Genomic DNA, 58,786 nt, shown 5'->3' with positions numbered 1-58,786 from the left:
TTAGCTATTTTGCTTTATATTTGCTTTATAATAATGTAAAAGTGAATAAATATAAAAGTGTGCCCCCTTCCCCCCCCCCCCCCCTTTGGCACCTTCCTACGCTCGTGGACTAGTATGTTTTTCGTCTACATCGGCGAGTCTATTATTTGTTGTGAAATATACAAGAAAACAAAAGTAGCGTAATTTTACGGAAATTGCTAATTTAGGGGTTTTCTCAATGTGTGGATGTTTCAATAACGTATAACATTTGTTATATAATAATATGGAATGGCTGAGTGGGCGATCACGTGACGCAACGTCACGATATAGGTCGGCGAACTTAGAATTCTGCTGTCCGGAGTTTGCCGAAGCTTAGTTGAATGTGGGTGCTGTCGAGTTTCTTTCTGTAGTGCATGGACGTCGATCGGTGGGGGAAAGTGCGGGGGGGGGGGGGGGGGGGGGACGCGTCCCCCTCACTTTTAACGCCGGGGGACAATCTATATAAATGTCTCCCCCCCCCCTTTTTCATTTAGCAAGAGCAAGAGCAACAACAACAGCACCAACAACAACAACAACAGCAACAACAAAAAGAAGGGGAAAAAAGCGACACACGACATACTGTTTTGGTCGGTTTTAAAACATAGACAACTATTTTGTTAAACTGTCAGACATCAACGTTTTGATTTGCAATTTTGATTTGTTTTCTTGAATGAAAAGTTTAACCACTAATGTGTAGCTTTGTGATTTTCATTCACTTTCCTTTATCACACACACACACACACACACACACACACGTGCCCCCCCCCCCCCCCTTCCCCACTTTTAAAGCCGGATTGACGCCCATGCTGTAGTGTGTGTATTAGTGAATAATATCTGATTTTTTTTTAAATCAAGGAACTCGAAAATGGTCGATGTAAATGTATTTGACGTCAAACATAGGATTGTTGTGGTATTAGAGCGGAAATCTTTGACTACTTTTTGGTGGTTGGCGATTGCCAAAAAATTACATAGCTTGGTATCTGACTGTAATGAGAGCGTATTTATGTCCAATTGTCCGTCTAAAGTCCGAACCAAAATGTTAACAACTACAATAAACTGCTCTCCTACCTTTATTTTTCGTTAGATTTTACCCACATTTTGTCCAGACAGAAATCTTGAAAAAAATAAAACATTACAATGACACAGATTCCACATATTACATGATAACTATGTCACCTACATCGACTTCGCTGAGATCGCATAGAGCAAAAAGCATGAAATTTTGTGCCAGCTACCATTTTTACTTTTTATGGAATACTCTCTAAGAGGGGTCAAAGGATATGACTTACTTAATCTAACAACGTCATAACATGTTACGATATAAAAGCAAACGTGGTGACATCATATTAATTTTTTTAAATTTGTTTCATTTAAAAATACCACTAGAGAACAATGATTTTATATTAATTATGTCACATACTTTGGAAGCTTTCACCCCTCTTGAAGAGTATTCCAAAAAAAATTGCAAAATGGCAGACGGCTGAAAACTACATTTATTTTGGCCTATGCGATCTCAGCGAAGTCGATACTGGTGACATCGTTACAGTCTCATATGTGGAATCTGTGTCACTGTAATGGTTTTTTCACAACTTACGTCTGGACAAAATTTGGGGGAAAATGTAATTGTAATTAAAGGTAGGAGAGTAATTTATTGTTGTTGTTAACAATTTGGTTCGGACTTCAGCTCTCTTACAGTCAGAGTACTCGAGCTACTTATTATCTTGAGTGTTCGACGTTATTATCTCCAGCATTTCACTTATTATCTCCAGCGTTCGACTTATTATCTTGAGCTCTAGACTTCTGCATCTCCTAAATATACCACCATAGTATATTTACGACACACTTATTTTACTATTTTAAAGATCTAGAACACTTTCCTGCATTCCACTTAGTCCGAATCAGGTGGGGGGTTTTCGGTTATCACTTTATTGTATGTACAAATATAGCCTAAAAGTAAATATCAGTTTGTGTATAAAAACACTAATACATAGGGCTACATATCATCATCATATGTCCAAAAACGACGAAAGCGGAAATAGACACTAATCTGACCCGCTGTTCGGACCATACTGAATACGGACGGACTTACACAAATATAATATATCATCTCGGTATGTATTATGACGCGATATGTATTTTGACGCGCTATCTTTAAATAGCAACTATGCGTCATCAAAGAAAAGCTATGACGTCATATGCAGAAATGTTTGTTGACGGAAGTATTTTCTAATGATAAGTGTAATGCAATGTTTTCATTTTGCCAGTGTGCGGTAAGTAAATAAAAATGCCATGTAATTAAAAGTATATACTATTTTCCGTAAGGCACTTTTTTAACATACAAAAACATCCCTCTCTATCTCCAAATGTCCTCAATGAATTTTACTCACCTGCTACACGAAACATTGTCGTCTGCTACAGGTGATGCGCCAGTTCCGGATCACTTCAAACAAAATTGTGAATTCTGTCAACATGCGCGCGTATGACTTTAAAAGAAATTATTGGTTATAAAGATAATCAACCATATAAATAAACAGTGATATAAAATGTAAATTTAGGTAAACATTTGGCACCAAAAAAAGTGTTGTTCGACCTGGCGTACTTGCGCCAGTTGCGGATCACTTTGTCCAGTTCCGGATCACTTTCGAAAAATAGAGGCTTACGCCTTCAAAAACACTATTTCCAACATGTTAGCACTTTCAGCACGTTCGTGGATCCTGCCGGACATATTTTATGATCATTTGCAACTCCATAGGGTTCCCATCCTCCTGATTACGCCCCTAATTAGCAATTTCTAAAATCGATTGAAAATCAACGATGGCATCCCATGACGTCAGATACATGGGGCGTGTGTCAAAAGTAAAGGTGCGCGATCCTTATTATTTTCGTTGTGTACTTTCAACAAGTTGAATTATATTTGATTTCTGGCATTCTAGTATATAATAATAATAATTAATATTATTATTACTAATAATAAATAATTGTTTTCAATTATTATCTTATATATCAATAATAATGATAATGATAATAATAATAATAATAATAATAATAATAATAATAATAATAATAATAATAATAATAATAATAATTATTATTATTATTATTATTATTATTAATATTATATTGATGATTTTTAAAAGTCACATTTTCTTTGTGAAAGGAACAAAGGCTTGAAAATAGAATGAAATGACATAGCAAAATATCAACTTTGGGACTGTTTAGTATTTATCATAATACAGGGGCGGATTATGCTACATTTTATTTATATTAGCCATATTTGTGAATGACTGCGTACGAATGGCTAATTAGATGTAGGCTTACAAATGTAACGTGAGAGACAAGTGGACAAACACTTAAAATCGTAGTTTCAGTTTATAAAATACGTGTCTTTACATTATATACATATTGTCATTACCTGTAGAAAACAAAAATAATACAAGAAAAATAGGTGGAACTACAACGATTAATATAATATTTTGTAGAGGATGACTGGCCATGGGACGAACAGTCTAGGGCTACTATGACATGGGACCCGAGACATACAGAGTCGAATTATTATGAACTAGTTGTTAAAATGACGAATCAAGAGAGGTTTAAGAAGAAAATAATAATTATTATCATCATCATCATCATCATCATCATCATCATTATTGTTATAAAGGAAGGGGGGAAAAGTGGGAGAAAACAATTCCACCGTGTTCAACGTTTTTGAGTCTTGAGATAAACCCTGCGTTCATCGCCCCATCTATCGGCAGTTACAACGTAAATACTTCCGTTTTGTGAGTGATCCGCAACTGGCGTATCAAGTGTGTCCCCTTTGAGGAGTTACAGTAAGTCGTTTGCAGCATCACTCATAAAACTAGTCATGCACAATCTATATATGTTTCCCCTACTCGTACTATAAAATTTCAAAGGATATAAAAAGAAAAACATCAAAAACTTCATCTCTCTTTTTAAACGTCTTCTTTTTTTCATGTCGTCTGTTCGTGTAAAGTTTTAATAGTGGTTATGTATCGCCGTCTAAAATAAAACCAAGACTATATACTGTTACAGTTATTTTACGTACAATTTCAAGAAACATGTATTATTTGTTTGTTAGAATATTTGTTTAATGAAATTTACATAGAAATGACTACAAATTGAATATACCGACAGACTGATCGGTAGCCCGAGTACTCTGATTGTAAGAGAGCTAGACGGACATTTGGACATCAATCATTTTCGAGTTAAGTGATACAAAAAAATCCACATATTAATCACTAATACACATACTACAGAAAGAAACCCGACAGCACCCACATTCAGCTACGCTTCGTGACACTCCGTCGCAACAATTACAAAGCTCGGCGATCTATTTCGAGACTGGGCGATTCCGCCTTGTGCAGCAGTTACAGGGGTCGTCTCATAAGAGGAGGCAGTACGTAGCACATACTTTTGCCGTATCCTGTCGATAACACCCCAAATGTATCCTTCAAATTCAAAATGGAATCAATAATGTGTAATTGTTTTGGTTTAATGACGTAATGAAATCCAAATTCATCCAAAACGGCATTAGCCAACTCTTCCATGTTGTAACTTCGCTTGATATGAGACGGCCCCTGTAACTGCTGCACAAGGCGGAATCGCCCAGTGCGCGATCACGTGGTCTACGTCTCGAAATAGATCGCCGAGCTTTGCAATTGTTACGACGGAGTGTCACGAAGCGTAGCTCAATGTGGGTGCTGTCGGGTTTCTTTCTGTAGGAAGTGTATTAGTGATTAATATGTGGATTTTTTTGTATCACTTAACTCGAAAATGATTGGTGTAAAGGTATTTGGCGTCAAACATAGGATTGTTGTGGTATTAGACCGGGACTCGTTGCCTACCGTTTGGTAGTCAGGAATTGCCAAAAAAAGACATAGGTTGGTCTCTGACTGTAATGAGAGCGTGTTTATGTCCAAATGTCCGTCTAGCTCTCTTACAGTCAGAGTACTCGGGCTAACTGATCGGTAACTACAGGTGATCCGGAAGTGATCCGGAACTGGCGCATCACCTGTACTATTTAAATAAACACAAGGCAATTAGATCACCTCTACGCCAATCTATTTGTATTGAGAAAAAATTAAATTTCCCTGAGCAGGGAGTGGTTCCGGTCACTGAAAACTGTCCCCTCTGCACACACGCCTGGTTAATATGTGGGCCTACGCCCTCAATCTAGTCGCTCTGTTAGTCGGAACAAATCGCACAATGGCTGCAAACTGAGGACAGTCACTGTCATAGTGTATTTGAAAGTGGTGTTCCAATGATCGATTATAATTTTTAAAAATTTATCGCTTTGGTTCTATCGATGTGCTATTTCTCGACCCAGTCAGTGCACCAGGACCGGTACATCAAAGGCCGTGGTATGTGCTATCCAGTCTATGGGATGGTGCATATAAAAGATTCCTTGCTACTAATCGAAAAGAGTAGCCCGTGAAGTGGCGACAGAGGGTTTCCTCTCTCAATATCTGTGTGGTCCTTAACCATGTCCGACGCCATATAACCGTAAATAAAATGTGTTGAGTGCGTCGTTAAATAAAAACATTTCCTTCCTTCCCTCTATCGATGTAAGAGGCGGGACGTACCCCAGCGTTAAAGTACTCGCCCATTAGGCTATTTATTATTCTAGCTGGTATATCAAATGTCGTGGTATGTGCTATCCTGTCTGTGGGATGGTGCATATAAATGTTATCTTGCTACTAACGGAAAAACGTAGCGGGTTTCCTCTATAAGACTATATATCTGAATTACTTAATATTTGTTATTCAACAGCCGTTGATTAATAGATCAATATGCTCTAGTGGTTTCGTTAAATAAAACAAACCTTACTATCGATGTGAGGGGCGGGGGGGGGGGGGGCATAGCTCACTGGCAGAACTGATGCACGCTCGGTCTAGAATGCAGCCCGTTAATGTACTATCCTGTCTGTGGGATGGTGCATATTAATGAATTATATCTTGTTGCTAAATGAGAAATGTAGCGGATTTCCTCTATAAGACGACCGGCCTCGGTGGCGTCGTGGCAGGCCATCGGTCTACAGGCTGGTAGGTACTGGGTTCGGATCCCAGTCGAGGCATGGGATTTTTAATCGAGATACTGACTCCAAACCCTGAGTGAGTGCTCCGCAAGGCTCAATGGGTAGGTGTAAACCACTTGCACCGACCAGTGATCCATAACTGGTTCAACAAAGGCCATGGTTTGTGCTATCCTGCCTGTGGGAAGCGCAAATAAAAGATCCCTTGCTGCCTGTCATAAAAAGAGTAGCCTATGTGGCGACAGCGGGTTTCCTCTAAAAACAGTGTCAGAATGACCATATGTTTGACGTCCAATAGCCGATGATAAGATAAAAAATCAATGTGCTCTAGTGGCGTCGTTAAATAAAACAAACTTTTCCTCTATAAGACGGGGCGGGAGGTGGCCAAGTTCAAGTTCTTTATTTGCTTTGAGTTTTACAACTCATCAGCTGAGTGGTAAAGCGTTCGCTTGATGCACGGTCGGTCAGGGATCGATCCCCGTCGGTGGGCCCATTACGTCTATTTCTCGCTCCAGCCAGTGCACCACGACAGGTATATTAAATGCTGTTGTATGTGTTATCCTGTCTGTGGGATGGCGCATATAAAAGATCCCTTGCTGCTAATCAAAAAAAAAGAGTAGCCCGTGAAGCGGCGACAGCGGGTTTCCTCTCTCAGTATATGTGTGGTTCTTAACCATAAGTCCGACGCCATATAACCGTAAATAAAATGTGTTGAGTGCGTCATTAAATAAAACATTTCCGTCCTTTCGTCCTCTATAAGACTATGTCTGAATTACAATTTACACGTTTGACATCCAATAGCTGATGATTATTAAATTAATGCTATCTGGTGGTGTCGTTAAAACAATAATAAATTAACTATCAATGTGATGACCGATACATGTACACACCTTGTTTAGAGTGTCAACTTCAGTTTCCATGTTCTACAAGCGAATACCTTCAGTAAAAGTCTGGGTAACACCTCCATGTGACGAAACCTACGTTTTCTCTTCAGGGGCCCATTTTGGGTTGATCGTCAAAAGGCTAAAAACCATACTGAAGTGTCATGCAGGCGTAGGAAGGGGGCACACTTTTATATTTACACACTTTTACACTATTTCTATTATAAAGCAAAATATCTGAAAGGGGGGGGGGGGCAGTGATAAGTCATCATTAGACACTCGTAGATTTATTCATTTTGATTTATATTGGAGTCTAATGCAATAACTCATTATTAGACACCAAAGATTATTTTGATTTGTATCTTACCAACAACGTTTAGCATTATTCTTTAGGCTACCACGAACCTGGATTCGGTGTAAACCCCCCCCCCCCCCCCATAAAAAAACAACAAAAAAAAACAAACAAAAAAAACAAACAAACCAACAACAAAACAAACAACAAAAACAACAACAAAAAACCCCAAACAAACCACCAAACAAAACAAAAAAAACACAAAAAACCCCACAATGACCATATCTCACTTAATGTTGCCCACAATTCACTTTCGATTTGAAACTAGCTCCAAGTCTGATAGCTTCTCAGTCGTCCAGTGGAGCCAGTTGTAGTCCAAACTAGATAAATTAGCCAAACTAGTGTGGCTCCATGGCAGCGGGTTCAGGTCAATTGTAGGGTATGTGTTGTTTAGGTCAAATGTAGGGTATGTGTTGTTTAGGTCAATTGTAGAGTATTATTTAGGCCAATTGTAGGGTATGTTGTTTAGGTCAATTGTAGGGTATGTGTTGTTTAGATCAATTGTAGGGTATGTCTTATTTAGGTAAATTGTTGGGTATGCGTCATTTAGGGCAATTGTAGACTATGTGTTGTTTAGGGCAATTGTAGACTATGTGTTGTTTAGATCAATTGTAGGGTATGTGTTGTTTAGGGCAATTGTAGACTATGTGTTCTTTAGGTCAATTGTAGGCAGGGTTTCTGCCAGAGGGTAAAAAGGTTTTTTGGCAGATTTAAAAAAAAAAAGTTTTAACCGTTTGACAAAATTATTACTCTTATCATTAATGTATGATTTTCTTAATCCGAACCCTTAACTTAACCTTAACCAATTTTCTATCTGGGGGAGGCCTCCCTTGACTGGTTGCATTCAATTCCAAAGTGCCATACCCAATTATTTCTTTCTGGCAGAAACACTGGTAGGGTATGTGTTGTAAAGGTCAATTGTAAAGTGTGTTGTAACAGTCAGTTGTAGAGTATGTGTTGCTTAGGTCAATTGTAGACTGTGTTGTTTAGGCTGTAGGGTATGTGTTGTTTTAGGTCAATTGTAGGGTACGTGTTGTTTAGGTCAATTGTAGGGTACGAGTTGTTTTTGTCAATTGTATGGTATGTGTTGTTTAGGTCAATTGTAGGGTATGTGTTGTTTAGGTCAATTGTAGGGTATGTGTTGTTTAGGTCAATTGTAGGGTACGTGTTGTTTAGGTCAATTGTAGGGTACGAGTTGTTTTTGTCAATTGTATGGTATGTGTTGTTTAGGTCAATTGTAGGGTATGTGTTGTTTAGGTCAATTGTAGGGTATGTCTTTAGGTCAATTGTAGGGTATGTGTTGTTTCGATAAATTTTAGGGTATGTGTTGTTTAGGTCAATTGTAGGGTGTGTGTTGTTTAGGTCAATTGTAGGGTATGTGTTGTTTAGGTCAATTGTAGGTTATAAAGCCACCAACATGCAAAGGATCGCAATTAAAACAATTTTTAATAGAAACTTAATCTGTTTTGTTGATTTAAAATAAGTTAAATCACAAATGATAAATAATTTATTTGTTTATATTCAGTATTGTCTGATTAAATAATGGTAATACATATATTCATTACCAAATTAATCTAGTAAGATAAAAAAAAAATGTGATGCACTTCACTTTTATTATAGCAGAACACCAGACATATATATTTTTAAATGAAATAAATTATTGTATCAACCTAGTCATGATTGAACATGTAGCATCATTGTACAGCAATGATTCGAGGCTCCCCAACCTTGACAGTGTCTGCTTGATCTGGGGATAATAAATAATAAAAAAACAACAACCCCAAAACCCAATTGTAGGTTATGTATTGTTTAGGTCAACTGTAGGGTATGGGTTGTTTAGGTCAATTTTAGAGTGCTCTCGTGGTGAATTTTAAAAACTTGATGTTCTAAAATGCAATTTTCTTCCTTCTACGGCATGTAGTCCAGTGGTAAAGCGCTCGCCTGAAGCACGGTCGGTTTGGGATCGATCCCCATCGGTGGGGCCCATTGGGTTATTTATCGTTCCAGCCAGTGCACCACGACTGGTATATCAAAGACCGTGGTATGTGCTATCCTGTCTGTGGGATGGTGCATATAAAAGATCCCTTGCTGCTAATCGCAAAGAGTTTCTTCTCTCGGTTTCTGTGTGATCCGTAACCATATGTCTGACGCCATATACCCACAAATAAAATGTGTTGAGTGCTTTGTTAAATAAAAGTTAAAACATTTCCTTTCATTTCCTTTTCTACAAGAAAATTAATAATTATAACAAATTAAAGTATTTTTAAAGACACCACTAGAGCACATTTTAGTTTCAATTAAACATTTGATTTGAATAATAGTTCCCACTGAACTAATACTTTTTTTTAGTTTTAATAGACTGGTTGCCCCCAAATTTCCGTTTCGGTTTGGGTGTTTTTACCAGCTTCCGGTCGATATTCCATGAAGAAATTTCATCCGGGTGCAGATTTTTTGTTTTGTTTTGATACTACTGGAGCACATTAATTAATCATCAGCTATTGGATGTCAAACAATCAGCTGAATTGATCCACCGAGGTGATTCGATCCTGCGACACAAGCGAGCAGTCAACCGACTAACTAAATCCCACCCCCTGGGAGCGGTATTAAACGGACTGAAATTTCAGCTTCGTCTTATTTCAGCCAGATTGTTCTAAGATACACTATCATGTTTTTATTTATCATAGAACTGCCACCCTTGCTGCCTTCCGTAACCATGTCTGACGCCATATAACCGTAAATTAAATGTGTTGAGTGCGTCGTTAAATAAAACATTTCTTTCTTTCCTTGCTGCCTATGCATCTTGAAATCATTGTTGATGATTAAATGTCCGATACACGTTATGTATACTTGACAAGGTGTAATATATGTTATGTATACTTGACATGCTGTAATATATGTTATCTATACTTGACAAGGTGTAATATATGTTATGTATACTTGACAATATATTAAGGTGTAATATATGCTATGTATACTTGACAAGGTGCAATATATACTCTTCAAAAAAAGAAACGCAATAGGGTACAAATGGGTTATAACTCCGATTTTATGTTTCCTACCGGTTCATGCTTTGTGAATATAAGGTCATTGCATGTCCCAAACACATTCCCACGGTTACATTCGATAAAACGCAGCTACTGTAAAATAAAGTTTCAAAATGTGAATATTCGCAAAAACGCAGCCACGTGCAAACCATGTCACCACTGCACGTGCATTGTCTGCACGTGCAACATGAACACCGACAGTATAAAAGTACAGGGTGTTCGCTTGCCTGGCCTCTGTATCTGGCCGACAGTTGACAATCCAGGACATGCCACGTCTCAGTGAACCGCAGAGAAACAATGCCATCGGCCGACTAGACGCAGGCGAATCCAGAACGGCCGTTGCCAGGGCATTCCATGTGTCCCCAAGCACCATCTCCAGACTGTGGGACCGTTACCAGCAACATGGATCAACACGTGACCTCCCTAGATCCGGTCGACCACGGGTCACTACCCCCCGGCAGGACCGCTACATCCGGGTACGCCACCTTCGGGAACGATTGACTACTGCCACCTCCACAGCCGCAGCAATACCAGGTTTGCGCAGGATATCCGACCAGACCGTACGGAACCGCCTACGTGAGGTAGGAATTCGTGCCAGACGTCCAGTTCGAGGTGTCATCTTAACACCACAACACCGTCGACTCCGACTGCAGTGGTGCCAGATTCATCGACAATGGCCTCAACTGCGATGGAGACAGGTGTGGTTCAGTGACGAGTCCCGATTTCTGCTCCGACGTCATGATGGAAGATGTCGCGTGTATAGGTGTCGTGGTGAACGTTATGCGGCAAACTGCGTGCAGGAAGTGGACAGATTCGGCGGGGGTAGTGTCATGGTGTGGGCAGCCATCTCACACACTGGCAGAACTGACCTGGTCCACGTGCAGGGCAACCTGAATGCACAGGGCTACATTGACCAGATCCTCCGGCCACACATCGTTCCAGTTATGGCCAACGCCAACGCAGTGTTCCAACATGACCGACCGACGCCTCCGACAGCGACAACCACAGCCCCAGACCCTGCCCGAGCTGGCAGCAGCCTTGCAGGCCGAGTGGGCCACCATCCCCCGGGACGTCATCCGTACTCTGGTTGCTTCAATGGGCAGGCGGTGCCAGGCAGTTGTCAACACACGCGGAGGCCACACCCGGTATTGACTCCAGATGACCTTGACCTTGGTGGTGTGTCCTATCACTTACTCACAATGGAGTAGAGTGAATTGTGAACAATCCTGCAACATTTGGTAATTATCAGACTCACCATTCAATAATTAAATCAATTCTCCAAATGTTACGACAATGTGGTTTTGCGTTTCTTCTTTTGAAGAGTATATATAGGATAATAAACAAGTTTTCAGTTATTATCAAATTTAAGTCCCGAGTGAAATAATTTTCAGTTGTCACGAGCTTTATTGACCGGCCTCGTGGCGTCATGGTTAGGCCATCGGTCTACAGGCTGGTAGGTACTGGGTTCGAATCCCAGTCGAGGTATGGGATTTTTAATCCAGATACAGACTCCAAACCCTGAGCGAGTGCTCCGCAAGGCTCAATGGGTAGGTGTAAACCACTTGCACCAACCAGTGATCCATAACTGGTTCAACAAAGGCCATGGTTTGTGCTATCCTGCCTGTGGGAAGCACAAATAAAAGATCCCTTGCTGCCTGTCGTAAACGAGTAGCCTATGTGGTGACAATGGGTTTCCTAAAAAAACAGTGTCAGAATGACCATGTTTGACATCCAATAGCCAATAAGATAAAAAATCAATGTGCCCTAATGGCGTCGTTAAATAAAACAAACTTTCTTTTCACGAGGGACATAAATTTGATAATAACTGGTACCGAGTTTGTTATTTTATTTATTACCTGAGCTACATGTATGTACATGTGTGTATTCTGTAAAAACCTTCATTTTCGACACACATGCACATACATGTATAGAAACGATATAAACCACTTAACGCACTGTTCTGAGTATTGTTATAACTTTATTATTTAATTACATTTATAGATAATTTTCAAAAATAAAAGTTGTCTTTATTCTGGTACAAAATCTTTATTGAATTGCATTAAAGTGACATTTTGTTATAAATTTAACACCAAAAACAGACAGCTGTAAACACAAACTCTTTAAACTACATGATGTCATTGTGTGTGTTTGCCAAATCATGATGTCATATTTAGTTCCGACAAGGTCATTGGTTTGTAAGCGTCAAATCATCCAATGGTATTGTTCGTTAGACCAATGCATGATAATTTCTCAGTTAGAAATTATGGTTTTTATTTTCCCCTTTATGAGTGCCTGTTGGGGTAATAAAATTATGTTACTTGAAAGAGCTAGATGTGTACTAAGTACTTTATATGACAATAATTTTGTTACATTACACAACAAAATGCTTAAAATATAATGTATGAGGTTTGTAACAATGGAAACTAGTACATTGTAAATGTTTAATATTCTGATCAGGTATGGAGTCAACACACACAAAAAACAATATGCAAATATCTGTATAACTCATATACAGTGAAACCCCTCAAAACCAGACAGCCATGGGACCAAGGAAAACGTCTGGTTTTGAGAGGTATCCGGTTTACAGAGGTTTCAGTATTGAGGTAAAGTGTTTGTTGGTTGGTGTTCTCTACTGATATAGTAAAATATAGGAAGTAATAAAACTGAAACACAAAAAAACAGGTACATTTTCAAACTTTCGAATTATTTCAAGTTTATCATCAAGTAATAATTCAACATGGTGGCGTTTTGCTGGACATTCTGACATGACCAAAGTAAATACTAAAATAAAACACTGTTGACAAATTTTCCACCAAAGCAAGCCAAACAATTTTACTCTTCGTTACTCTTTATTTTGCTAAATAAAATTTGGAAAAAAAAAGAAGAGAAAAAAAAGGTTTCAAGCAATTGGAAAAATGAATTAAATTCCTAGTTGCTTTGCCGTTCATTGCGGTAATCGTGAGACGTACATGTAGGCTATGAAAAGGAGCTCAATCAAATTCTAAGTTAATCTAACTTCGTAACAATCGAGCTCAGAATAAAGGGAGTACATGCGTTTCCTCCAGTTATTTAAACATCAAAGCTGTTAATTAATCCCTTAATTGGTATTTGTCAACTGCACAACAGTGACACTGGAGCATGCACACATGTAATTAGCTCTGCTTATGCAATCATGTTATCGGCTGAATGAGTATTCAAAGTATAAGTAATGCAGTAATGATTGACGTTAATTGGTGTGACTGTCTGGTTTTCTGAGGTAGAATTTGTATTAAAGAAACACAATGGGACCGGATAATTTTGTCCGGTGCAGTTTAGAGGGGTTACTGGTTTAGAGGGGTATATTTTAGTGTTAGAAGATACACAAATCACGGGACCATGTAAAACATCCGGTTTTGAGGGAATTCCGGTTTACCGAGGGTCCGGTTTTGAGGAGTTTCACTGTATATGTACATGTATACATGTATGTATATATATATATATATATGTGGGTATATGTTAAAGTTATAAAACTACCAATTGATTAAAGTATTGATGTTGAAAAGCTATATTGTAAGAACTACAAGGATACATGTAGGTAGGTACAAATATACACTATCATTCTATGAAGCCCTGGTCACACTAGCTGTCAAGGATCATCTGGCCGGATCCACAACAGATGAAAACGTGACCCCGGATAGTGGATTCACCACGGTTTAACAATGGTTTTCGATGGATAAACCAAGGATTATTAAGGATAGGGGTTATATATAGTTGACAACGGGGAGTGCTATGGGTCGCTAAGAATCAGTACAGTTTAGTACAGACCACAATGGATTGTCATGAATGATGCCCGATCGTATCTGTGGCTAACTCGGCGTCCCGATCCTTGACAGTGTGACTGTAGCTTAATGTTGCAGCTTATCACACTTTACATGAACAAATTTCAAAGAATATAATACACATGTAAATGGAAACTAATGGGTATTAATATTATAGCCGATATATATCTTGTCTACATTACAATGCGCAATATGTACAATTATATGCCTCTAAGTATTGTAATACATGCTTGTGGCTACTATCCTGATCAACATTGAGTAGTCATGTTAATAACTAAATAAACGTACAACTATGTATATATTTATATGTGCAGTCACTGTACACATTGTGCACAACTATTTGTATGTTTAAATATTATTTGTTACAATCTGTGACTCAAACATGTATAGTGGTATATACAAACATATTGCAAAATGTACAATGGGCAATGGCCACCTGAGGTAAGGAATAAATATCTGATCTTAAACAAAGTGTCTGATAAAACATTGCACTCGGTTACCCAGTCCGATTAAAGGCATATTGTCACAGACCACTGACCTATTTAATGGTCTAACAATGTATTACCTGAACAAAAATAATTTGATTTGTCCCTAAATGTATTTTATTCAACCATCTTCATAACCACCATACTCCATTTATTAATAACATTTTGTAAAAATAATTGAATTATGGCAATGGTCCATAATTAAAAAAACTAAACTGTTGAGAGGGATGACATGGATTTCACTCCATCATGGTTCAGTTAAGGTAATGCGATAGCTAGATCTGGTTTCCAATAATTAATGTAATTTTTATTTATTATAAATTTTTAGAGAAATAAGGTCCTTAAATCTGTGACAGTATGCCTTTAGAGGGATGCTCACACAAAGCTTTTGTACTGGTGTGCATATTCAATGATATATAGTACACATTATTGCTTAATATCAACAAGTATAATCTTATAGCTAATTATAATAAAACAGTTAAATGTGTTGGCTATTATATATAACGGGTGCACTGATTTTGTACCATCTCAGTGAATACTCCCTCTGTCGAACAGGTGGTTACGTAATACTTAACATGTCACATCAGGAATTAGTCTTAGAACTGAAGAAACAAAACGTACCAGATTTTTGCGGATGCATCGCAATGTTCTGCAACAATATCCATCCCAGTAAGCCAGCAACAAGTATATATTATTTTTCAATACAAAATAAACCACCATTGTTAAAGTGTCGAAATAACAGTTTTATGTTTTGTCCATACATTAAACCCACATATTGAAATGATAATCGGAGTGGTCTTTTCTTTCTGTGGCCTGTACCTGTGGTTTCTGATTGGCAGGTGTATATTTGGATGGTCACCAGTCAATGTGTCTAAACACAAAACATGTGTACCTGTTTTCATTAAGATCACTGGGTACTGTAGGATAACCACGCGGCCACCCCTAAGTTGTAATGGACATTATTAGCCATCCTGCTTTATTACTGTAAATAATTCTGTAAACCCCTTGATTAAGTAGACTTTCCCATCTAAAATCACAAAATTTACCAATTACGTAGTCCCAAAGAAAAGAAAATTTTCATTTGGGTATCATGAGTGGTCAACGTACCACTACCAATAGACCTAATAATATGCATTTTTTCTTTGGATGGTTTAAGAGAGAAAAATACTATAAGGCCAAGAGAATGAAAGTTATAGATTTGCGTCCGAACAATTTTAAAAAACACAACTAGGCTTGTTTTCATTTTTCATTATTCATTATTTTTATTGATGTATTATTTCCATAGTAGATTCAAGTCCAAATGAGGTTGACACATCAAGAGTTCGGCAATTTTCGTCAATGTTTGGAATATACTGCTTCCTGCTTGAGGATTCAATGCTCTACTGGGCTACACTTCAGAATTTATGATGGAGATGGCAGTTTTGGCGCGAAGGACCTCGTAGACATTACCACTATTCACAATTTGGTAGTTGAATTTGTGTGATGATCATTAAGTGCCTTTTTTGTGCAATAATAATGAATTTTTTTTGTAAATAATGAAAATTTTCAGCGGTACCTTTCACGGCATGCGGGCGGTGGATGCAAATCTATAACTTTCATTCTCATGGCCTAACCCCATTTTGTTCTATTAATGCAAATTGAAATATATTTAGTTAAATAGATTATATTATCAAGTCATTTATGTTGTTTTACAAGTAAGGTTGATAAAAGCGAAGTGTCAGTATGTGTTGGTGGTCCAGGAATGCATTTTCCCCAACTCATATGGCTCGTGTTTGAGTTTACTCTCCCTTTAAGTGTTTGACTTCCAATATATCAGTCATTACGAATATAACAATAACTTGAAGAAACCAGCGCAGAATTAAATATAAATAGCTAATGTGTACATATCAAAATCAATCTTTCATCATACTTGCCTTGAGTTTATGGTCTAACAATATAGGCCAATGCCAACAAACTCAATCAGCTTGTAGAAAAAACAAATCGCGACAACACAAAGGAAACTCATATAAATAGCTAATCTGACCCACTGTTCGGGACATTAGTAGAAATGCGGACCGCTATTACTTTGCTTTTTATTTGTCACAATTTTCATGTGCGCTTTCCGTTACTTGCTAATGTATTCATTAATTAATTTGGGGCGGGACGTAGCCCAGTGGTAAAGAGCTCGCTCGATGATGCGGTCGGTTTGGGATCGATCCCTGTCGGTGGGCCCACTGGGCTATTTCTCGTTCAAGCAAAGTGCACCACGACTGGTATATCAAAGGCTGTGGTATGTACTACCCTGTCTGTGGGATTGTGCATATAAAAGAACCCTTGCTGTTAAAAAGACTAGCCCATGAAGTGGCGACAAACAGGTTTCGTCTCTTTAATATGTGTGTGGTCCATAACCATATGTCTGACGCCATATAACCACAAATAAAATGTGTTGAGTGCATCATTAAATAAAACATTTCTCTCTGATATTAATTAATTTGTAGCCTTTAATTAGCCACCCACCGAGCTGTTAAACTCACTCTGGGTGGGTGCCGATACCGGGAGGTGATCCCAGTACCTACTAGCCTGAATACTGATGGCTCAACAAGGCTGAAATAGCTAACTACATAAAACACTTTATTAACACCTCCTCGTGATGAAGCTCTGTGGTTGAAACCCAATATGTTAACGATTACATGTTATTTAATGTACGACCATTACCTAGGTCGGCACAGTAATAAGTTTGTGTCTTAAATAACTACGAAGCAAAAAGGCTATTTAGTAAAAAATAATAATAACAAACATAAAAATAATCCTAATATTTTAAAATTTCTCTCTAATATGAACAAACATGATGCTTCAAGGTGGAAGGATGGTACTGTTTTATTTAACAATGCACTCAAAACATTTTATTTACGGTTATATGGCATCACATATATGGTTAAGGACCAAATAGATATTGAGAGAGGAAACCCACTGTCACCACTTCATGGGCTACTCTTTTCAATTAGCAGCAAGGGATCTCTTATATACATCATCCCACAGACAGGGTAGTACATACCACAGCATTTGCTACACCAGTTGTGGAGCACTGGCTGGAATGAGAAATAGGCTTCAAGGAGGAAGTCGCCTAGTATATATGTAAAACATTTTTCTCACCATTACGAATCAACACGTGTTGTCCCAATGTGGAACTACATGTACACATTTTGTGCACATTTCACATATGAAAGATTTCTTTATATTATGAATCAATATATGTTGTTTAAAGGTGCAATTGTAGAAAACATTTTGTGCACATTTCACATTTAAAAAGTTTTTAACCAGTATGAATCACAATATGGTCTTTGAAATAGGAAGTATGAATCAACACGTTGTTTTAAGTTCCAATTGTGAGTAAAACATTTTGTGCACATTTCACATGCAAGGTGTCTCACCATTATGATTCATCATATGCTGTTTCAAGTTGGAATTCTGTGTAACACATTTTGTGCATACTTCAGTTTTGAAAAGTTTCTAACTAGTGTGAATCACCATATTGTCTTTCAAATAGGAACTTGGTGTACGTAAAACATTTTGTGCATACATATATTTCACATTTGAAAAGTTTTTAACCAGTAAGAATCATAATATGGTCTTTGAAATAGGAACTTGGTGTAAAACATTTTATGCATACGGTACTTCAGATTTGAAAAGTTTCTAACCAGTATGAATCACAATATCAGGGGTCACCCGATCGCCCCTGGCGACTGAAAACGACGACGGGCGACTGAAAACCCACAGTAAGGTTGCCCGCCTGGCGACCGATTTAAAAAAAAAAAAAAAATCAATAATTAATAAATAAATAAAAGTACAGCTATGTATAGCCTACTTTACACCATGAAAAAGTGTAGGTCTGCTTTTACATATAAACATATGCCCAATATAAGAATAGGTGTAAGGTAAGTTAAGTGGCATGTAAAATTGGGCACAAATTCATGTCGACAAGATTCGGCCTTGCTTATGTGTACACGTCATAGATCATATCCACTGAACATATTTTAGGTTTTTTTTTAATTATTATTATTTCATTGAGATGGAGTGGGGGGGGAGGAAGGGGTTGTGTCAGTTATACCAGTGCTCAACGTTTGGTGAATGCAAGCATCTTTGTTTGTTGGAAATACCACAAATGTATTGACAGTGACAGTGGGGAGTCACAGTGGCATGTCTGTTATTTATTTAAAGAGTGGGTTGGTTGAGTGCAGGAAAATACTCAAAATAAATGTTTTCTCTTATAATCTGTTGCAATATTGTTTGTTTTTTCAGAAAATATTATTCGGGCAAGTGAAAATAGACCTGGGCAAGTGAAAGTGCTGTCACCACTTGCCCGGATGGCAACTCAACAAAAAAAAGTTAAGCGCAGGCACTGCAATATGGTCTTTGAAATAGGAACTTGGTGTAAAACATTTTGTGCATACATGTATTTCACATTTGAAACGTTTCTAACCAGTATGAATCACCATATTGTCTTTCAAACAGGAACTAGCTGTGTCCAACATTTTATGCAAAGTTCACATTCAATAGGTTCTCACCAGCATGATACAACATATGCCGTTTCAAGCTGGAACTTCGTGTAAATGATTTATTGCACACTTCACACTTGAATGGTTTCTCACCAGTATGAATCAAAATATGTTCTTTCAAGCTGGAACTATAAATAAAACATTCTGCACACATTCCACATTTGAAAAGTTTCTCGCTATTATGATTCAACATATGCCGTTTCAAGCTGGAACTTCGTGCAAAACATTTTGTGCACACTTCACATTTGAAAGGTTTCTCACCAGTATGAATCAAAATATGTTGTTTCAAGCTGGAACTGTAAGTAAAACATTCTGTGCACACTTCACATTGGAAAAGTTTCTTGCCTGCATGAATCAACATATGTTGTTTTAAATGGGAAATGTGCATAAAAGAGCTTGTGCACACTTCACATTTGAAAGGTTTCTCGCCAGTATGAGTCAACATATGTTGTTTCAATTGAGAAAAATATGTAAAACATTTTTTGCATGCTTCACATTTGAAAGGTTTCTCGCCAGTATGAATCAACATATGTTCTTTCAAGTGACAATTGTGTCTAAAAGACTCTGCACACACTTCACATTTGAAAGGAGTTTGACCAGTATGTATCAACATATGTTTTTTCAACCTGTCCTTAAATGTAAAACATTTTGTGCACACTTCACATTTGAAAGGAGCCTCACCAGAATGTATCAACATATGTTTTTTCAAGTTGGAATTAAATGCAAAACATTTTGAGCACACTTCACATTTGAAAGGTTTCTCACCAGTATGAACAAACATATGTTTTTTCAAGTGGGAACAATGCATAAATTGTCTTGTGCACACTTTACATTTGAAAGGTTTTTCGCCAGTATGAGTCAACATATGTTGCCTAAGGCAACACTCTGTGGAGAAACCTTTGCAACATGTGATACATATTTTTTGTCCAGTGTGGATTCGCATGTGCATCTTAATGTTACTTTTTGTTGTGAAATCCTTTAAACACATTCCACACCTAAAAGGTCTTTCACCAGTATGAATACGCATGTGTATGTCCAGAAGAGACTTGGCTTTACAACTCTTTAAGCAGACTTCACATTGAAAAGATGATTTATCAATGAGCGACATGTTGGTTTTCAGATGCAGGTCTTCAGCTGACATTTTCCAGACTCGACTCCACTTTGTGCCCAGTACACATCCGACTTACATCCAAAGTGGTAGTACTCATACGTATACTGCTAGCACTGAAATAGAAAATAAAAAATGAATCAATATAAAAGAAACTAAGAATGGCACATACTATATATAATTTATGTGCTTGCATTAATAAATGAATGGCAAAAGATATAAAAGGCATATTTTATTAATTAATAATACCGTTTTGGATGTTTTATAAAGGCAATTTTAGAATTAATTACGGAAAAAGGCTTGTTTAATCTCACGGCAGCATGGCACTGATTGAGGCAAGATGGTGCTAGACTATATTGAGGCATGGTGTTGCACCATGCTAAAATAAGCTAGGGAAAACACTAAATATAACAGAAACTAAGATGGGCACATACTGGCATTGGTGGCACATATTGACGTCATTCACCGTCAGTTTGACAGCTAGGTGAACACTGGGGTTGGTGACACAGTTTTCACGTCAATAACCTTCAGTTTGACAGGTGAACACTGGGGTTGGTGACACAGTTTTCACGTCAATAACCTTCAGTTTGAGAGGCGAACACTGGGGTTGGCGACACAGTTTTCACGTCAATAACCTTCAGTTTGACAGGTGAACACTGGGGTTGGCGACACAGTTTTCACGTCAATAACCTTCAGTTTGACAGGTGAACACTGGGGTTGGTGACACAGTTTTCACGTCAACAACGTTCAGTTTGAGAGGTGAAAACTGGGGTTGGTGACACAGTTTTCACGTCAATAACCTTCAGTTTGAGAGGCGAACACTGGGGTTGGCGACACAGTTTTCACGTCAATAACCTTCAGTTTGACAGGTGAACACTGGGCTTGGTGACACAGTTTTCACGTCAATAACCTTCAGTTTGACAGGTGAACACTGGGGTTGGTGACACAGCTTTCACGTCAATAACCTTCAGTTTGACAGGTGAACACTGGGGTTGGTGCATGACACAGTTTTCGCGTCAATCACCTTCAGTTTGACAGGCACATACTGGGACTGGTGACAGTTTTCGCGTCAATAACCTTCAGTTTGACAGGTGAACACTGGGCTTGATGACACAGTTTTCACGTCAATAACCTTCAGTTTGACAGGTGAACACTGGGGTTGGTGACACAGCTTTCACGTCAATAACCTTCAGTTTGACAGGTGAACACTGGGGTTGGTGCATGACACAGTTTTCGCGTCAATCACCTTCAGTTTGACAGGCACATACTGGGACTGGTGACAGTTTTCGCGTCAATCACCTTCAGTTTGACAGGTGAACACTGGGGTTGGCGACACAGTTTTCACGTCAACAACGTTCAGTTTGAGAGGTGAACACTGGGGTTGGCGACAGTTTTCACGTCAATAACCTTCAGTTTGACAGGTGAACACTGGGGTTGGTGACAGTTTTCACGTCAATAACCTTCAGTTTCACAGGTGAACACTGGGGTTGGTGACACAGTTTTGGGGTCATTCACCTTCAGTTTGACAGGTGAACACTGGGGTTGGTGACACAGCTTTCACGTCAATAACCTTCAGTTTGACAGGTGAACACTGGGGTTGGTGACACAGCTTTCACGTCAATAACCTTCAGTTTGACAGGTGAACACTGGGGTTGGTGCATGACACAGTTTTCGCGTCAATCACCTTCAGTTTGACAGGCACATACTGGGACTGGTGACAGTTTTCGCGTCAATAACCTTCAGTTTGACAGGGGCACACTGGGATTGGTGATACAGTTTTCACATCAATCACCTTCAGTCTGACAGGTGCACACTGCATTGGTGACACAGTTTTCACTTCAATAACCTTCAGTTTGAGAGGTGAACACTGGGGTTGGTGACACAGTTTTCACTTCAATAACTTTTAGTCTGACAGGTGAACATTGGGGTTGGTGACACAGTTTTCACTTCAATAACTTTTAGTCTGACAGGTGAACACTGGGGTTGGTGACACAGTTTTCACTTCAATAACTTTTAGTCTGACAGGTGAACACTGGGGTTGGTGACACAGTTTTCGGGTCATTCACCTTCAGTTTAACAGGTGAACACTGGGGTTGGTGACACAGTTTTCACGTCAATCACTTTCAGTTTGACAGGTGCATACTGGGGCTGATGACATGGTTTTCGCATCAATAACCTTCAATTTGACAGGTGCACACTGGGCTGGTGACACAGTTTTCGCATCAATAACCTTCAGTTTGACAATACTAGTATCTTTTTTACAGGTGCACACTAAAGTTGGTAATATATAGTTTCCAAATCAATCACATGCAGTATGACATAGGCAGGCATCGAGATAAGCATTGTGTCTGGTAACCCATTTACAGGTTACCACAAAATATAGTCTGGTAACCTATAGGTTTCCACAACTATATGAAAGTTAGAATTGAATTCCTGTTACTACTACGCGGTCGTTCTGAGTTTGTAACGGTGCGCGCAAAGATCGGTACGAGAAACGAAATCCGGAAGTAAATTTATCTAGTGGGCGCTGCTTAAACGCGGATTGCCAAAATTGCTTTGCAATTGCACAAGTGCGCACGAACATCGGTGCAATTTTGTACGAGAAAACAAAATGCGGACATAAATTCATCTAGTGGACGCTGCTTAAACACGGAGTGACTTGCGCGCGAACATCGATGCAATTCCTGACGAGATAATGAAACGCAGAAGTCCTGAATGCATTGCCTGGTTTACGTTTGGAAACGAAACTACGTTGAAATTTTTGTCTTTTCTAACATGTGGTAACCTCCCGGTAACCTGAACGACCGTTCTCGACTTATTTTGATGCCAGCATAGGGCTAGCTCTGCCACACACCAAATTCGCCAATTGCAAAATTTAGGTAAAAATTAATGGCAAATTTTATTTTAATTTGGCGAAATATTTCAAGTAATAATTAATGTTTTGTACGAGCAAGGATGTGACGAGCCATCTAGGACGTGACTTTTTGTCCAGTTCACTTATACAACTAACAAATGATATGTATATCAAATACTACTAATGAAACACTATTAGTTTATGAAATCAATGATATTTACTTGTTTTAAGTGTGTGACCGGCCCTGGTGGCGTCTTGGTTAGGCCATTGGTCTACAGGCTGGTAGGTAATGGGTTCGGATCCCAGTCGAGGCATGGGATATTTAATCCAGATACCGACTACAAACCCTGAATGAGTGCTCCGTAAGGCTCAGTTGGTAGGTGTAAACCACTTGCACTGACCAGTGATCCATAACTGGTTCAACAAAGGCCATGGTTTGTGCTATCCTGCCTGTGGGAAGCGCAAATAAAAGATCCATTGCTGCTAATCGGAAAGAGTAGCCCATGTAGTGGCAACAGCCGGTTTCCTCTTAAAATCTGTGTGGTCCTTAACCATGTGTTGAGTGCGTCGTTAAATAAAACATTTCTTTCTTTCTTGTTTTAAGTGTGTTTATCATAAAAAAAAAGTGCATAAAATCCTAATTAATTGAACTATCATTGTGCCAAAAAATTGTTCTCATACAATATTCATATAATATACTTCTATAACCAGTGACCATACTGTCAACAACATTGTTTATCCTGATGTTGCAAAATCTAGTGATTTGTCTTACCTTTACAACACATGTACAAACTAAAAAGATGGAGTACTATAGTTATAACTTTTTCGTTGGCTGTGGCATCAACTTTTCCATTAAATTAGCTCAACATTGATTAAATTGTACAAATGTAGCTATACATTTCTCATAAATCACATGTCCTGTGTCAGAAAAGCTTCATTTATAGTTCTATCTATGAATATTTACCTCAGTGCACGTCACAATTTGTTTTCCAACTTTATTATTTCAAAATCTTAATTTAATTTTTTGAAGTTTAATTTCTTTTTTCTTTTTTTTAAACATTTTTAACATGCGCTGAGATAGATATCTATAGATGCACTGAATAAGTTTATGGTAGGTCAGACATTTAATTCTGTAGAATTCTTGTTTGCAATTTACCATATATTTTAGAATTAATATACATGTATTATTATATTTGGCTTTTGTTGGTATTTTTATGATATCTGATTTAATTGGAATTCAAAATATGAACCCCAATCGGTACAAAAATTATAGTTTTCTCTGTTGCCGATTCTTGATGGTGAGAACAAAAATATTGAAAATAAAAATAATTTTTTTTATAGGTACATGTGCATTATGTAATAAGTTTTGCCAATTTCTCTATATAGAGAGATTTAATAAATTTTTAATCTTTACTAAATTTAACATGCCATCTTGAATGTCAGTGCGTCCTGGCTCAAAGTTTGAGGTGGTTATTTTAATAATTTAATACAACCAGTCATCATTACACCTTTTATTTATACTTGGAACATTGAGAAGAAGGAGAATTAAAAAGGATTTTTATTTTTGAAAAATAGTTTTTAAATAAAATTAACTTTTATATAATCTGCCATTATATATTTTGAAAAATAATTTAATTTATTATATACATAGCAATGAAATATATAGATCTACGGAAACCATAAAAGTCATATCCGGTGAAAAGTCATATTTTCACTGTATTTTAGCTACAGTGAAAATATAGAAGTCGTATTTACTTTTTTGTAAAAGTGTATGATTAAATTATCTCCCTTTGTCTCAGTTCTTTGTATTTAAATTTGATGATTACCAATGCATCTGCCACAGGGCCAGACCAAATCAGCTACACGCTGCTAAAACATATGCCAGATGTAACCCTTGAGGTCGTGTTGTCGCTCTATAACAGGATCTGGGAGGAGGGTCGCATGCCCGCAGCGTGGAAGCACGCGGAGTGCTTTAGCCTCCCAAAGGCGGGCAAAGATCACTCACTCCCGGGTAGTTATAGGCCAATAACACTCACTTCGCACTTATGCAAAACCTTAGAAACCATCATCAATAAGCGACTAAATAACTACCTCCTAGAGAATAAACTAATCACTAACGTACAAAGCGGATTCAGAACTAAACACTCAACAATTGACCAAATAGTTCGACTACAAAATAGCATAAATGACGCCTTCCGCAAATCCAATAAAGTACTAGCAATTTTTATAGATATTGAAAAAGCATTCGATATGGTATGGCGACAGGGACTCCTCAGCAAACTAAGAAATAACGGCATTAAGGGCAATATGTTTAACTTCATAAATAACTTCATTCACAACCGATCAATATCTGTTAGAGTAAACGGACACTATTCCCAAAAAACAGAAATAATAAACGGTATCCCACAAGGTTCAGTCCTATCACCAACCTTGTTCAACATCTTTATTAATGATATAACCAAAGCGCTCAACGCCAAGAGTAAAACTAAATCAACCACCCCCCTAAACACAGCCCTCTTCGCCGACGACTGCGCCATTTGGCGCACAGGCAGAGTAACTAAACAATTATTTAGCCTCATGCAGAACGACATGAATAAACTCAATAAATGGGCCCAGGACTGGGGCATAAAACTATCAGAAACTAAAACAGTCTGCATGCTGTTCCATAAGGTCAACTCATCCGATAATCACCAAATAACCTCTAATAACAAACCAATCCCAAGGGTCAAAACCTTTAAATTCCTAGGAGTAACATTCGACTCAAAACTAACCTTTAGCGACCATATAAATAACGTAATCAAACAGTCTAAAAACACGCTAAACTTACTACGGGCAATCTCAGGCACCAGTTGGGGAGCGCAAACGGAAGCAATGCTTTTGGTCTACAAAGCATGTATCCTCTCCAGGATAGACTACGGAGCCCAAGCCTACAGCTGCGCCGACCCCAAACTGCTACAAAAATTAGATATCATACAAAATCAAGCCTTACGAACAATAGCCAAAGTCCCACGTAATACCAGCGGCCAAAGTCTCGAGGTAGAATTTAACATCATGCCACTTAAATTTCGACGTAACCTACAACATCTAAAATACCACCTAAAAATTCACTCGCTTAAATTAGACCACCCAGTTCAAGAACTTACCCCTATAATTGCTAAACCAGGGCTAGAATTTAATAAAAATAAAAAACTTAACGACTCATTTGCCACTAGGGCCAGTAAACTTGAAATAGAAGTCGGAATTGATAACACACCAGTAGCTCTATATAACATTAATCAACCTATGGAATGCCACACTCCATACCTTATTAAAAAAGCCACTGACGAAACACCGTTTCCGCCATTCAAAAAAGTCCTGTTTGAAGCAGCAGCCAATGAAAATTACCCAGAACACGTCCACGTCTACACAGATGGATCAAAAAACCCGGACAATGGCAGGGTTGGCTTTGCAGTGGCAGAAGAAAAAATATCTAAACACTCTAAAATAGTTAAATACGCCAGGCTGTCAGACAACTTATCAGTCTACACAGCAGAACTGACAGCCATCTACGAAGCACTAATCTGGATTAAAAGTAAACAATACCCTAAAAGCGTCATTTTCTCTGATAGCCTTAGCTCAATCCAATCGCTACAAACTAATAAATCTACTAGGCCTGACATCTTAGCAGCCATCCACAAAGTACTTAACGAGCTAAACCAACTTAAATTAACAGTAGTCTTCGAATGGGTCCCAGCCCACGTAGGAATAATTGGTAACGAAGTAGCCGACTATGGAGCAAAAACAGCACTTGCAATTACCAGCACAATTACCAACCTACCCTTAGGAATAACAGAGCTCATGTCAAAAGCAAAAAAACACTACCTAAACCAATGGCAAGCTAGCTGGGACCTAACTAAAAATACATGGCACTATAACATCAAGCCCTTAGTTAACTCCATAAGACCTAAACACAAAAACACGTATGTAGATAAGCTAATCACTAAACTACGCCTAGGACAATCGTCAAAACTAAACAGCTGCTCCTTTACTAAATTAAACCCAGAATGTGATTGTGGCACCCGGGAAGATATGAAACACTATCTCCTGGATTGCACGCTACATACCACCCAGAGACAACTAATGTTAAAATCAATCACCGATAACCATAATAAACATATAACGCCTAACTTTCTACTAAACCCGGATAAATGCCTAAAGCATAAAACTTTCAAAGCAGTTTATCGATTCGTCCAGTCCAGTCCACCAGAGTTATAAATAAATAAAATAATCTTCAAAACTAACCACCTGTACACCCCTACACAAGAGTTGTAATTAAAAAAAGAAAAAAAAAAAGAAAAAAAAAAAAGAAAAAAAAGAAAAAAAAAAAGAAAAAAAAAAAGAAAAAAAACCCGACCCTCTAAAACCAAAACATTATACTAAACTGTTAACTAAACTATACATAAAGAATGTTCAAAACCACCCGCCTGTAAGCCCTTATGTACGAGCTGCTACCACTTACAACTAGGAAACGATGCACTCTACTATAGGTGGTCAAAGGTGGGGAGGTAGCGAATATATCAATACAACAGGTTACTAACTATGCTTCTATAAACAACTTGGTAAAATCATGCATACCATTCCGTAGGTGACCACAATAATACAGCTGAACAAGAAAGTAACCAGCCACCCCAAACCTATGTACCAATCAGGATAGGACTACTAGTTTTCAACTTCTCTCTTTTCAGCCGCCATGGGTCCAAGCCAGCCAGCCACAAAACCTACCTATATATATATCGCACATTATGTATTTGCACCATGCACTTAGTAATGAATAACACTAGCAGACGCGGTAAGTCAACTAGGGTACTGAAAGACAACCAGAGAACAGAATATAGAAGACCGGCCAAGTAAGATCAATATAGTTAATGGCGCTAGCCACAAACAAAGTAATATACAGTTACCAATAGATAGATAGCGATAATTACTTGAATTACGGGGGAGGGAAACCAAATCAAACAAAATCACTTTTACCTAGCACGCCAAAAAAGGACGACTGTGATGTATGTGACTATTCATTACTAACCAACTAACTCTCTCTTCTCTCTCTCTTTCATTGTATGTTAAATAATATGCTAGGCACTAGGCTTTTTTAACCAATACACACACTACAAGGGCGTGCCCTTCAAATTAGATAACCAGAATAGACTAATCCCCCCCCAAGCCACTGTGTTAATCAACCAACACAGAGGCATGGGGGGGAAGGGTGGTCATGATGACCGTTGGATACACTAGAATAGGGACGTAAGACAATAGGTACAACCTAAACACCAAACTAGGACTACACACAGACAGCATGCTCACCGCAAACAGCACACAGGATGCATTGACTAATGATAACAATGCATCCGCCCAAACACTAAAATGGCCAGCACGTGCTCAAATAAGGAACCGGACAAAAGAAACCGGTTCCGAGTACACAATTGCAAACACCCGGGGAGGCTGAACAAAAGAATACCGGCCGCCCCCACCCCAATAAACCAAAATACTCGCTGCTGGAATGTACTTGGTGTCACTGAGGAGCAAACTGAAGACCAAATCAACACCTGCGCTTCTACCACCCCGGAACAACTGCCTTGCCTACCAGTGTCTACACAATTGCACGAGTCTCCTCTGGGCTGTCATGCCACGACCTGAGTAGGTCAGGTCCTTCTAAGGACCCCATGGACAGCCTAGGGAGACAACCAGCATCATGAAGGTCTAGAAATAACGAGCTACTCTCGAACCACTAACGAGTTACACTCGAATTCCAAAATCTATACTAGCTCATTTTACCATTCGACCGACCGTTCAAAATTGCGCCTAATCACTCAACAAAACTGCGCACCTTTTCTCTTTTGATAAATCGCTCCACTCAAAATTCCATAGCACCCAAAACCCATCCGCCTGCTACTGATTCAATCGGACTGCTGGTGCTCCCTTGCACCTGCCAGTGCAGACGGTCCCTTCTCCTCCCCCCCCCCACCTTTCCTGTCTTGGACAGAGAGGCCGGCCAAGGCCGGCAACTGTGCCCACGACAGGCGTGCGCTACAACAGCTTGCTCTGAACGTGCACGTAAAACCCTTTGACCTTGACCTTGAATGCATCTAATCGTATTTGAAAAATAAAAAATGTAATTTAAACAACTGTACCTATAAAAAAAGGGATACTAAGTGCAATAAAGATAAAATATTTAAAACAAATTGAATACGAAGCTAAATAATGATGACACAATGTAGTGTCATCGAGTGTAAGCTATGTAAGAATTTAACGGCATTCAACTCGTTTTGTTTTTGTGGGAGTTTTTAGAGGATCGCTTTGTCAGGTATGTTTGCACCGCAGTATTGTTAAATAAATGTTAATAAAGATAAATTTTAATCAAATTTCTTTTTAAAAGTCTATGGTAAAGTAAATTTTCTGGCAAAGTTCCATAGGAAGAAATATATCATGCCGTTACGTGTTTTCAATAGGATAAGTGAAAGATATTACCAAAAAGCTAAAGTTATTGTAAAAAATTAGGAAATATGTATAATTATAGACCATTTCATGTTGTTTTTTCGAATACGATTTTTATGTCAACTTGTGATGTGTGAAAACCATATTTTCACTCATTGCTTCGCAATTCGTCTCATTTTTATATTTACACTTTTACACTATTATAAAGCAAATAAAGAGCAAAATATCATGCTACCCCCCCCCCCCACCCCCAATTTCCTACGCTAGTGATATTACAATGCGTTTAATTAAAGACTATTTACTACCGACGAAACTAACAAAAAGCACCAACACGCACACACAGACACACACATAAAAAACATTTTCCCTTCCGAACATGCCTCATCTATAATTGAAATATTACGGCAATTTTTGGAATTCGGAAACAAAAACCGGAAAGTTCTGATTGTGTTTGCAGTAAATATCTGGATTTATCGAGACCAAACGAAACTGTGATACTTCTAACTTTGTCAATCTGTCATGGCAAATTTTGATGACATACATGTACATCTACAGTTTGTATGTTTAACTGGTTTTATTGGCAAAATAATTTGACTGTCTGCATCATGAATCTGGGTCACAACTGCCCAGTATTACTCGCCCGGAAGACTATAGCGCCATTTAAATTGTACTCGCAACCAGGGATTTCTACTCGCCTGGGGCGAGCGTTAGCTTCTATCCCTGTCACTTAAACTTAATACCAACGACGACAATCAATTAAGTGACCGTTGAAATAATCTCTGTAGTACTGGCTAATTCCAGTGTTATTTTTACATGCAAACATGCGCTCACGTTAGTGTGAGATAAAACTACAAGATAGATTTTGATTTTGTCCTAGAATAATATAAGCTAATTAAATATGATAAATTTATACCATAGTTCATTGAAGAACAATTGTCAAAAAGTAAGTTTACTATATAAATAATGATGGCTTATCCAGTCCATTCTGGACAATAAGCTGACGACCTCCAGATTTAAAAAAATACATAATGCAATGTCTGCAATACATTTTGAGCTCTATTTTCAGAAAGATCTGACCCAAAATCACAGAAGTTGAGTCTGGCACTGTCAAAATAGGCCCGTAGCATGGTGGACATCATTGGGGGGCCCCAATTGAGTTATTTGCAGGGTCTGGGGCCATGATTCAAAGTTTATTTGCCCGCTACTTAACTCTCACTGTTAATCTAGATACAACTTTTACTTTTACATTCAGACGAATGTAAGGGGTCTGAATGTAAGGGTTATCAGAAAAAATAATAATAATAAAAAAAAAATTAATGTGCCCCCCCACCCCAGATTCAGTTTCAGTGGGTTCTTTTTTTAGCTGGTACTATACTCACCAGACACTAAAATTGATGGTCGCCCAAAGGACTACCTTTGTAAAATTCTTAGTCGCCCTTAGCGAATAAAGGTTGCCACGGGTGACTACTATTTTTTCAACCTTATAGACAGGAAAGCAGATACACAGCCTTTGACCAGTTGTAGTGCACTGGTTGGAACGAGACAAAAACAATCAGGTGAATGGATTCACCGAGGAGGTTAGATCCTGTGATGCAAACACCTCAAGTGAGCACTCAACCGACTGATCTAAATCCTGCCCCTTTTAATCTGATATGTATAGGCCTACACATTTCAGGACGTTAATTAGTGGCACTCCACACATTTTAATTTACGGTTACATGGCGTCAGACATATGGTTAAGGATCACACAGATATTGAGATAGGAAACCCGCTGTTGCCACTTCATGGGCTACTCTTTTCGATTAGCAGCAAGGAATCTTTTATATGCACCATCCCACAGACAGGGTGGTACATACATGTACCACGTTAGTGGCAGATTTAGATGATGGAATTCATGTAAATATCTTGGCAGGAAGGAAGAAAATGTTTTATTTAAAGGCATACTGTCACGGATTTAAGCACCTTATTTCTCTAAAAATGGATAATAAATAAAAATTACATTAATTGTTGGAAAACAAATCTAGCTATCGCATCACCTTAACTGAACCATGATGGAGTGAAATCCATGTCATCCCTCTCGGCAATTTTACTTTTTGAATTATGGACCATTGCCATAATTCAATTATTTTTACAAAATATCATTAATAAATGGAGTATGGAGGTTATGAAGTACATTTAGGGACAAATCAAATTATTTTTGTTCAGGTAATACTTTGTTAGACCATTAAATAGGTCAGTGATCTGTTACAATATGCTTTTAACGATGCACTCAACACATTTTGTTTATGGTTATATGGCGTCGGACATATGGTTAAGGGACCACACAGATATTGAGAGAGGAAACCCACTGTCGCCACTTCATGGGCTACTCCTTTCGATTAACAGCAAGGGATTAACAGCAAGGGATCTTTTATATGCACCATCCCATAGAATGATAGACAGGATAGCACATACCACAGCCTTTGATATACCAGTTGTGGTGCACTGGCTAGAGTAAATATCTAGTAGTCGGGGTTTGCTTTTACGAGTACATAAAAAACGATTTTAAATTATTATTAAATGAAACATTAAATATGGAACCAAGCATATAAATACATGTACAAAGAATTATAAATCAAATTACCTAAAATATTCATTATTTATTGAAACAATTTATTATTGACATTTAAAAAAAATATCTTTGTAATTAAATTATATTTTTAGTTCATTTCTATTAATTAATAAATGTTATTTTATTAACTTTAATTTATTTTGTATCTTTTTTTTTAAATTTAATTATATTAACTTTAATTCATTTGTAGTTTTATGAGTTTTTTATTTATTTATTATGGAATGAGAAATGACTTCACCGATCCTTTTCCACATATACAGGGCTAGCTGTTCCGAGTTTTATTCCCTCCAATAAGGGTAGATAACAATAACCACGTATTTTAAAGGTCCAGGCTCATCAAAAACTTAATTCACTATTGTTTGGTATCTACATTTGTGTACATGTGTTCCTGGTTTTCTGTCGATCTATCATTTCATATTTCCTTGGTTATTATTTTTATTTGCTTCTTCTTATTATTCTTCCTCTTACTAATTATATTAATCTCTAATACTAACGTTACTAATAAGGGAATGTCAGGAACGTTACGTTGTGCATGTTATAAAGTATGGTATGAGACCAGTCTATTTTATATTGTGGTTGAAAATTACTCGGGGGTTGTCGGTAGGTTACGGGCTTCGTTATTATCTGGCCAGTCGGGTTTAAGGGTATGAAAGTCCGTGCAGATCGGACCGAGGCATTATCCTTTACATGGTTTTGGGGTTTGAAACAAGTAAGTTGTGTTTTGTTTTGTAGGATGTTTTTTTTATTGAATTTGTGCTTGCTTCCAAATCATTAGAACGTATTTAAATATTATTATGGGTGGGGAAGAGATTAATTAACTAAATGGTTGTATTTGAACGGCTAAAGGAAATTCCTTTCCCAACAATGACGCTAGCACATTTTGAGTGGGTTGGGAGTTTATCCGTCTAGGGCAGCGTGTCAAGGAATCTGCTTTCCGAATTAGCAAAACGGAGCTAACGAAAAGGGTGCCATTAGACTATAATAGGAAGTAGGATCGGGATTTGACTTGATGAAGAAACGCTTTCCGAATTAGCAAAACGGAGCTAACGAAAAGGGTGCCATTAGACTATAATAGGAAGTAGGATTCGGGGTTTGACTTGTTGAAGAAACGCTTTCCGAATTAGCAAAACGGAGCTAACGAAAAGGGTGCCATTAGACTATAATAGGAAGTAGGATTCGGGGTTTGACTTTTTGAAGAAACGCTTTCCGAATTAGCAAAACGGAGCTAACGAAAAGGGTGCCATTAGACTATAATAGGAAGTAGGATTAGGGGTTTGACTTGTTGAAGAAAACACTTTCCGAATTAGCAAAACGGAGCTAACAAAAAGGGTGCCGTTAGACTATAATAGGGAGTTGTTTTTCCGTGTGTTGAGAAGAGCTAGCGGATATCTCAATCTCATTTAGTATGGGTGAACGTTGTTGTGATTAACCTCCTGTGTCAATTAAAAGGGAACTTAGATTTATTTGTAAATAACTATTAAAATTTAATGTCAACTGTCTTCGTATTGTGAAATATATATTACACACAATTTTTTTTTAATTTTACCCAGTTTTTTTAAATATATATTTGCAATAAAAAGTCGCATTTTTTCCCCATCGCTTGCCAAAATGCCTCTTGATTCCAAGAGCTAAGTCACATGACCCCATGACGCACTAACCGGCATAATGTGAAAGCGTGATTCGCAGACTTTTAGACATTATACTGAGAAGGTGGAACAAACATTTTTAAAAAGCGGAAATTTTATTCTATTGAATTGAATTGTGTGAATGAAATATTCTTTTAGAGATAGTTTTCAAATGTAAAATATGGTGAACCATTGTTTAGTGTTTGGATGTATCAAAGCTGCAGGGTTTTTTTACTTTAGACCCAACAAACAGGGTTTACATGGAAATGGTTCTTAAATCGAACCCGTGCGTAATGGAAAGGACCAACACGATGGGATAGTATCTGTAGTGACAGCTACATCACTGGGGATTATGACAATTATTTAACGTGGTCAATAACTTTCTTTTCTTTTTTTTCTTTTTTTTCTTACATATCCGTTCCAAGCCTGTATCCCCACCGGCACATGTTCTACGACTGTAAATGAAACCACAACGAGCACCAGCTAAACTGGAGCTCTGAAGGGTAAGATGAGGGGGAAAGGGGGGGGGGGGAGAGAGAGAGGGGAGGGTATCAGAGCAAATATAATGGTACAGCTCAAGGCTGTCAGACACTTCTTTCAAATTCAACTGAGGACATTTTCAGATACAACAAATGTAACCCACAAAAGTGCCTCTTTGAAAAGTGGTACGGCCATGCACTGCCCCTGCAGTGGTGTAGGTAGGGAGCACATGGGAACACTCCCCCCCCCCCCCCATCAAACTTTTTTTTTAATATATTAAATTTTATAAAATCATACATACACATGTATATACATAGTTTGGGTTGTCCCCGTCCCCAGTCCAGTGGAGGGTACCAAGCCTAGAACGATAAAAAATATGGGGCCAGTATTTCATAATTAAATCCAAACTTTTTGTGTGTGTGAATATCCAAACCGGCATTATGTATAAACAGGCAGTTTTAAAGTCCTGTTCAGCTACCGTTAATTTATAAATTAGGAAAAAAACAGTCGATACCGGATGCAAATTCAAGAACAAAAGAACAGTTCATGAAGTAATTAGCTCAGTCTACACCAGCGCGCGATCTTACCTCTACTGTCTACACCGACATGCGATCATACCTCTACTGTCTACACCGACATGTGATTATACCTCTACTGTCTACACCGGCATGTGATCATACCTCTACTGTCTACACCGGCATGCGATCATACCTCTACTGTCTACACCGACATGTGATCATACCTCTACTGTCTACACTGACATGCGATTATACCTCTACTGTCTACACCGACATGTGATCATACCTCTACTGTCTACACCGGCATGTGATCATACCTCTACTGTCTACACCGGCATGCGATCATACCTCTACTGTCTACACCGACATGCGATCATACCTCTACTGTCTACACCAACGTGATCATACCTCTACTGTCTACACCGACATGTGATCATACCTCTACTGTCTACACCGGCATGTGATCATACCTCTACTGTCTACACCGGCATGTGATCATACCTCTACTGTCTACACCAACATGCGATTATACCTCTACGGTCTACACCGGCATGTGATCATACCTATACTGTCTACACCAACACGCCATTATACATCTACTGTCTACACCGACATGTGATCATACCTCTACTGTCTACACCAACACGCCATTATACCTCTACTGTCTACACCGGTATGCGATCATACCTCTACTGTCTACACCGGCATGCGATCATACCTCTACTGTCTACACCGGCATGCGATCATACCTCTACTGTCTACACCGATGCGCGATCTTACCTCTACTGTCTACACCGGCATGCGATCATACCTCTACTGTCTGCCAGGGGCCAGTCACCTTTTAAACAATGATGGTAGTTCCCCAGTAATTAGGACACCACAGAAAGTGTTGTGAAATAATCGCGCCTCTTTGAAGGCTTAAACCGGCGCCATCGATAACAACACCTGTAGTAACAGGTGTGGGTAGCAGGATAAATCGGATTATTATTTGTATATATTCATACCTGCACTGTATGAAACCGATCTGTCTAAAACAATAAATTCAGACCCCTGTTTCGTGTGATGTTAATAAAATAATATACTCAACAACAAAAGTTTAGCAAATATCATTTATTGCATCTAAATTTGTCATGTTTGAATAAATTTAAAAGAAAACCAGGTCCTCCTGTTGTGTTAAGGCAAAGGTTGATGAGTTTATGTTGTTTGTAAATGGAAAACATTTCAGATGTGAATACTAATTAATAAAAATAGGTTAATTTATAAATGTTATGCCATTTCTTTTAATATTAGCTAAACTTTCATTGTTGAGTATATTATTTATTCTGCTTGTTGTTTTAAATGCGTTCTGATTTGAACACATATTTTTATTACAGTTTTTAAAAATGTTAACATCCCACTTTCAAAAGTCGGGATTTATACTTGTGTCCTGCTTCTCACAGGTAGGTAACTACAGGGCTACAAATGAAAAAAAAAATCTACATGCACCAGGTGCATGCTGAAAAAAAAGTTACATGCACCATTAAAATTCTGCATGCACCAAAAATAAGGTAAATCCTGTTAACAATGAGGAAAATACTATTTTAATTACCTTGATTACAGTGTTGATATTTTTTTTATACGAAGCTATTCGGAATTATTCGGCAATACCTATATTTATGTATTAACAGTACCGGATTGTTATACAACTGCGTTTATTACTGATTCTTGATCAAATTTGAAAATTTCACCCAACGTAAACGCCTTACAGAAATCTATAATAGGCCTATTACAAAAACGTATGCATATTTGTGTTTTGTATTAAGCAAGTTATCAACTTTTTTAACTCGATAAGATCTGTTTGTATGATATAAATTAGCCTACGGAATTCAACGAGAAGTTGCGATTGAAATAATCACTTGCTGACTTCGAGTCAACTACACGAGTAATACACCTGCACGTTCGCAATCATCTGATCAAGTGCCCATATCTGAGGTCGAAAATGTTCAAGGCAGTTACGGTACTTTGTATTGATCACAGATCTGTTGGAGTTCAATTTGTCAGTGACGACAACAACTGTGTTATGCACGTGGATACCCCAAAGTCGGTCTCGAGCACCTTCCCTAATACCGTTCACGGATATAACCGAGATATTGCCGGTAATTTTCGCAAATATATTTCACGGAAATGACCGAAAGGGCGCCATTGTTGTAAGTAGGATTATGAGATACAAAATGGATGTGCCCATAAGATAAAAGTTATCTTTTTCATGTGGTGAACAGATTACGAAATGCATACGCAAAATTCAACAACTTGAGTCTGAATCTGGTAGACAAAACAGGATACTAGTATACGCAATACACAGTACTTGAAAAATATTAGCATGCACCGTGTGCACCCAGTTTTAAAAGTTACATGCACACGCAAAAATCAGCATGCACCAGTGCATGTACTAACACTGCATTTCGAGCCCTGTAACTAGGATAACATGCTCATATACCACTTCCTCACCAATCAAGGTACCATTAGAGTAGATGTACAAATGTGATAAGATCAAAATGTCCAAACTAGCAACCATTGAGAATCAGCTGTTTTTCGAAAAATCATTCTCTGCTGTTGGCATGTTGACCAGCTAGTAACAGAATGAGTGGACTCCGTAGGATGGTAGTCACAGGTCTGATGCGGTCAAATCGACTAAGCAGTGGATTTTTTTCCCCAAGTGTTTTACAAAAAGTCACTTTATTAATAATTGGGATGGTATTTTTTTTTTTTTAATACTGTAATGTTTATGTATTTTTTTAATATATAATGTGTATTACTAATTTGCCATAAGCATGGACCTTTAAAGAAAACCCACACATTCGGACCTTTTTCCTTTACAGTGCTGTCTGGCGTATTGGCGCACCTAAGCATTCAAAGACCATTTTCTGTGTGAATACTTTGAAATACTTAATAAAATGTGTCAGACTCACCAACGAAGCAGGGCATAATCTGATAGTACACTACAAATTGTTTTTTGTCTGTAGTAAATAAATATTTTTAAATTGTCCATAAATGTAGACGCCCCCTTGTATCCAAAATGAGTTGCACGTCCGGTGATTCGGCGAAGTAGATGTGGATCGGTGACCCCGCTATTAATAAACTGCCCATGACCTCAGTTTGTAGTGCATAAAGGCTATACTATTGTCCCAGGATTATTTTAGTACTCGTTTTGTCGTTAAAAATATTACTATGAAAATTAACGATCACACATGACCCATCTCATGATCAGTTTTAGAATTGTTTTCTTGAGTGGCACAGTACTACAGATGCATACATGTTCATTGTCATGCATGCATGACTAAGATCGATGCCTACGTATAAAAAAAATTCTTGGGTAGATTGTGCACACATGTGGATCTTATTCAGCTTTTATTATTATTATTATTTTGGTAACAACAGGGCTTCTAGAATTTTTACAAAATCCACTAGCCTTGGGATCAGAGATTTTTAAAAGTTACAAGCCACAATTAAAAATTCACTAGCCCTACTTTATTTAATAAATTTTACTAATAGTAATAACTGGATATGTTACCTAAAAAGAGAGATAGCGATTAAAAACACTCAAATTGAGGGGGGAGGGGTAGGATATTCATATTGACCAAATAGACTTAAGTGCAGCATTTAACAAATTGTTTTTCATTAGACGTCGGGCATGGCAATAGTAGTTATTTACTAGCTCAACCTTGAATATCACTAGCCATGGGAGTGGGGCTACCATAATCTAGAAGCCCTGTAACAATGTGAAAATTACGAACTGGAACAGTGGAATGACTGTCAATTAAGGTGTAAAACTTTTGTTTTGTTTGCATTTGTCTTGTGTATTCCTTTTCATTTTAAATAAAAATAACCGAAAAAAGAAATATTATACTGTTTACTGTAATTTTTTAAAATGCAGGAAAAGGTGTTTTTTAGACTGGTTTTAACATTCTTAATATCAATATGGCTGACCTACTTCGCGTTTATATACACGAAAGGAGGTGAATGATTTATTTTAAAATTATGATATAGGCCTAATTATTGATAATTCTAAAAAAATTATTAATTGTACCCTTAACAATAAATATGTTGATACTTGATTAAAAATTGAAAACTGAATTGAACTTTAATTCGTTAAAAACACCGACAATATGGACAACTTCTTAAGCATACTTGGGCAAAATACCAAGTGCGCCGAATCGCCGGACTCGCCGATACACCGGACACGATTGTAATTCAAAGTGAATATCGTTTCGAATTAAGTATTTCTTGGTCTATAGATCACACTACACTATTAGGGTGGGAAAACGTCATGGTTGTCGTTATTTTGACCTCAATTTCGTTCCGAGCAAAACTGCTCGGAACGGCCATACGACTGCTGCAGGCGTAATGTCTTCGCCAGATTAACCTTGACATGTGCTTGCAGTCAAGGTTAATCTTGAATTAAGCCTGAATGTAACGTTGTGTATAAAATGACAAAAACACAATTGCATTCATATCGTCATTAGTTTTTCAGGTTACTCACCTGATACTGGATCGTTGTTTTGACTTTATAATCGCACAATACAACAAAATGTACTAATAAATTGAATTCACAAACAGAAAAATAATCTGTGTCGGACAAAGAAAGCGGAAATAGACACACTAATCTGAACCGTTGTTCGGACCATACTTAATGCGGACAGCTATTATCGTGTGTGTGTTTGTGTGTGTGTGTGTGTGTGTGTGTGGGGGGGGGGGGTTACACCAATCTGATTAAAATTAGCTCTACAGCTTAGCTGTAAGATCACCTTAAGTGCATAGCTATTGTATGTACTAAGGTGATCTTAGTACTAAGATCGCTTCGTGGAACGGGGCCCTGGTCTACAACAGGTAATACTACAGTAATTAAAGCCGCACGCGCTAGTTCCATCCAGTGAAAATAGATTATAATTTTGGTTAATCTACAAACCTGTAGATCACGTTTTTATCAAATGATGTGAAAAAACAGGTTTTATATCGATAAATACCATGGGAATCCCCATGTCCCTTGAAATAATTTTGAAAGTTAGTATTCTGATGTTACCGGTAGATGTCGCTCGAAGCACAACAATGCCTACGTCACGACAAATTTCACAGAGTGCGCACAGACTTCGGGTGTGTTCCTTTCATCTCTTCTGAACCTGTTCCAACTGTTCTGTCCTGGTTGTATCCCATCTCCAGATATCGTAAGACTTAGAAAAATTATTGGTTTTAAGGGTTTGTAACGTTTTGTATTGAGATACTTACTTGTCTGAACTTTATTGTTAATGAAAATGTTCACGAACTGTGAAGAAAAATCTCACAAATGAACAACAAGCAAACGACAACAAATCGGATGTTGATTGCGCGAACCGTGCACGAGAAAACAAACCGAACCAAAATGATAACGGCCACTTCACAGGCTACTCTTTTCGATTAGCAGCAAGGGATTTTTTATATGCACCATCCCACAGACAGGGTAGTACATACCACGGCCTTTGATATACCAGTCGTGGCGCACTGGCTGGAACAAGAAATAGCCCAATGGGCCCACCGACAGGGATCGATCCCAGACCGACCGCTCATCGAGCGAGCGCTTTACCATTGGGCTACATCCGAGCGATTATTTTAGAAATCATTGATTTTAACTGCCGTATTTTAACCGGACGCGTGCGAGGTGACAAATTTAATCGTCGCGCCGTGCGCGTGCGGTTAGTATAGGCCTGCTGTTATTGAAATCAATAATTTGTAAAATAATCGCTCACGTCGCTCGCCTCCGGTTAGGATACAGCTTAAGACTATATATCTTAACTACTAAATATTTGTCATTCTGCAGCCATTGATTAATAAATCAATATGCTCTAGTGGTTTCGTTAAACAAAACAAACCTTGCTATCGATGTTAGGGGCGGGACGTAGCCTAGTGGTAGAACGCTCGCCTGATGCCCGCTCGGTCTAGTATGTAGCCCGTTAATGGACCCGTCGGGCTGTCCCTCATTCTAGCCAGTGCACCACGACTGGTATATCAAATGTCGTGGTATGTGCTATCATGTCTGTAGGGTGGTGCATATAAATTATATCTTGCTACTAACGGAGAAATGTAGCAGGTTTCCTCTATAAGACTATATGTCTGAATTACAAATGTTTGACATTCAATAGCTGATAATTATTAAATTAAAGGCATATTGTCACGGATTTAAGGACCTTATTTCTCTTAAAATGGATAGTGAATAAAAATTACATTAATTGTTGGAGACCAAATTTAGCTATCGCATCACCTTAACTGAACCATGATGGAATGAAATCCATGTCAACCCTCTCGGCAATTTTAGTTTTTTAATTATGGACCATTGCCATAATTCAATAATTTTTACAAAATATCATTAATAAATGGAGTATGGTGGTTACGAAGATGGTTGAATAAAGTACATTTAGGGACAAATCAAATTATTTTTGTTCAGGTAATACTTTGTTAGACCATTAAATAGGTCAGTGGTCTGTGACAATGTGCCTTTAATGTGATCTAGTGGAAAAAGAAAAGGAAAGAAATGTTCTATTTAACGACGCACTCAACACATTTTATTTACGGTTATGTGGCGTTGGACATATGGTTAAGGACCACACACAGATATTGAGAGAGAAAACCCGCTGTCGCCACTTCACGGGCTACTCTTGTCAATTAGCAGCAAGGGATCTTTTATATGCGCCATCCCACAGACAGGATAGTACATACAACGGCCTTTGTTACACCAGTTGTGGAGCACTGGCTGGAACGAGAAATAGCCCAATGGGCACATCGACGGGAATCGATCGTAGATCGATCGCGCATCAGGCGAGCGCTGTACCACTGAGCCATGTCCTGCCCGTGATCTAGTGGTGTCGTTAAAGAAAACAAACTTTATCTATCGATGTGATGACCGACACATACACACGCCTCGTTTAGAGTGTCAACTTCAGTTCCCATGTTCTACAAGTGAATACCTTCCAAAAGCATTACGCACAGTACGCATGTGCGTAATGCAAACAACAAAAATGCGGATGCGGGAATAGGTCGATCTGTTTGTTATTGTTCTATAAAAATATCCTTTTAAAATTGACTCGAAAACAGATAGAAAGAAAAAACTAAAATGTCGCAGAAAAGGCTCAAAATGTATCTATAGGCGTCCTGAGTTTCAAAATGTTCACGGGCGGGGGTGGGGGATGGTGGGGGGGGGGGGGGTAAAGCCCCCCGGATCCCTCTGCTCAGGCACGCTTTCGGCGTGCGTAATGCTAAATGTTTTCTGGCTACGTCCCTGCCTTCAGTCAACGTCTGGATAACATTTCCCCATGTTAAGTACGTTTTCTCTGATGGGGCCCATTTTGGGTTGATCATGAAAAGGCTAAATGTGTAATCATGTTGATTTCTCTTTAATACAGTTAGTAGATATATATTCACACACACACACACACACACACACAATCGTGCGCGCGCACAAACACACATACAATGTACCATATTATGGAATGCTTAATGGTTGTGCATAATATTAATAATTGCAGGTGGATAGTCGATTGTAACTATTAAATCGCATATGAAATTGATTCCGTTTAACTATGTTCGTCACACATTGTCTGACAATGACACTGGACTCGCTGCTCCGATTTGTTTGCGCATTTTTGGTGAAAATACCGGAAAGTATTATACAAAGTTAAAGAAAATTCTCTTCTTAACCATTTAAGGAGTTTTAGACTGTTAACTACTCAGTTGGCCCCTCAAACAAAAAATCCTAGCTACGGCCCTGTAGCGGTACAGAAAATCGCAGCTAGTCATTTAGTCAAATTAGTGTACACTAATATCACTTCCGTTCCTACACAGTGATAGATACACAAACACATGCATGTTAATTGCAGATATCAAAACCTTTATTAAGATGCCCTTTTGATGAGCCCCTTTTTCTTGGTCACAATTTTTTAAAAATATATTTCCTTCTCTGTAAAAGGAGATTGCGCACAATCTGATAGACAATAATAAAAATATATACGACAAAAAATGAAAGAAGAAGTCGACGACTACCCCACAATTCTCTAACAATGTGCCTTTGTTGCAAGCGACTGGGGCGTGAACGCGCCGAAAGTAATTTAATGCATGTTCGTGCCGCTTAGCGCATATGCAATTCAAGGGCAGATGTTGCTAATAGAGGCTATTCTGGTGTCATGCAATAACTCTTTATTCGACACCCATAGATTATTAATTTTGATTTGTATGTTACGAACAACGTTTTAACATTATTCTTTACCATGAACCTGGATTTGGGGTAAGAAAAAAAAAAAAATCCCATACAAAAACAAAACCACAATGACGACATATCACTTAATTTTGCCCAGAAATCACTTTTGATTTGAAACTATCTCCAAGTCTGATAGCTTCTCAGTCAACCAATGGAGCCCGTTGTAGCCCAAACTTTATGTTTTGTATAAATAAATTAGCTGAACTAGTGTGGCTCCTTGGCATCGGGTTTAGGTGAATTGTAGGATATGTGACGTGTAGGTCAATTATAGAGTACGGGTTGTTTAGGTGAATTGTAGGATATGTGACGTGTAGGTCAATTATAGAGTACGGGTTGTTTAGGTGAATTGTAGGATATGTGACGTGTAGGTCAATTATAGAGTACGGGTTGTTTAGGTGAATTGTAGGATATGTGACGTGTAGCTCAATTATAGAGTACGGGTTGTTTAGGTGAATTGTAGGGTACGAGTTGTTTAGGTCAGTTGTAGGCTACGTGTTGTTTAAGTCAATTGTATGGTACGAGTTGTTTAGGTCAGTTGTAGGGTATGAGTTGTTTAGGTCAGTTGTAGCGTACAGGTTGTTTAGGTCAATTGTAGGGTATGTGTTGTTTAGGTCAATTGTAGGGTACAGGTTGTTTAGGTCAGTTGCAGGGTATGTGTTGTTTAGGTCAATTGTAGGGTACAGGTTGTTTAGGTCAATTGTAGGGTATGTGTTGTTTAGGTCAATTGTAGGGTACAGGTTGTTTAGGTCAATTGTAGGGTATGTGTTGTTTAGGTCAATTGTAGGGTACAGGTTGTTTAGGTCAATTGTAGGGTACGAGTTGTTTAGGTCAAATGTATGGTACGAGTTGTTTAGCTCAGTTGTAGGGTATGTGTTGTTTAGATCAATTGTAGGATACAGGTTGTTTAGGTCAGTTGTAGGGTATGTGTTGTTTAGGTCAATTGTAGGGCATGTGTTGTTTAGGTCAATTGTAGGGTAAGAGTTTAGGTCAATTGTAGGGTACAGGTTGTTTAGGTCAGTTGTAGGGTATGTGTTGTTTAGGTCAATTGTATGGTACGAGTTGTTTAGGTCAGTTGTAGGGTATGCGTTGTTTAGGTCATTTGTAGGGTACAAGTTGTTTAGGTCAGTTGTAGGGTATGTGTTGTTTAGGTCAATTGTGGGGTACAGGTTGTTTAGGTCAACTGTAGGGCATGTGTTGTTTAGCTCAGTTGTAGGGTATGTGTTGTTTAGGTCAGTTGTAGGGTACAAGTTGTTTAGGTCAGTTGTAGGGTATGTGTTGTTTAGGTCAATTGTGGGGTACAGGTTGTTTAGGTCAACTGTAGGGCATGTGTTGTTTAGGTCAGTTGTAGGGTATGTGTTGTTTAGGTCAATTGTAGGGTATGTGTTGTTTAGGTCAATTGTAGGGTATACGAGTTTAGGTCAATTGTAGGGTACAGGTTGTTTAGGTCAGTTGTAGGGTATGTGTGAGTTTAGGTCAGTTGTAGGGTACAGGTTTAACATTTAGGTCAATTGTAGTGTATGAGTTGTTTAGGTCAATTGTAGGGTATGTGTTGTTTAGGTCAATTGTAGGGTATGTGTTGTTTAGGTCAATTGTAGGGTATGTGTTGTTTAGGTCAATTGTAGGGTACGAGTTGTTTAGGTCAGTTGTAGGGTATGTGTTGTTTAGGTCAATTGTAGGGTACGAGTTGTTTAGGTCAATTGTAGGGTACGAGTTGTTTAGGTCAGTTGTAGGGTATGTCTTGTTTAGGTCAATTGTAGGGTACAAGTTGTTTATTGAGTCAGTTGTAGGGTATGTGTTGTTTAGGTCAATTGTAGGGTACAGTTTGTTTAGGTCAGTTGTAGGGTATGTGTTGTTTAGGTCAATTGTAGGGTACAGGTTGTTTAGGTCAATTGTAGGGTATTGACATTTAGGTCAATTGTATGGTACGAGTTGTTTAGGTCAGTTGTAGGGTATGTGTTGTTTAGGTCATTTGTAGGGTACAAGTTGTTTAGGTCAGTTGTAGGGTATGTGTTGTTTAGGTCAATTGTAGGGTACGAGTTGTTTAGGTCAGTTGTAGGGTATGTGTTGTTTAGGTCAATTGTAGGATACAGGTTGTTTAGGTCAGTTGTAGGGTATGTGTTGTTTAGGTCAATTGTAGGGCATGTGTTGTTTAGGTCAATTGTAGGGTACGAGTTTAGGTCAATTGTAGGGTACAGGTTGTTTAGGTCAGTTGTAGAGTATGTGTTGTTTAGGTCAGTTGTAGGGTACAGGTTGTTTAGGTCAATTGTAGTGTATGAGTTGTTTAGGTCAATTGGTATGTGTTGTTTAGGTCAATTGTAGGGTATGTGTTGTTTAGGTCAATTGTAGGGTATGTGTTGTTTAGGTCAATTGTAGGGTACGAGTTGTTTAGGTCAGTTGTAGGGTATGTGTTGTTTAGGTCAATTGTAGGGTACGAGTTGTTTAGGTCAATTGTAGGGTACGAGTTGTTTAGGTCAGTTGTAGGGTATGTCTTGTTTAGGTCAATTGTAGGGTACAAGTTGTTTAGGTCAGTTGTAGGGTATGTGTTGTTTAGGTCAATTGTAGGGTACAGGTTGTTTAGGTCAGTTGTAGGGTATGTGTTGTTTAGGTCAATTGTAGGGTACAGGTTGTTTAGGTCAGTTGTAGGGTACAAGTTGTTTAGGTCAATTGTATGGTACGAGTTGTTTAGGTCAGTTGTAGGGTATGTGTTGTTTAGGTCATTTGTAGGGTACAAGTTGTTTAGGTCAGTTGTAGGGTATGTGTTGTTTAGGTCAATTGGGTTATGATTGAGTAGGGTATCAAGTTGTTTAGGTCAATTGTATGGTACGAATTGTTTAGGTCAGTTGTAGGGTACAGGTTGTTTAGGTCAGTTGTAGGGTATGTGTTGTTTAGGTCAGTTACTAGGGTACAGGTTGTTTAGGTCAATTGTAGGGTGTAGGTTGTTTAGGTCAATTGTAGGGTACGAGTTGTTTAGGTCAGTTGTAGGGTATGTGTTGTTTAGGTCAATTGTAGGGACAGTTTGTTTAGGTCAATTGTAGGGTATCAGTTGTTTAGGTCAATTGTAGGGTATGTGTTGTTTAGGTCAATTGTAGGGTATTGACATTTAGGTCAATTGTAGGGTATAGGTTGTTTAGGTCAGTTGTAGGGTATGTGTTGTTTAGGTCAATTGTATGGTACGAGTTGTTTAGGTCAGTTGTAGGGTATGCGTTGTTTAGGTCATTTGTAGGGTACAAGTTGTTTAGGTCAGTTGTAGGGTATGTGTTGTTTAGGTCAATTGTGGGGTACAGGTTGTTTAGGTCAATTGTAGGGCATGTGTTGTTTAGGTCAGTTGTAGGGTATGTGTTGTTTAGGTCAGTTGTAGGGTATGTGTTGTTTAGGTCAATTGTAGGGTACGAGTTTAGGTCAATTGTAGGGTACAGGTTGTTTAGGTCAGTTGTAGGGTATGTGTTGTTTAGGTCAGTTGTAGGGTACAGGTTGTTTAGGTCAATTGTAGTGTATGAGTTGTTTAGGTCAATTGTAGGGTATGTGTTGTTTAGGTCAATTGTAGGGTATGTGTTGTTTAGGTCAATTGTAGGGTATGTGTTGTTTAGGTCAATTGTAGGGTACGAGTTGTTTAGGTCAGTTGTAGGGTATGTGTTGTTTAGGTCAATTGTAGGGTACGAGTTGTTTAGGTCAATTGTAGGGTACGAGTTGTTTAGGTCAGTTGTAGGGTATGTCATTTAGGTCAATTGTAGGGTACGAGTTGTTTAGGTCAATTGTAGGGTACGAGTTGTTTAGGTCAGTTACTACTAGTGTAGGGTATGTCTTGTTTAGGTCAATTGTAGGGTACAAGTTGTTTAGGTCAGTTGTAGGGTATGTGTTGTTTAGGTCAATTGTAGGGTACAGGTTGTTTAGGTCATTTGTAGGGTACGAGTTGTTTAGGTCAATTGTATGGTACGAGTTGTTTAGGTCAGTTGTAGGGTATGTGTTGTTTAGGTCATTTGTAGGGTACAAGTTGTTTAGGTCAGTTGTAGGGTATGTGTTGTTTAGGTCAATTGTAGGGTACGAGTTGTTTAGGTCAATTGTATGGTACGAATTGTTTAGGTCAGTTGTAGGGTACAGGTTGTTTAGGTCAGTTGTAGGGTATGTGTTGTTTAGGTCAGTTGTAGGGTACAGGTTGTTTAGGTCAATTGTAGGGTGTTTGTTGTTTAGGTCAATTGTAGGGTACGAGTTGTTTAGGTCAGTTGTAGGGTATGTGTTGTTTAGGTCAATTGTAGGGTACGAGTTGTTTAGGTCAATTGTAGGGTACGAGTTGTTTAGGTCAGTTGTAGGGTATGTGTTGTTTAGGTCAATTGTAGGGTACAGGTTGTTTAGGTCAATTGTAGGGCATGTGTTGTTTAGGTCAGTTGTAGGGTATGTGTTGTTTAGGTCAATTGTAGGGTATGTGTTGTTTAGGTCAACTGTAGGGTACAGGTTGTTTAGGTCAGTTGTAGGGTGTTGTTTAGGTCAGTTGTAGGGTACAGGTTGTTTAGATCAATTGTAGGGTACGAGGTTTAGGTCAATTGTAGGGTATGTGTTCTTTAGGTCAATTGTAGGGTACGAGTTGTTTAGGTCAATTGTAGGGTATGTGTTCTTTAGGTCAATTGTAGGGTGTTTGTTGTTTTGGTCAATTGTAGGGTACAGGTTGTTTAGGTCAGTTGTAGGGTACAGGTTGTTTAGGTCAATTGTAGGGTACGAGTTGTTTAGGTCAATTGTATGGTACGAGTTGTTTAGGTCAGTTGTAGGGTACGAGTTGTTTAGGTCAATTGTAGGGTACGTGTTTAGGTCAGTTGTAGGGTACAGGTTGTTTAGGTCAGTTGTAGGGTATGTGTTGTTTAGGTCAGTTGTAGGGTACAGGTTGTTTAGGTCAATTGTAGGGTATGAGTTGTTTAGGTCAATTGTATGGTACGAGTTGTTTAGGTCAGTTGTAGGGTATGCATTGTTTAGGTCATTTGTAGGGTACAAGTTGTTTAGGTCAGTTGTAGGGTATGTGTTGTTTGGGTCAATTGTGGGGTACAGGTTGTTTAGGTCAATTGTAGGGCATGTGTTGTTTAGGTCAGTTGTAGGGTATGTGTTGTTTAGGTCAGTTGTAGGGTATGTGTTGTTTAGGTCAATTGTAGGGTACGAGTTTAGGTCAATTGTAGGGTACAGGTTGTTTAGGTCAGTTGTAGGGTATGTGTTGTTTAGGTCAGTTGTAGGGTACAGGTTGTTTAGGTCAATTGTAGTGTATGAGTTGTTTAGGTCAATTGTAGGGTATGTGTTGTTTCGGTCAATTGTAGGGTACGAGTTGTTTAGGTCAGTTGTAGGGTATGTGTTGTTTAGGTCAATTGTAGGGTACGAGTTGTTTAGGTCAATTGTAGGGTACGAGTTGTTTAGGTCAGTTGTAGGGTATGTCTTGTTTAGGTCAATTGTAGGGTACAAGTTGTTTAGGTCAGTTGTAGGGTATGTGTTGTTTAGGTCAATTGTAGGGTACAGGTTGTTTAGGTCAGTTGTAGGGTATGTGTTGTTTAGGTCAATTGTAGGGTACAGGTTGTTTAGGTCAATTGTAGGGCATGTGTTGTTTAGGTCAGTTGTAGGGTATGTGTTGTTTAGGTCAATTGTAGGGTATGTGTTGTTTAGATCAATTGTAGGGTACGAGTTTAGGTCAATTGTAGGGTACAGGTTGTTTAGGTCAGTTATAGGGTATGTGTTGTTTAGGTCAGTTGTAGGGTACAGGTTGTTTAGGTCAATTGTAGGGTACGAGTTGTTTAGGTCAATTGTAGGGTATGTGTTGTTTAGGTCAATTGTAGGGTGTTTGTTGTTTAGGTCAATTGTAGGGTACGAGTTGTTTAGGTCAATTGTAGGGTACGAGTTGTTTAGGTCAATTGTAGGGTACCAGTTGTTTAGGTCAATTGTAGAGTATGGCTTGTTTAGGTCAATTGTAGGGTATGTGTTGTTTAGGTCAGTTGTAGGGATATTCTTGCTAGTCGAGTGGAGTGGACAGAGATATTTGGCTGGGGATATTTTTGCTAGTCGAGTGGAGTGGACAGAGATATTTGGATATTCTTGCTAGTCGGGTGGAGTGGACACAGCGATTTGGCTGGGGATATTCTTGCTAGTCGGGTGGAGTGGACACAGATATTTGGATGGAGATATTCTTGCTAGTCGGGTGGAGTGGACACAGATATTTGGCTGGGGATATTCTTGCTAGTCGAGTGGAGTGGACACAGAAATTTGGCTGGAGATATTCTTGCTAGTCGAGTGGAGTGGACACAGAGATTTGGCTGAAGATATTCTTGCAATATCAATTGTCGTAAAAACATGTATTCATCGTTCTGTGACTCAGTCAAGACATTGAGTCTTTAGAATTTTGCTTAATGTCTGTCAGTATCTTCAAATACAGTTTATTTTGTTTAACGACACCACTAGAGCACATTGATTTATTAATCATCGGCTATTGGATGTCAAATATTTGATAATTTTGATATATAGTCTTAGAGAGGAAACCCGCTACATTTTATCATTAATATCAAGGGAGGGGGCCGAATTTAGGTCAGTCGCTCGAGTGCTCGTTTGAGTCCCAGAATCGAACCACATCGTTGGATCCACTCAACTGATTTTTGTTTTAGTTCCAACCAGTGCACCACAACTGGTCAAAGGCCGTGGTATGTGCTTGCCTGTCTGTGGGAAAGTGCATATACAAGAAAAACGTAGCAGGTTTCCTCTGATGACTACGTACCAGAATGACCAAATTAACTTTAATAGCAACGGATCTTTTATATGCACCATCCCAAAGACAGGATAGCACATACCACAGCATTTAATATAAAACATCATGGTGTACTGGCTGGAACGAGAAATAGCCGAATGTGCCCATAGACGGGGATCGATCCCAAAGTGAACGCGCATTAGGCTGGCGCTTCACTACTGTGCTTGATCCCGTCCCTTTACCTGTGAAGAATGCATGAAATTGCATTTCAGGACATCACGTTTTTACAATTATGTTGTTTGTCAATATGTTTTATTCAGCCTTCCTTCCCATGACTTGCTAATTAAATAACCTGCCTTAACGATAGCACATATCTTGTTGGTGCTGTGTGCTTGAAAGTTAGGCGTAAGCTGGTCAAACAATTACATTCTTATTTAAAGTATAATTATTACCAAGGCCGTCATAAACCCATTTAGCAGTACTGTGTATTCTCCCAAAACCAAGCCAAAATTGCTTGAAGAACATAAATAAACAAATAAATAACAAATGTTATTAAATATTTAGCTCAACTGCTTTGACACCTACGTAAATGGGGACATTGGGTGTGTGTGTGGGGGGGGGGGGGGGGGGGGGGGAGGGGAATTGATTCCCCGGGCAACTTTAAAAACTAGATGCTTTTTTATTTTAATTTGTTCATCATGATAAAGAGAGATGCGCGGTATAACCGATTTACCGCAATATTAATGTTGAACAATGCATATCACGATATAATTTTAGCGTATCCGTATATTGGTCTTATATATTTTGTACGTGTGTTAGTACACACGTATTATATTTTCAAACACCAACTACCAGTTTAAGAAAAGAAACAATAGATTCACTTGTTCCGAATGAGTCTTGATTGACTGGTGAATCATTTTATATAAAATGTTCATGAAATTCGAGCACTTTATAAAGTCTAATAATTGAGAATTAGTCTTTGCAATATATCGTCGTACGTATCGCAGTTCAGGTTCTTGTATCGCACTATATCGCAACTTTAAAAATGTGTCAATACGCATCACTAATGATGAATGGTGGTATATGAAACACTTTTTAAAATGCATATATACACAATAACACATAGGCACACACGCTCATACACATACGACGAAGTTGGGTTTGGGTCTGATGAATCAGACGCTATGGAAATGTAGCGCATGTTCAACTTCTGTCGTAATTGTTGCCGAATCTTAAAATGTGCAACATGAAAGAATAAATAAATAAATAGATCAGACTGGAGTTATTTTCTAATCGTTTTTAATCAGTCACCAAATCCTCGTCACAATAAAAAATAAAAAAATGTTTTATTTAACGACGCACTCAACACATTTTATTTACGGTTATATGGCGTCAGACATATGGTTAATGACCACACAGATATTGAGAGAGGAAACCCGCTGTCGCCACTTCATGGGCTACTCTTTTCGATTAGCAGCAAGGGATCTTTTATATGCACCATCCCACAGACAGGGTGGTACATACCACAGCCTTTGATATACCAGTCGTGGTGCACTGGCTGGAACGAGAAATAGCACAATGGGCCCACTGACGGGGATCGATCCCAGACCGACCGCGCATCGAGCGAGCGCTTTACCACTGGGCTATGTCCCGCCCCCTCGTCCGAAATTAATGCACATATTTTATCCTTAAAATCATGTCACCAATCTACACCTTCAGATCAAAGGCATATGTAATCACCACAAAGGTTGCATTTGTTGTGCACATCGATTAGTTTACAGGTGGGAAACTCCAGAAGCCCAGGCTACTGGCATTGGGAATCTGGTAGCTGAAAGTCCAAAACTCCCGTGGGTATGATTTAACATCATTATTTTATTACAACCAATCTGTGATCAATGTGTTTCTGATTTATATATATATATATATATATATATATATATATATATATATATATATATATATATATATATATATATATATATATATATATATATATATTGGTGTGCTGTTGTTGTTGCTGCTATATTGTTTTGTATAAATGTATTTCAGATGGAGGTTTTCTCACAGTATGACCCAACATATGATGCTTCAAGTTGGAACTCTGCCTAAAATATTTTGTGCACACTTCACATTTGAAAGGTTTCTCGCCAACATGTATCAACATGTGTTGTTTCAAGTAGGAATAACGCGTGAACCATTTCATGCACACTTCACATTTGAAAGGTTTCTCCCTAGTATGGATCCGTAGATGTTCCTTCAAGTGGGACCTGTACGTAAAACATTTCGTGCACACTTCACATTTAAAAGGTTTGTTGCCACTATGAGTCAACATATGTGCTTTCAAGAGGGATCTATACATAAAACATTTCGTGCATATTTCACATTTCAAAGCGGTCTTGCCTTTATGAATCAACATATGTTGTTTTAACCTGCAACTATAAGCAAAACTTTCCATGCACACTTTACATGTGAAACGTTTCTTGCCTGTATGAATACACGTATGTTGTTTTAGGTAAGACCATAATGGGAAACATTTCAAGCATGCCACACATCTGAAAGGAGTTTCTCCTGTGTGGATCGCCATATGTCGTTTAATGTAATTCTTGTTTGAGAAATCCTTTAAGCACATTCCACATCTGAAAGGTTTTTCACCAGTGTGAACACGCATGTGTGCTTCTAGAAGAGACTTGGCTTTACAACTCAAAGGTTTTTTGCTAGTATGGATCAACATATGTTGCTTTAAGTTGCTACTATGTGCAAAACATTTTGTGCACACTTCACATTTGAAAGGCTTCTCCCCAGTATGCATCAACATATGTTGTTTTAAGTTGCACCTATGTGCAAAACATTCTGTGCACACTTCACATTTGTAAGGCTTCTCCCCAGTATGAATCAACATATGTTGTTTTAAGCTGGCACTAAAAGCAAAACATTCTGTGCACACTTCACATTTGTAAGGTTCCTCAGTGTGAATCCGCATGTGTTCCTTCAAGTGGGAGCTATGTGTAAAACATGTTTTGCACACTGCACATTTGAAAGGATTTTGTCGAGCATGAATCATATGTTCATTCAAGAGGGTGCTATACATAAAACCTTTCTTGCACACTTCACATTTCAAAGGTGACTGGCTTTTATCAAGCAACATATTTTGTCTTAAGCTGGAACTCTGTGCAAAACATTTTGTACACACTTCACATTTGGGAGGTTTCGTGCCTGTATGAATCAACAAATGTTGTTTTAGGTAAGACTGCGATGGAAAACATTCGAAGCATGTCATACATTTGAAAGGTTTTCCTCTGATGTGAATCTGCATGTGCGTTTTAATGATACTCTTGGTTGAGAACTCCTTTAAACACATTCCACATCTGAACGGTCTTTCACCTGTATGAACTCGCATGTGTATTTCTAGAATAGACTTGGCTTTACAACTCTTTGAGCAGACTTCACATTGGAAACTTGCTGTATCACTTGACGACATGTTGCTCTTCAGTTGACGTTTTGCACACACACCTCCACTTTGATCCCAGTAAACATCAGAAACTATTGTTTTCTCCGGAGAGCTTCGTTCATATCAGAAAGGTATAAACGTCTGGCGTACATCCATATGTTTACTATAAAACTGAAATAGAGAATGAAATACAAATCAATCGAACAGAAACCAAGACTAGTACATACAAGATTGATATGAATATACTGGGTTAAAACTGAAATAAGAGGATGAAATACAAATCAATCGAACAGAAACCAAGACTAGTACATACAAGATTGATATGAATATACTGGGTTAAAACTGAAATAGAGAATGAAATACAAATCAATCGAACAGAAACCAAGACTAGTACATACAAGATTGATATGAATATACTGGGTTAAAACTGAAATAGAGAATGAAATACAAATCAACTGAATAGAACCCAAGACTGGTGCATACAGGATTGATATGAATATACTGGGTTAAAACTGAAATAAGAGGATGAAATACAAATCAAACGAACAGAACCAAAGACTGGTACATACAGGATTGATATGAATATACTGGGTTAAAACTGAAATAAGAGGATGAAATACAAATCAATCGAACAGAACCAAAGACTGGTATATACAGAATGAATGAATGAATATTTAACGACACCCCAGCACGAAAAATACATCGGCTATTGGGTGTCAAACTATGCAATGCAAACACATAAAGTGATGATCAACATCAACACAAAAATTCAAGACTCAAACAAAAACACAGTGTAAAGAACAGTGCGAAAATACAAATACCACAGATAGATACTGACTTTTACTCAAAATTTCAATTTTATGCTGTATTGGCCATTCTCAAAGAGAATGTTACACCCCTGCACCACGGTGAGGTTACAGCACGCGCAGGGGGTATATACAGAATTGATATGAATATACTGGGTTAAAACTGAAATAGAGAATGAAATACAAATCAATTGAACAGAACCAAAGACTGGTACATACAGGATTGATATGAATATACTGGGTTAAAACTGAAATAGAGAATGAAATACAAATCAATCGAACAGAACCAAAGACTGGTACATACAGGATTGATATGAATATACTGGGTTAAAACTGAAACAGAGAATGAAACACAAATCAATCGAACAGAAACCAAGACTAGTACATACAAGATTGATATGAATATACTGGGTTTGGGGTTTGGGGTTTGGTTTCACGTGTACATAAAGTGATCCATGGGTCTGAATGGTAAATGAGTATATTATTGAACGCGCCTACCAGATGCAGTATACGACACACATTTTAGGGAGGGGGGACAAGAATCACAAAATTCATAGAAGCTCCCCATCTAATTTAGTTAGAAATGGTCTTGTAGTAGTTGTGAAAGTACAATTTAAATGCATTTCTCTATACAACTCTAGTATATTTCTCCCCTCCCTAGGTACAGATAGGGAGCCCAAGATTAGTGAAATCTATAACTGATAAAACATAGGACCCACACGCACGCACACACACACACATATATATATATATATACTCTTAAAAAAAAGTAGAGGAACCTGAAATATTAATGTTAATATCAACTATTAGACCGAACATACGTTTTGATCACACACATCCTAGTAAAGAACGTTCAGGTCTGTTTATCAACACACCGAAACACATTCCATACTTTGCACATACATCACGCAGCTGCCCCGTACACGTGCGTGGGGTGTCATTCTCGAATTTGACAATTTCCAGGAAGGTCAATTAATCACTGTGGAACATTATTTCTGTAAATCTTTTTCATTCTGATGATCATACGGTTGTTATTGTTTTGTTTTTAGTAATTTTTATTGTTTGAATTTGCGATTTACTGATAAAAAGACCCACGTCAACTTTCAAATTTCACTTCTGACCCCAATCGACCTTAAAGATCTTTGGTTGTCATAAAACCTACTGTAATACTGAACTACCGGTTGTAATGTTTGCCCAATTAATTCACTATTATCATATAACCATTCCCCACAACTAATATACCTTACAATTTTGGCAACTGTAAATTCTTATTAAGACTTCCCCTACTTTATTGAATGAAGTGTGTGTGTGTGTGTGTGTGTGTGTGTGTGTGTATAGTCAGACATATTTACAACGACCGTCGTAGCTACATTAAATTACACCATCCGACCACAAATTGTTGGAAATAAACGTACATTGATGCCATTCTGTTTATTACACCATAATACACACCTTCCAACACCGACAGTGCAAATTAGGAACAAAAGTGCATTCGACGTTTAAAAACACCTCTTTACAACAACAGTACATAATTAAGGATGTCATAATTGGGGCCATTTTAGCACTACTCATACAGACAGTTGGCATCCTTAATTTTGTCGCACGATATCAAAATATGTAGGCGTGTATTGCTTTGATAATAAGCTTATACTCATTCAGTTAAAGGATTAACTTTGAATAAAAAAATAAAAAAATGTTTATTTAACGACGCACTCAACACATTTTATCTACGGTTATATGGCGTCAGGCATATGATTAAGGACCACACAGATATTGAGAGAGGAAACCCGCCATCACCACTTCATGGGCTATTCTTTTCAATTAGCAGCAAGGGATCCTTTATATGCACCATGCCACAGACAGGATAGTACATACCACGGCCTTTGTTACACCAGTTGTGGAGCACTGGCTTGAACGAGAAATAGCCAATAGGGCCATGGCAGGGATCGATCCTAAACCGACCGCACATCAAGCAAGCGCTTTGCCACTGAGCTACATCCCGCCCCAACTTTGAATAACGTAGTCTTGTTTTTAAGTTTTTTTTGTTTTTTTGTTTTTTTTTGTAAATGTGCGGGACGGAAGTAGGTATCAATCATAAAAAAATGTATAGCCAGGGAATGATAAGATTAACAGTGAATGCACCTTGTTAGAATAATTTCGCAGCAACGGCTAATTCGACATAAAAAAATGCCCCAGGGACGAACGTGGTCATTGTAACGAGATGTGACTACTGTCAACTCTCATTATAGCGGTATCCATTATAACAGAATATTCGGATTCCAGCACACCTATACTGGAAACAAACGTGCATCTGTTTTATTATGATCATTACAACCGAATATTCAATAACAATATATTCAATAACAATAACAATCAACTGAGGAAAGGAGGGTAATATATACAACAGGATTTTGAAAGAAACTAGATATACACAAACATAAAGAAAGACATACATGTGCAGTCAAACCATTAAACTGTTTTAATCAATAGGGTGTGCTTGTTTAATAAATATATCGACACATAATTTTAAATTGTTTTTATTATAGAGATCACTTAAGATATTTTGACTATATAAACAGCAGTTGTAAACTGATTGGTGGTACATGTCGTAACTAGTTACAGAACCTGCCTCTGTTGCTTTGGCAGGGCCGTAGCTGGGGGGGGGGGGGGGGGGGGGGGGATCTGGAAAACATAGAAACTTAAAGAAAATTATCTTCTTAACTGTTTAAGGAGTTTTAGACTATTAACTACTCAGTTACCCCCCCCCCCCCCCCTCCCCAAACAAGAAATTCTAGCTACGGCCCTGTTTGGATGGGTACATTTTGGTATGGGTACGTACGTTTCGAAAAGAATTGGGTACGATTTGGTATGGGTACGTACGTTTCGAACAGAATTGGGTACGTTTTGGTATGGGTACGTACAAGTACGTTTCGAACAGAATTGGGTACGATATGGTATGGGTACTGTTCGGTTTGGGTACGTTTTTATCAGCTCCCAGTTGATATTCTTTGAGAAAATTTCATCCAGGCCTAGTATTAAACTGACGGAAACTCCAGACAGTTTCGCCGTATTTCAGCCAAACTGTTCTAACATACACTTTCGTGTTTAATTATCACACAACTGCCATCCTTGCTGCCTATGTATCTTGAAATCATTGTTGATGTTTAAATGTCGATAATACATTTCCCTCTGTCACTCAGTCCGATTCAGTGTTTCACTCCGGATATCAGTCATTACGAATATAACGATAAGCTAGCGCGACATTAAATATAAATAGCTAATGTGTACATATCAAAATCTATCTTTCATCATACTTACCACATACTGGATGGTTGTTTGCGTTTATCATCGCAAAATACCACAAACTATGCCAACAAACCCAACAGCCTGCAGAAACAACCATTCATGATTCAGTGAACACACAAGGAAACGCATATAGACACACTAATCTGACTCAGTTTTCGGGCCACGAGTCGAAATGCGGACAGCTATTTACTTTTTATTTGCCATCATCTTCGTGTAAACTTCCCATTACTTGCTAATTCATTCATCCATTCCATTCATTCATTCACTTGTAGTTATATCCAATTAAGGTTCAACCACGCTGTCCTGGGCACACACATCCGCTCTGTTCAGGACAGTAGGTTAGTGGTTAGCTGTTAGTGGGTTACAGAAGTCGGTGTAGTGGCCTTTACCTACCCATCGAGTCGTTAATATCGCTCTGGTTGCGAGCCAGTACCCGTAGGTGAACCCAGTACCTACCAGCATTATGTTCGATGGCTTAACCACTACACCACCGAGGCCGGATTGCTAATGTCAATAGCAGTACCTTTTGCTGAAGCTGTGTGGTCGAAACTCGGTATGTTAACGATTTCATTCTTATTTAATGTATGACCATTAACAAGGCCGAAACTCGGTATGTTAACGATTTCATTCTTATTTAATGTACGACCATTAACAAGGCCGAAACTGTAATAGTATTATGACTTCTCCAACTAGGACCAGCCTCGGTGGCGTCGTGGTTAGGCCATCGGTCTACAGGCTGGTAGGTAGGCTACTGGGTTCGGATCCCAGTCGAGGCATGGAATTTTTAATCCAGATACCGACTCCAAACCGTGAGTGAGTGCTCCGCAAGGTTCAATGGGTAGGTGTAAACCACTTGCACCGACCAGTGATCCATAACTGGTTCAACAGAAGCGCAAATAAAAGATCCCTTGCTGCTAATCGGAAAGAGTAGCCCATGTAGTGGTGATAGCGGGTTTCCTCTCAAAATATGTGTGGTCCTTACCACATGTCTGACGCCATATAATCGTAAATAAAATGTGTTGAGTGCGTCGTTAAATAAAACATTTCTTTCTTTCTCCAACTAGGAAGTAAAAAGCGCTATTTAAAAATAAATAAATAATAACAACACATACATAAAAATAATCCTATTTTTATTATTTATATTAAAAAATTAGGCTGAACTGGTTTAACTCATTTCTATGGTCGATGGGGGTCGGCAGAATACTTCCCCGGGCAATTTGAAAACGTGGTGTGCTTTATATTATTAAATTATAAGATTCATTTCAGTTTGTTTCTTTCTCATCTTGTATCCCACAAGCTTTGTTGTATTTTGTGATTTACAATGAACAGCTGAGCGATCACATCAAACAATTACAATCGGAAATGCTATAAATAATATTAATAACAGAAAATAAATAATTCGTTTGGAATATTT

The 58,786-nt window shown here is 38.3% G+C and overlaps 2 protein-coding genes across 3 annotated transcripts; both read right to left on the bottom strand.

Annotated features, from left to right (window-relative positions):
• Nucleotides 1–17,587: 17,587 nt before the first annotated feature.
• LOC121373638 (zinc finger protein 83-like) lies at nucleotides 17,588–39,473 on the bottom strand. 2 transcript variants are annotated; one of them, XM_041500337.1, is made up of 2 exons: nucleotides 39,369–39,473; nucleotides 17,588–20,406 (listed from the first exon to the last, which is right to left on the bottom strand). In XM_041500337.1, exon 2 carries the CDS (start codon nucleotides 20,321–20,323, stop codon nucleotides 19,160–19,162), a length of 1,164 nt encoding a protein of 387 aa, XP_041356271.1. In that variant the 5' UTR covers nucleotides 20,324–20,406; nucleotides 39,369–39,473; the 3' UTR covers nucleotides 17,588–19,159. The 2 variants fall into 2 exon arrangements, with proteins under 2 accessions (XP_041356271.1, XP_041356272.1); XM_041500338.1 differs by lacking the exon at nucleotides 39,369–39,473 and adding an exon at nucleotides 34,633–35,884.
• Nucleotides 39,474–51,815: 12,342 nt separating this feature from the next.
• LOC121373637 (zinc finger protein 888-like) lies at nucleotides 51,816–57,497 on the bottom strand. Its single transcript, XM_041500336.1, has 2 exons — nucleotides 57,385–57,497; nucleotides 51,816–53,431 (listed from the first exon to the last, which is right to left on the bottom strand). The coding sequence occupies exon 2, from the start codon at nucleotides 53,288–53,290 to the stop codon at nucleotides 51,833–51,835; it is 1,458 nt and encodes a 485-aa protein (XP_041356270.1). The 5' UTR covers nucleotides 53,291–53,431; nucleotides 57,385–57,497; the 3' UTR covers nucleotides 51,816–51,832.
• Nucleotides 57,498–58,786: the final 1,289 nt, after the last annotated feature.

The sequence above is a fragment of the Gigantopelta aegis genome, chromosome 5, assembly GCF_016097555.1.
Source record: "Gigantopelta aegis isolate Gae_Host chromosome 5, Gae_host_genome, whole genome shotgun sequence".
Taxonomy (NCBI): domain Eukaryota; kingdom Metazoa; phylum Mollusca; class Gastropoda; order Neomphalida; family Peltospiridae; genus Gigantopelta; species Gigantopelta aegis.
This window is presented reverse-complemented; position numbering and strand designations above follow the sequence as displayed.

What these genes read in the sequence shown, in the direction of transcription:
- LOC121373638 (XM_041500337.1), bottom strand. Translation starts at nt 20,323, where the DNA reads ATGTCAGCTGAAGACCTGCATCTGAAAACCAACATGTCGCTCATTGAT.
- LOC121373637 (XM_041500336.1), bottom strand. Translation starts at nt 53,290, where the DNA reads ATGTCGTCAAGTGATACAGCAAGTTTCCAATGTGAAGTCTGCTCAAAG.